Source organism: Elephas maximus, chromosome 26 (genome assembly GCF_024166365.1).
Source record: "Elephas maximus indicus isolate mEleMax1 chromosome 26, mEleMax1 primary haplotype, whole genome shotgun sequence".
Taxonomy (NCBI): Eukaryota; Metazoa; Chordata; class Mammalia; order Proboscidea; family Elephantidae; genus Elephas; species Elephas maximus.
The window spans coordinates 38,221,408-38,293,496 of record NC_064844.1 but is presented as its reverse complement, the minus strand read 5'-3'; the positions used below and the strand labels follow the sequence as shown (position 1 = coordinate 38,293,496).

Here is a 72,089-nt window from a genome sequence, read left to right as displayed (position 1 = left end):
TGTCACCACTCAGCTCCACTGGCCTCCAGCAAAGGGAAACAGCTGTCAGCAGGGACTGGAAAGTCTGCTCCCAGCCCAGGTCAATCCCAAATCTCTGGGTGGATTCTTTGTGCTGGAGAGTGGGGCTATGACTTTGCTTTTTAGGCAAAGGACTCAAGATTTATGCTTTTTAGGCAAAGGACTCAAGATTTATTGGTCAACTACTCACCATATATTTAGTGACCCAGAAAATATGGCCAAGGAGACTTTCCTGGGCTTGAAACAAAGAGAATTGGCACTGTTATATAAAAAAGAAAAGTATGACTCACCCATTTGATAGAATATTGTACAGTAATTGGAAATCATGTTTTCAAATAATAAAATATGAAGAAATCCTCATGATGAATGGTTAAAAAAAGCAAGATGCAAAACTGCAAATTCTATATAAAGTGTATTCTATTAATCACGGAAATTAGACTTATTTTTATTGAAATATATAAATGAAAGAAGGTGGGAAAGTCGCCAAAATATTAACCATGGTTATCTCTTGGAGGAGGGGTGGGTTACTGTGATTTTTGTTTTCTTTGCACATCTTCATGTTTTATTTTCTTCAATTTGTTATTTTTGTAACCCAGTGAAAATGTAAAAAGGCCTAATACATAGCATTGAAAGTGTACAGATATGATTATTGGTTTTACCCTACCTTGTCTTTTTTTTTTTTTTTGTCTAGCAAGGCTCTCAGTAGGCGGACGTGTCTCCTCGCCTCGCTGCCTACAGCCTATTTCAAGAGCGACGATGGAGAATCGGTTATATCACTACTGGTTAGACCCTGAGGTGAGGGTGGGGAGCGAGTGAGACAAGTGAACAGCAAGAAGTAGAGGCCGTTCCGAGAGCAGCCAAGTGCCAAGGCCGCCCTGAAAGGGAGTCAGAGGGAGAAGGCAGGTTTTCTGGACGCAGGCAATTCTCGGTGGGGCACAAATCAATGCTTGCGGGCACGGTGGGGGTCTGCGGATCGCGGACTCCCACGCCCTGTCCCGTCCCTCCAAGGAAGCCACAGAGCAGGGGCTTTTGCCCGCGCAGGGCTCCGGCTCTCTGCGTGGCTCCGAATCGGAGCGCTTAGAGCCCGTGGCGCCGGCGGGGAGCAGAGGGCGGGGATGGAGAAATACAGGAGGTCCTGGACAATGCTTAAAGTTGCTGCGGCTCCGAGGGAGGTGGCGGTGGTGCCGTTTGCTGCCAGCAGAGGGCAGTGTGCAGGCAGTGCGGCCGCAAGGCAACCTTGCCACGCCACCAGCTCTCTTCCAAGGCCCCGGCTCAGCCGGGCTGACAGGAGCGGCCTTGGAGCCCAGAGACCAACGACCTCAGTCTGCAGGAGGCAAAAACCGAGGCCCAAGGGCACTCCTCTAGATGTGGTCAAGCTACAGCCCTCGGGCAACCTCGAGTCTCCGAGATCGAGGCCGGGGGGTGGGGGGGGGTGAGGGGTGGGGGAGGTGGCAAATGCCCAAGGAGAGAGAGCAGGAAAGAAGAAAAACCCAACACACACAGGCAATATATATATATTTAAGCAACAGATTCCAAGCTTATAGAAAAGTTGTTTTTTAACCACGCCGGTGAGAGCTAGGAGGGCTGAGATTGGGAGCCGCATGGCACGGAACCGCGCGCGGGAGACTTGGCCCAAGCAGGGACCTGGCGATCAGTGCTGGGCTCAGAGGGACCGTGGGCTGTGGATGTAGACATACTTAACTGTGGATTTCAACCTGCCACTGGCCACTTTCCAGCTGTTAAACTTGGGGAAACTCACTGGGCCGCTCAGAGCCCCCGACTAATCACGTCTGTAGAAAGGGCTTCGTGGCGGGGGCGGGGGGTCCTTAAGGATTCGAGACAACAGGGGCTCAGTGACTTCAAGTTTCTTCACTGTTCGGCTCTGGCACAAGTAAACGTAGTGCTCGCAGGTTTGCGGCTGGGGTGACAGAATTCTGTCACCGCGCATTTGCCTCATAGGGCTGCTTCAGAGACACGGAACCCCAAGGCGTCAGGACCGATGATCGCGCGAGCGGCCACGGCCCTGGTACCCTCCAGCATGCCTTGGCAGCCCTGGGGCGAGACCTGAGCTCTCCTCCCTGGAATCCCAGGTCACCGAGCTCCGGAAGAGCGCGCTTATCAGCAAACTAATCGAGATTCTGCTCCAGGGGCTGTTGATCTCCCAGGAAGCCTGGCCAGGCCCGCTGGGCCTGGGGTCTCTTGGGGGCACTAAACGGATCCACCTTGGAGCACACCCGGAGCACGTTCAACAGCGTGCGGGGTCTTTGGCTGGCCTCTGTCTCTCATAGACTGTGTGCAAACAGCCACCCATTAACTTCTGAGAATTCGAAAGATCACTTCCCAGAATGGTTGTGAAAATCGTGTTTGCAAACTGTGAAGTTCTGTATAAATGTGAAGATTAATTGCTACCCACAAGTGGCTAGCCATACCCGTATCTGCGCCCTTGAGTACAGGACAGATGCAAGAACAGATTACAAACGTGTGCACCCGCGCATTACATGTGTGTAAATGTGCATGTTTCTCCCTAGGCACATAAATGCACACACGTATGCGTGTACATGCACACAGATACGGGACACCCTCGTGCAAATGTGTGCATTCGTACTCAACCCGGGGGAAGCAGGGTCTCAGGTGCCGCTCCGGGGTGCGGAAAAGCCCTGATCCAGGCCGGCGGATCAGCGCCTCGGTGCTGCCGGGCTCTATTATCTCTCATCTGCCCTCCGGGGGCAACTCCTGTTTCAGCCGGAACCGACACCCAGAGCCGGCTACTTGGGGGGTGGTGCTGGGCGGACAGAGGTGAGAGGGAGGTGGTGGAATGCATTCCAGGAGCATGAGGCTGCGGGGCCTCTAACCCCAGGTCGGTTGCGTTTTCTTTGCCTTCCCAGGTCGCGTCCCCAAGAAAGATGTCTTAGGCTGTCTTCCTATCCTCACAGGGCACCGCAGTGGGAGGCGAACCTAGGAGTCGCCCTCGGCCTGGGAGAGTATGCGGTTGCAAGGTCCCTTTGGGCTGCACGTGGGCCGGGGCCCCAGGATGAGACGTGATGTGCCGGGGAGGTGCGCGCTATGGCTGCCGGGCAGCCTTCCCTCTCGGCACCCGCTGGCCGCTGGGCTTGTCCTCTTCTCTCTTCCCCAGGAGGGCTTCTGAGCGGCACAGTTCTCGCATCAGTCGGGTGTGTCTGCGGAAGCCCAAGGCCACCCGCATCCAAAGGCAACGCCGTGGCGGCTTGCGTACCGCGACGACCTGGGTTTCTAAATCACAGAAAGCGATACGATAGGACTACACACTGTCTCCCGCCTTCTCCGCAGATGCGTTCAGCCGACAGGAGGCTGTTGCGCAGAAAATTTGAGGCCAGGCGCCAGAGGAGGCTTCGGGATTGTGAAAAGGCAAGATGCGCAGCTGAAATGGATATCACACGGATTGGCATCCTGACTACCACCCAAACCCATCGGCCGCGAATGGTAGAGTCACTGCAAAGGTTGCGCACGATTCCACCTCTGGGGACATTCACACGTGTCTTTCACCCAGCCCTTCGCCCCTCCCGGAGCTTTTAAATGTAGGAAAACAAAATGCTGGTGAGATCAGGGTCCAAAGAATTAGTGACAGGAAGAACTTCAAGCGAAAAGCGGATCCGTGCCTCAGCTGGGCCTGGGGGTGGGCCCTGTAGCCCCTGTTCCGGGAGTCAGGGAGGCCCGCGTGTTGGAAACTTCCCTACCCGGGTTTGAAAGCGGCTGGTGGGGCGGCCGCGCTGCCTCCTTTCTTGGATTCCTTAGGGCCCTGACCCGGCCTTTATCTCCGAGGGATCAGCAGTTGCGGGAGCTTCAGGAAAAGGGACAAAGGTCCGTTGTCGCTGAGGGCCGGGGGCTTGGTTTCCTGGCTCTCTGTCACAGTCACAGTCTTTAGCAGTGGTTGGGGGATTTAAAAAATAAGTTTTGAATTCCCCCCACCCCCCAAAAAAAGCAAAAAGCATATTCCCTTTCCCTCCTCGTCCGTAGATATTAAAGTTGCCTGGGATTCTGCCCTTTCCTTTTCTTTGTCTGCCTAGGGAAGGCGTTTTCCTTTGTACGTAGAGGAAAATCCAGGGAAAGGTTTTATTTTATTCTGTTCGATAGTATTTTTACTTAGGACAACCTGGGCAGGATGGGTTTCCAACTTGCAAAGTCCTAATCGGCCTCGCGGCGTGGCGGCCACAGCCGGCTGAGTTCTGCACTTCTTGCGCTTCCTCCGACGCCCGGTGGTGGAGAGCACCAGGTGTTCACACCGGTCAAATCATTTCACCCTGAATTTTATTTAGAGCAATGAGGAGGCGTCCAATACCTGCCCGAGGACCGGGGCTTGCAGCGCCGCGAACAGGTTCCTGGGCCGGCGGCGCTGGCCGCGCAGCCCCGGGTCTTCCGGGCCGCTGGTCTTACACCGCCTTCGCCCCTCCCGCGGACCGCGCAGCTGCCGGCGGCAGCTCGACCCAGCCCGCTTCCTGCGTTTGCTCCTCAGGTTTCCCGTTTTCCACAAAGGCCAAAGGGAGTCTCTCCCACCGGCTGATCCCGCCATCTCCCGTTCAGTGGCTACGACAGCTTTTTTGAAAAAGCGAAAAAAAAAAAAAAAAAGTTTTAAAACAGCTCCGTGTCCGTTAAGGAGACGCCTGAGGGGAGAGGGCGCCGGCCAGTGAGCCTGAGAGTGAGGTTGTACCTTGGCGCGAGCCTGGGTCGGTGCCACTTAACAGGTCAGATGGGCATTTCTCAGACAAAATCTCGCATACCGGTGAAGATCGCCTTAGGAACACGGAGAGGGCTGTTGGGGGAACCCTGGGGTGGGTCATGGCCTCCACTGTCTGTGTCCCCAGGGTTCGAGGGTTAAGCCTCGACAACAGAATGCGTCTCACCTTCCCGCCCGCGGAAGGTGGGAGCAATCGTGTACGCCCTACCAGGGAAGTGCCCGGTGGCCTGGGGCTCTTGGGGCACGCAGGGTAGCCGTGGCCGCGGGGTTAGGATGTCGAACCCTACAGATTACTACCAAAGGCTCGCTCTCTCTTTTCTCTTCCTTTCTTTCTTCTTTCGTCTCTTGCAATCTCTTTCTTTCACAAATCGTTATTGAACATCTACTATAAACTGAACACTTTAACATCTGGGCATTTAATTCTTATTTTTAATAACCCTAAGAGCTATGTGTAATTATTTCTAATTTATAAGAAAACTAAAATTTAGAATGAGTGATTTGCCCAATGTCAACAATTATTAAAGGGGGATGCCAGGCTCCATCCCCGCTCTGCCCAGCTGAGCAAGTCCTTGTCTTTGTCCTACAGTGCACTCTGGGACCCAGAGTGACATGGTCCCAGAACATGCTTGTCACAGCTCATCACCGATAGGGAACCTGCGTGGCAACAAACAGCCCACACAGCAGCATTTCCTGTAGCCCGGTCTGCATGCAGCTCAGATCCATGTCTGCTCCTTTCTCTTTCCTTTTGGTGTCCCTGTCCCCCTGTCTCCCATTGAGCTCCTGGGTGCTCTGTGCCACTCGGAGAGCCTTGGTGTGTAGCTGGGCTCAGCCGCTTTCTGGGTCTGGATTTAAAATGTCCAAGGCTGGTCCCTTCTCTTCTCAAGACCTGTTTCCTTAAATGTAAATGAGGAGATTTTGGGTTCCTGGGGCCCAGACATTCTTTGTGACAGCATAGAGCTCTCATTCCAGAAAGTGGAAAGCCATGAAGGCTGCTTGGTTTCAAGAATCCTTAATGCCTGGTTGTCCTTAGGGCAGAACTGGGGGCATGAAAGTTGCTGCCACTCACTCCAGGCTCCTGGTCACCACCATATGGGAGAGAGGTGTGGGTGTATGGCCCATTTCTTTGTATAGGGGCTGCCTGATGTTTCTGGCAGCTGCTCCCAGCAGTTACAGGGCCAACAGAACAGGGCCCCGGGACAGGTCACCACCACGTTAGCTCCAAAGAGAGTAGGCACCACAGGGCCTCTGAGCCTGATGGAGCAGCTTTCTGCTCACTCTGGACCCTCTCTGGAGGTCAGGAGTTTAAATTGATGGTTCTGGTGCTCCAGGCCTCCATTAAAGGAAGAACTCACTCGAGGGCAGACTGTCTTTGCCTAGACCCAGTTTCCTGGCCCATCTTCTGCTGGTTGGCCATATAAAACCAAACCAAACCAAACCCAGTGCCTTCGAGTCGATTCCGAATCATAGCGGCCCTATAGGACAGAGTAGAACTGCCCTGTAGAGTTTCCAAGGAGCACCTGGCGGATTCAAACTGCCAACCCTTGGGTTAACAGCTGTAGCACTTAACCACTAAGCCACCAGGGTTTCCAGTTGGCCGTATAAACCTCCTGATTTCCTCCCTGCCTCCAGGGGGCTCTGCACAGCCTAGGCAAGGCCTGAGGGCACCTAATCTCAGGTCCTGGGCCTCATGCCCACCCAAATCGGGTGGGGCAGTGAACTCTTTACTGCTTCCAGGGGTAAACAGGACCAAGTCATCCTATGAAGTGGGGTGCAGGGCCATCCTGGAGAAGTTCGTAGGCCCTCGAAGTACCTTGGTACGCATACTATGCTGGCAAAGACATCTCCAAAGTTCCCCGTGAGAACATGATGCTATCCTTCAGACACTGAGTGGTCTGACTGGACAGTTTTAAGGGAGCAGAGATAAGAATTCATGTGAAAATCTGAGGGAGCTCTTGGTGTCAGTGGTGTGAGGATGTTTATGTGAGCGAGTACAAGCACTCGTGCGCACATACACACACTCCACATTCAATACCGTGTGTAGCAACTCCATACCCAGGACATGTGTAAATTGGCAGGGTATTTCTTTCAAACTCTACTTACTTTGTATTTACAGTACATGCTGGCAAACATAATATACATACACCCACATGGGCATCTAGACCAGGCTGTATATGCTAAGGCATAATTGCTACATATCGGGAACTCCCAAATACTTTTGCCTTCACTTAGGGAATTCCTTAAATCAATTTCTCTAGGAGAAACTCAAAAGGGTAAATGCAGGAGAGGAGAGAAAGGAATAGAGAAATGAAGAAAGCCTGCCCTTACCGCAAACTTTTAGCGTTGTGGGAAAATGACCAAACCATACAGCCTTGGAGAAATCCCTAAGGCTGGAATTGGAGGCAAACACCTTCCTGCAGGCTTCCAAGGGGGAAGAATTTGGCTCCTTTTACTCACCTCTTCCACTCCCTGTGCAGACTGGAAAGCCTTATTTCATCCTCCCTTCTTGGTGATATTCTCTCTCCAGCCTTAGGTGCCTCTTTGCCTTCAGTTCTTGGGGACTAGCCAAAGCCAACTATCCCACGTCACTGCAGGTGGACTGCTGTCTGTCCACCACAGCTCTGTCCCACCAGAACTCCCCTGCTTTCTCTACTGGGGACCACAGTTAGAGGGGGGTCTCCACAGCCTTGAAAGAGGGAGCCTCTACCAGCTGAAGGGAAAGCCTTTGCACATATTCTCTGTTATTGTTCAGCCAGTCTGATAATACACCAGATGATAACTGCACACTTCACTGATGAGGTGTGAATGCAACACACACTGTGCATACCAGGAAGCACCGTAAGAGTTAGCCACGTGAGTATTACAACGCCTCGCATATATGGCCCCTCTTCAGGAGACAGATGCACACACCTCCCACTTTGTCACTAGTACACAACTGACACCGTGCACCCATTTGCACAGACGGCAGAACTGCCCACAGGATCATGTTCACACCACAGAAAGCACACACAGAGAAGTGAGCAGCAGCCCACTTTATTCTCTGCAACTCTCCTTAGCCAGACAGCGCAGCAGGCGGCCATGGGAATCACACACCCCTCCCCCCCCACACGCACACCAGGCCTGACCAGCCTCTCCTGCTTCTGGCTGCATGTGAGCCTCCCTCTCCAGCCTGCTCATCTCTGCTCTCCCTCCCTTTCCAGCTAGCTAATCTCTGCTCTCTGCAGACTCCTGTCCTAGTCTGGGGGAATGCCCCTCAGAACCACTACCATGGATTTGTTCTTGTGCTTCTACCCTCCCTCCAGAAGCCAGAGGGAAGAGGGGGCTCCTGAGTAGCCGTCGCTTCCCCTTGGGCCTAACTACACACAACACGGGTTTCCACCATGGCCAGATCACCAGTTGGCTGAAGTGAGAGGCCTGCAGTCTTGTTCCCTACAGTCACACAGTCGCTCTGGCCCACTGGCTGGCCTGGACCAGAAACCACTGTCCTCCAGGTTTTGCTTGGGGGGTGGGGGCATGTCCAGAGACATATGGCCAGGTCAGCGCTGGTTGATATTTGTCATCCCATCAGAGTATGGAAGGCCGACCACCCCCAATCATCCTCAGAACACCGAGCTCGAACCTGGTCAAACGCCTGTAGGCTTTCACGGAAGCACCGGTTTTAATCTGTTATTCGAAGATTCTCAGTAAAGGAAGAAAGAGACAAGGAGAGAGAGAGAGAATCAGGTTTCTGCAGCCAAACAATATGTTCCCTCTCTGAGACTCCCAAACCTCTTACCCATATCTCAAGGTAAATGAATTCTGATTATTAAAAATAGTAGGGTTACCAATCACTCCTTATATTTATTTGTATAGAGGTTTGCAGTTTACACAGCATTTCTGCAACCAGGATTTTTATCGATTTGGAAAAAACTTTTCTGAAACTCAAAAAAATTTAAAGTATGAGAACAATATAATGATAGCCCACACACCTAATCGGAGTAAGAGGTAAAATACAAACTTGCATGGGTACAAAAATAGAACAAATCCTACCTACAGTCGTGCCTTGTGAACCGAACCACGGCAAAACATGTCTCTGAGGACGTAAAACAGCCCAACAGACTAGCGATGACACAGAAAACAAACAATCCCCGGGAAACAAAGCAGCAGCGACAACCGCAAACGTCCCCCACTCCCTTGTTTGGATCATTCTGAAAAAGGATAAAATTTTGCTGAAAATCTTCTTTTAACTAGCTATTGAACAGACTTAGGCGCCGTGGAAAGAACGTAAGTCCGTAATAAAAGAAAGAACAAAAATTTATTCGGGAATCGACAAGGCTAAAAAATAAAACAAAAGTGCTCTAGTTCTCTCTAGAAAATTTGGTCCTCCAAACGACACACTACAAGACAACCAGGTCTAGGGTACTCCGGCCGGCTGGCCTAGGGGCCACAAGACCATCTAGAACGGCCGCTGCTGGGTTTCACATTTCTCCTTCTTCCCAAGGTGGGAGAAGCAGGACGTTTAGGAAAAGAAAAAAAAAAAAAAAAAAAAAAATCTGGAAGAGGAACGAGCCATCCCATCCCTGCTGCGTCTGCCAGGCAGGCCAAGAGCTCGCGGCAAACCCGGCTTGCACTGAAAGATCGGGGGAATCTGTTTTGTTTTATAAGGGGAGGCGAGAAAGTTTCAATTCGCAGAAGAAATCACCTTTTACTGGGGGTTTTCTCCCACCTCTCTGAACACAGGTTTTTTAAGGCCCTACAGGAATTCTACTTTAAATCTCCCAGAAGATGGGGGTCACTGACACTTTTGATTTCTCAAACTCCAAGGCCACAAATACTTCGCCGGATTTCCCGGGGAATTTTTTTTTCTCTTAAAATATATTTTTTAATATTATCCAAAAAAGCCCCCCGGCCCTTTTTAGCTTAGCAAAACATTAGCCAGTCGCTGTTCTTGGAGGTGCCTGAAGCGCCAGGATGGAGAGCGCAGGAAACGCAGCCTCCCTCTCAGCCGGGGTGTGGTGTAAACCCGACACCCGGGCGCAGGCCGCGGAGCGAGACTGCTCCGGCTCCCTGCTCTGGCCCACCCCTGCCTCGCCCAGGGGTCCCCGGAGCAAAAGGCTTCGGAACAGCGCCAAGAGGGTTCGAGGAGCAAACAGACACGTTCGTCCCTTTCTTCGGCGGCGCGGGTCACAATGCCGGCCCAGCGCGGCGCTTCTAGCCAAAGACTGCTCGGCCGGGCGAGGAAAGCCGAGCCCGAACGCACCGATGTGTGATCGAGGGCCAAGGGGTCTGTGCCGCTGGCGCCCGGCTGCATCTCGGCCCCGGGCACTTTCCCTCCGCTGTGAATTCTGGCTCGGGGCGTCCAGCCCAGACGCTGAGGCGCCGGGAGGTGAGAAACAACACGCGGCGAGGCGGCCTGCAGGCTCGGGGAGCCCGAGGGCATAGAGGGCAGAAAAGAGAGCACAGGAGGCGAAGCAAGAAGACAAAGAAGAGAGGCAGGGGAGCTAGGGGGCAAAAGGGCAGAGAGGCCGTGGGCTTTGGTTCCAGAGGCCGCGGCAGCCGGCGCACGGTCCAGCAGGCTGAGGTGGCTACGACCAAGGCCCGCGTCGTGCATCCCTGCATGCGTCCTCGCATCCATCCGCGCCTAGGTGCCTTAGAACCTTAGAGATCGAGGCGCGAGTGCAGAGCGCTGGCCTTGCTGTCGTGGTCCCAGTAAGAGCAATGCATCATGGCGAGCTCCGGCTGCCGGGCGCAGGCAAACTGCAGGCCCGGCGCGCTGGTGGGCGCAGGCGCCGGGGGCGCGGCGGTGGCCGGGCTGGCAGGGCTCAGCTGGCCCGGGGGCGGCACAGCGGCACCATGGTGCGGCGGAGCGGGCGGGGGTGCGGTGGCTGTGTGCAGATGGTGTGCGTGCGAGTGAGGGTGGGGATGCGGTGGCGGGGGCGCGGCCGGAGTGCCTCCCAGGCCGTTGTACGAGTTCACTACACCCGGGGGCAGAGCCATGCTCTGCACGCGTGAGTACGGCCCGTACGACGCGGCGGGGCCCGCCAGCCCCTTGACGACTGCGGCCGCGCTGGGGCTGCCCGGGCCAGCGGCAGCTGCCGCCGCCGCTGCGGCTGCTGCGGCCGCCGCCATCTGGCAGGAAGCGTAGGGCAGGGGCGAGGGCGGCTGCGGCAGCGGCCAGGAGTTGTTGAGGAAGCCGGACTGCAGGTACTTGGGGGGCGCCAGGTAGCTGTAGCCGTCGGTGCCCGCGCCCGCTACGCCGCAGCCGCCCGCGGCGCCTCCGGCTGCGAACAGCCCCTTACCGGGCTGGAAGTGCGCGGGCGGTGGCCGGAAGGGCCTCTTCATGCGGCGGCGGCGCCGGTAGTTGCCCTTCTCGAACATGTCCTCGCAGGCCGGGTCCAGAGTCCAGTAGTTGCCCTTGCGCTCGCCGCCGCCCTCGCGCGGCACCTTGATGAAGCACTCGTTGAGGCTGAGGTTGTGGCGGATGCTGTTCTGCCAGCCCTTCTTGTTCTTCTCGTAGAAGGGGAACTTGGCGATGATGTACTGATAGATGCCCGACAGCGTGAGCCGCTTCTCCGCGCTCTCGCGGATAGCCATGGCGATGAGCGCCACATACGAATACGGGGGCTTCTGCGCTGGGTCGGCCTTCTCCGGAGCAGTCCCGGCGCCGCTGCTGCTGCCGCCGCCCTTGCCCGGGCTCTGCGGCGGCGCCTCGGGCTCTTTGGCTGCGCGGACAGTCTCCGGGGCCAGTAGGGCCCCCGCGGAGCCCTCATGCTCGGAGTAGCTGGTCATCATGACAAAGCCAGCGCGCCGCGGCCGGGCCGCCACAGCTCTCCTCTCTTGGTGCTGGCGCGGCGATGTGTCCCGGCGCACGAGTCCCAAACTTTTGGAGACAGCGATGCTGCCCGCGCCCGTTCGCTCACAGCCTCTTGCTTTTCTCGCTTCTTCTTTCCCTTACCCTAGGGAGCGGCTGACTGGAGTGAAGCTCAGCTTCTGGCCCTGGGGGAACCCGCCCAGCACAGAGGGGCTCCGGCCCCGCCGCCCCTCCCAGCCAGGCCAGTCCCCGCCTCGGTGGGTTTTCTTTTCTGCGCTCTCCCTCTCTCCTCACCGCCCCCCCCCCCCCCCCCCCGGTTTCCCGAGGCACGACCCGAGTCTCTGGCAGAGCTGCCTCCTGGAGTCCCTAGTACGCCAGGAGCCTCTCTGTTCTGATTCGTATGGGCTCTGCCGAGTTCCGCTTGCGTCAGGCGCCTTCGCCCCTATAGCGGGGAGGCCAGCTGAGTACAGGCGAGTTTATCTCCAAGTCACTTTTTATAAACGCCCCGCATAGCCTAGACTGCCCTGTCCCGGCCCAGGAAGCCTCAGGGGCCCGGTGGAGAGTTAGGCTCACGTTCTCCTGAACCGTTGAAATCTTCTTGTGCTGGCTCTGCGGACTGAGTCGGGGACTGAGCCAGGGAGATGCCGAGGGAGGCCTCGGTGGGGTCCTTCAGCTCACGGTCCCAGGGAGCTCGGGCTCCAGCGAGGAGTGGCGCTCCAGGCCTCCAAGCAGCTTTCAGGTGAAAGAAAAAGATTCGAGTTTGGGAGGGGCGGGAAGGTGAGGGGGCCCGGACACGGGAAAGAGCTGCTCTGTGGCTTTGAGTAAACCAACGCAGAAGCAGCGTGTCACGGAACGAAGAAATCTAGGCCTGTTATGTCCCTTGAGCGAGATCTCTGAGATGGGGGTCTGGGAAGGATCTCTGCGAGGAGGCGCCCAGAGGCACTGTCTGCCGCATCTGTGTTCTTTCCTGCACTGCCATAGGTCTTAGGGACCAGTCCCCCCTGCATTGTAATCCGACGGGTTAGAATGAGGATTGCGTGTGTGCTTTAATACCCAGTAGACCCACCCTCTCCACTCCTACAGGCACAGAAGCCGAAATGTTCCCGTGGGGTTTTTCCGGACTGTGCTTGTATGTGCACAGGTAGCAAATGGAACTGATGGGGGGGGCTCTGCCCTTGAGACACATATCAGCTATCGAGGTGTACTTGTGCTGGTGCAAAAACACAGCTTTGCACATGTACAATGTGTCAGCTTTGTATTTTTGCGTTAAAACACATAGTTTTACATACATAATAATATATGTATATTACATGTGTCAGAGTAGATGTGGTTCATAGATACAGCATCTTCTCTTTCTCTGTCTCCTTTTCTTTATCATTTTTTCCCTGCCACTCTTCCTCTCAGTGTATATATACTATCACAGCCTGGGAAGAAAAACAACAGGCTGAGGAGGTACTTGTTCAAATTTCTCTCCTGACAGGACATTTGTTCTGATTTTCTTTCTCCAGGTCTGAGGGTTGAGTTCTTGCCTACCTTCAGCAGAAGTCTTATTAGGACCCAGTTACATTACATCAGCATGTACAGAGATTGTCACAGGAGAAATCAACACTGGTGAAAATATCAGGCATGCCTCTTAATTTAACCCACACAAAAACTCTGCAGTCATAAAGGGTGAGCAAGATGGCTAGTGTTTTGAGTCCCCAAGCTCCAAACTCCTTGGCTTTGAGGAGAGGGACTAAGATGCTTTGTGGAGGAAGATGGGCTAAATGTATGTCATGCAGGTGTGTGGTTGTTATTGGGATGTCTGCAGTGACTGGCCCAATGCCTGTCACTACTTCTTTTTCCCAGGCTGCCCAGTCTCCCAGCATGGCTAGAAAGCCCGAGGAGCACACAGTGGGCAATGGCCCCAGCATCCACAGGTCACGTATGTGCCTCCTGTCTGCTTCCCACTCAGCCTCTGGTCTGGATTCTGAGATGAAAGGAGGACAGGGTAGTGGGGCTCTTTAGAATTCAGCATCTTGAAGATGACTCGAGAGAGGTCAGCTGGGCAGCTGGGCCTGACCAACAGTTTAAGAGAGAGCAAGGCTGTCCTGAACTCACCTCAGTAAATACCTGTTTCCATCCCCAGATAGACAATATCTCAAAACAGCTTGAGTGTTTTCCTGGGCTGTCTCCCAGGGTTCCCACAGAGATGGGGCAAGCAGCACTTCTTTAAAACCTCTGTGGCCACTTCCTGAGTGGGAGTGAAGGTTTTTTTCTTTTTCCTCACCCCCATCTGTGCCCAGGCTACGAGTGGGAGTGGTGTGAGTCAGGTTTGGGGCTGCTGCAGATTGGCCCCAGTGCCCATGCTCTCCAAGCCTGGAGAGCGGGAAAACAGCTAGATCGGGCACCACCCTGGTGGGGCTACTCTGCCTCTCCTCTTTCTTTCTGACCACCCAGACTAGCTCTCTGTCTCTCTCTCCCCCTCGAAGGCATTTCCGCTGCTGAACCCTGCAGCAGCCAGGTGTAACAGCATTGTTGTGTGTGTCATCACTTCCCTGAATTCCACACTTGGCTCTCTTTTCAGCCTTTAAAGAAGTTTGTGTGTGTGTGTGTGTGTGTGTGTGTGTGTGTAGAGGAATGGGGGTAAGAGGAGTTATTCTAAAGGATTTTCTGAGAGGACATAAGAGGAATCCTACTCTCCTCACATATTGATTTCAGACTGCCCTTCTGAGAAATAGAAACCCCAGCCCAGACAGTGAAAGGGATGCCCAGTATGTGGCACCAGGAGGGGCTGGGATCAGTCTCCCCCCAGGATGCCGGGCCACACTGCTGTCTGGCCTGTGAAGGTTCAAACAGGCAAGGAAATGTAGCCCGGAAAGCATGGTACGGTGATCACTTCTAGGGCCTCTCCAGGCTCTTAGGGAGAAGCGAGGGGCTTCGGGCTGGAGATGGAAAAAGTCCTTTCCTTGCTGCGGCCCCGCCCGAGGTCTGGTCGGGGAGGCGGGGACTCCAAGAGGCGGTGGGGCGGCCCCTGGTTTGCTTCTTAACCCTCTTGGATAGGCCAGGTATGGCCCAACTTCCTGGCGGGTCGAGATCCTGTCCAGCATGGCAGGCGGTGTGGAGGCTGCGTGGAGCCTCAGAGTCCGTTAACGAAGACGCAGGCGAGGGGTTTAGTGACCTCGGGGCGACTCCTGCCTCCAAGGGCCGAGGCCTGAGCCTTGAGGAGCTCGCAGCCTCTCTCCAACCCGGCTCCTGAGCTGCAGACTCCCTCAGCTGCAGCTCAGGAGTCGCTGGTGCCTCCTGCGAGTCTTCCTGCCATAGCGCCGCCTGCGCACGCCGTGCGAGAGACGCGCCACAGCCTGCGGTCCCTGCTCCCGCGCCTCCCCACGGTCCAGGCCCGCTCAGGTCCCCGAGCCTTGAGATCCTGATAGTCGATGCGAGCAATTCACTCGTCTCTGACGGAGAGAGATACATCTGTATTCAGGACCAGAAATCCTGCAAAGGCGGTGGAAGCAGCTCGCCCCTGCCCGGCGAGCGAGTGGCGAGGACGCCCCGAGGCAGCGCTTTCCCGGAACCGCTCACCTCGTGCCGCCGCTGGCTTCCTGGTCCAGATCTCCCGTTTCTTCCTGAGCAGAGCCCTGAAACACTCGCCCAGCTTCCCCCTCCTGCTCCGGGAGAAAGGAAAGAAGCCCGCTGCCGGACTCTCTTTGTGGGTACAACCTCAGTGGCGCACACAGCCCGAAAAGGGAAGCTTGAATATAGATGCTTATTGGCACATGCCTGTAAACTCTACAACTCAATAACTCTCAGCACTTACCTAAACCCCTTCCCCAGGTTTCCTACATCTACATCATACAGGTCGGACTCCTCAATCCATTTCTCTCTCCCTCTCTGTCAGCCCCTTTATCTCCTCTAGTCCTCATTTCCCCCATGTTCTCTCACATTCACCTGTTACATAGCCTAGTCACAACCTGTACATTTTTGTGGAAAACATGTCAAACGGATGCCTCCAACTCACAGCCTTTTCATACACACACTATTTTTATCTCATCTTACCACACACTATGACCTCTTGGCTCCATGTCTACAAGCCTGACTCCCAGAAGCCTGTTGACTCTCTGATGTTCTTGGGCAGTGGTTAGGGTGACTGGGTTCCGACCTGGATATTGTCGGTGGTGGGGTTGCTGTCCAGAGCTCTTTCAAGAAAGTCGGAATACGCCTCTGAAGCACTTTAACACCCACAGGCCATTCATACAGGTTTCATCCCTTGTGTGCAGGGTATGTTACTCTGTTGAGCTCGGTGCCCAGATTGGCAGGCTGCAACCAGCTGGGCTTGCATGACTCTTTTGTACATACCCACACAGTGCTAGGTCTGAGGCCAGCCAGTATTAGTCTGCCTGGTTGGGAGTAGCAGAGTCACTTACCCAAATAAGTGCTTAGGAGAGAAAGTGAGAGAGGGGAGGAGGGGAAAGAAGGAAGAGAGAATAATTGGAGATGTTTCTTTCCTCACTCTGGGGAAGAACTCAGAGATGAGAGCCATTTCCAGTTTGTAAGTGTCTTACCGAGAGGATCCCCCACCTCACCCAGTCTGGCCCTCCCTGTGGGTGGCCAGGCTGTGAAGCAGCAGCCAGAGCTCTCTGGGCTCTTCCTTACCTCATTTATGTTGGGCCACAGGTCTTCCAGCACCTCTTTGCCCCAAGGGGTATGTGTCCCCTCCACCAGGTCAACTGCAGAGCAGTTGTTGGCCTTTCTCCTGGTTAAGCCTAACTCGGAGAACGGGTGGAGGGGGCTGGGTCCTGGGCCATGTGAGGATGCTCCCAGAGAGAGGATTCAGGGTTCCATGAACTGCTGGCCAGTTTCTATAATATACTCCATGGCTCCCATGGCCTGATGCCATTTTGTTCAGTTGAACAGTTAGTGCCCTGCCACTAGGCCCCAGTACTTGCTAGAGTGAGGTGTTGTTTAAAGTCACCCTGTTGCCTTTCTCCACACCCAGGCTGTAAACTTGGATGGGTAGAGACTCTGTCCTCCAATTATCATTCAGTGTTGCCCACTGGGATGGGCTCACTGTAGATGCTTAATGCATTCTGAAGGAACTGGAAAGTGCCTCCCTGCCACGCCCCACAGAGAATATTGGGAAATCCCACCTTCCTTGAAATTAAGTTGGTATCTCCAAGACAGGGACTGCTATTGGGAAAGAGTGGCTGGACCATTGAGGGCCAGCTCAGGACCAGAGAGCCCTCTGTCCTTTGAGACACAAGCCACCTGTCTGGTTCCCTGCTCATGGGGAGGACATGCCTGAAACATTCAAACTAGACTTTAGAGATAGAGAAATAGAGAGGCCTCTGCATCTGGGGCAGCTGATTTACAAGATAAGGACTGCTGTTTGGAGCCCATGAAGGGGTGCCAGAGAGAGCCCATACCCTTGTTCTTCCTGGCTCAAATTTCTCTTCACAAAGTGGGCACTGTCTAAAGAGCCTCCAATCATGAGGGCAGTTTCAGATGCCTAACTGCCATGAGGTCCAGAGGAAGTGGGAAAAGGGCTGAGTTTTGTGTTCTGTACTACTGGCCTTCATAAGATTTCCCTCATGTAAATACAGGTGTGTGTGTGTGCCTGTGTTTATTACTTATGTGGTATAACTTATATAAGGTAAACAATATACATCTCAAGTATACAGCTTGATGCATTAAAAATTTATTTTTGTAAAAATATACATAATACATTTGTCAATTCAATATTTTTGATGTTTAAAAAAACTTTTTATTTTTACTTATGTATATGCCATGTAATGACCACCCAGATCAAGGTATGGAACGTTTCCATCACCTCAGTAGATTCTTTCATATCTTTTTGCAGTCAATACCTGCCCTGTATTCTAATTTCTATCACCATAGATTAGCTTTGCCTACTTTGAACTTCATTTAAGTAGGACATATAACATGTATTCTTTTGTGTGTTGTTTCTTCTGAACAACATAATGCTTTTGATATTTGCTTGTCTTGTTACAGGCATCATTCTTTTTTTTTTTTAAATACTCTTATTTTTGCTGTTGTTGAGAATATACACAGCAAAAAATACACCAATTCAAGTTTCTACATGTACCTTCAGTGTCATCGATTACATTCTTCAAATTGTGCAACCATTCGACCCCTCCTTTTCTGAGTTGTTCCTCCCCTGTTAACAAACTCACTGCCCCCTAAGGTTCCTGTCTAATCTTTTGAGTGGCTGTTGTGGATTTGATGCCATATACATAGATCTTAAAAGAGCATAATGCTCAAGTCAGATATTCTTTACTGGTTAAGCTAAACTATTGTTTGATTTTAAGAAGACTTCAGAGGATATTTTTGGTTGAAGCTTTAAAGATTATCTCAGGGCAATAGTTTTGGGGGTTCAAACAACATTCATTTCTTTTTTATTGCTTTGTAATATCCCACAATTTGCTTATCCATTCACCTGTTGATGGACATTTGTGTCATTTCCAGTTTGGGGATATTGTAAATAAGGGTGCTATCAACATTTTGTTACATGTCTTTTTGTGAAAGACATTTCATTAGTCTTGGGTATATATCTCTGAGTAGGCATATGTTCAACATTAGATTTGGCTAAACAGTTTTCCAAGGTGGTAGAACAAACTACAGTGCGATAAAGACAGACAGATATGCTGTAAGAGTGTCTTTCCTTATAGATCCAAACCAAAACACCAAACCTGTTGCCACTGAGTTGATTCAGACTCATGGTGATACCATATGTTACAGAGTAGAACTGGTCCATAGAGTTTTCTCGGCTGTAATCTTTACAGGAGCATGCCTTTCTTCTGTGGTTCTGCTGGGTGGGGTTTGAACCACCAACCTTTAGGTTAGTGATGAAGCACAAACCGTTTGTACCACCTAGGGACATTTTTCTAATAGATAGCATTCTCTAAAGACCACTATGTACCTCCAGTTATTACTGCTACTGTTATTATTTTTTTGAAATAAAAAATCAATTTAATATATTTTATACTGTTTCTGGGAAACCCTGGTGGCGAAGTGGTTAAGTGCTACAGCTGCTAACCAAGAGATCGACAGTTCGAATCCGCCAGGCACTCCTTGGAAGCCCTATGGTGCAGTTCTACTCAGTCCTGTAGGGTTGCTATGAGTCAGAATTGACTCAACGGCAGTGGGTTTTATGCTGTTTCTGAGTTTCTTGTTTAAAAAATATCTTATTGTGCTTTAGGTGAAGGTCTACAGAACAAAATAGTTTCCCATTCAACAATTTGTACACAGAATGTTCCAAAACATTGATCACAGTCCCCTCAACGTGTCAGCCTCTCCCCATTTCTGCCCTGGGTTCCCTGTTACCTTTTCTCCAGTTTTACTACCCTTTCCTGCATTCTTGGCTTTGTTTTAGGGCAGATTTTTCTCTTTTGGTATCATATAATTAACTGTTGTAAGGAGCTCATTTCTCTAGGGTGTTATTGTTTATTTTGGAGGCCTGTCTATTGTTTAGCTGAAAGGTGGTCTCCTGGGAATGGCTTCTGTTCTCTGTTAGAAGGGTGTCTTAGGGCCATAGTCTTAGGTGTTCTGCCAGTGTCTATCAGACCAGTAAGCGTGGTCTTTTTTTATGGATTTAATTTTTGTTCTACATTTTTCTCCTGCTGTGCCTGGGACTGTTTATTGTGGTCCTGGTTAGAGAGAGCGATTATGGTAGCCAGCTACCATCTAATTTTTCTGATCTTGGAATCAGGTAGGCTGTGGTTCATGTGGTCCATTAGTCCTTTAGACTAACTGACCCTTGAGTCGTCAGATTTCTCCATTCTTCTTTGCACTGGCCAGGATGAGACCAGTAGTTGTATCTTAAATGGCCGCTTGCAAGCTTTTAAGACCCTGCATGCTATTCGCTAAAATAAAAGGTAGAACATTGTCTTTATGAACGATGTTATGCCCATTAACATAGATATCCCCCGAGTCTGTGGTCCTCAGCCTTCAAGTGTAGCAACTTTGCCCTGTGAGGTGTTTGGTTATGTCTAGGAAGTTTCCATGACTATATCCCTTGTGTGTTCTATTGTCTATTTGAATATACATGCAGCACCTACAAATATGTAGTAATATCTGCAACTCGACCTGTATCTGCAGGTGGGTGTGTTCCCTTGCACCCTCCTACTCTTCTTTAGCATACCTCTCTACTTACGCATCCACTCATAGATTATCATTTGTTAATATTATTGTTGTAGGGTTGTTATGTTATGGTAATTACTGTTACCATATTTATTTTTGCGTTCCTCACAGTGCCTTCCTTTACCTTTGTCCTATTGTGCTGACTTCTCCCCTATTGTGTAATGTCTTTGGATTCACCAGTATTAACATGTGTCTCCTTTCTAGTTGGTATTTTCTCTCCCTCCCCCTCTCATCCCTGGTAACCACCAAAGAATTTTTTTTTTGGTATATATGTAGCCCTTTTCTTGATTGTTTATAGTAGCAGTCTTATACAATATTTGTCCCTTTGTGATTGACTTATTCATTCAGCATAATGTCCTTCAAGTTCATCCATGTTGTGAGATGTTTTGCGGATTCATTGTTCTTTATCGTTGGGTAGTATTTCATTGTGTGTATGTACCACACTTTGTTTATCCATTCACCTATTGATGGGTACTTGGGCTATTTCCATCTTTTTGCTATTGTGAATAGTGCTGCAATGAACAGGGGAGTGCATATGTCTATCCGTATCACAGCTCTTATGTCCCTGGGGTATATATTTAGGAGTGGGATTGCTGGATCATATGGTATTTCTATTTCTAGCTTTTTAGGGAAGCACCACACCATTTTCCTTAGTGGTTGTACCATTTTACCAACAGTGTATAAGAGCTCCAGTCTCTCCAAAACCTCACTGGCATTTGTTGTTTTCTTTATTAGTGCCATAGTTGTCTGGGTGAGATGGTAGTTCATTGTAGTCTTGATTTGCACCTCTCTGATGGCTAATGATTGCAAGCATTTCTTCATGTGTTTGTTTGCTGCCTGAATGCCTTCTTTAGTGAAGTGCTTATTCATATCTTTTGTCCATTTTTAAATTGGATTGTTCACCTTTTTGTTATTTAGGTGTTGTTTTCTATACATTTTAGAGATTAGCCCCTTGTCAGATATATCATAGCCAAAATTTTTTCCCAGTCTGTAAGTTCTCTTTTTATTTTTTTTTGAGAAGTCTTTTGTTGAGCATAGGTGTTTAATTTTTAGGAGGTCCCATTTATCCAGTTTATCTTCTGGTGGTTGTGTTTTAAATTATTACTATTATTATTAAAGAAGGAACAGTTATCACTTATTAAGCACTTATTTTGTGCAAGGGACTTTACATGTATCATCTCATGTCATTTTAATGACAAACCTAAGGCTTATACTGTTCTCATTTTACAGATGTGGAAACTGAGGCTCAGAGTAGTTAAATAACTTGCTGAAGATTCCCAGTTAATAAGTGACATCTTGACTTTGGAGCCCCAAGTTTCACCTCTGTTTGTTCCTGCAAGGTCAGGAAGTCCTTCCTTCCATCTGACCAAATCTAACTGCTATTTAAGAGACCCATTTCCTGTCACCCTTGGGTCCTCTCCACATACCTCTTCACACACAGGCTTGAGATTTGTGTACACAAACATTTGCACACATACTTTCTCTTTCACAGCCATGCACACTCACTGTGAAGAAGAAGGACATGGTAACCAATTCACTGAAAACCTCAGAGCTCACCAAGCCCTGGGCTCATCAATCTGATGTTGCCCCCTCAGGGAATTTACAGGAGAAGATTTGACCAGGGACCAGTCTGTTTCTAGAGGCTACAGGAGAGAATTCAATAGAGACCATCCTTCTCTAGGAATGGAGAAGTGTTGGTCCTCCTCCCAGCATGCTGAACCAAGCCCACAGTTGGCTTCAGGACCATCAACCTGGCTCCCTCCATCTGCAGGGTTCATTCAAGGATGCTCATCTTCTTCTAGAAGGAGGTTATAGTCTGGAGGTATTACTCCTTGTAATGTGCAGGGAGAGAGCAGAAAGTCTGGAGAACGGTTCTTCCGGGGCAGAGTGCTCAACATGCCCTGACAGGAAATGTTGACTCTGGGAAGGACAGCCAACAGCCTTCTCCCCAGGACCTTGTCCTGAGGATGTTGTTGCCAAGTGTCCAAACCCCTGGGCTTGACTGAGAAGAGTGTGGCTGCCCCTGTGGGTGGAGGCCATATGTAGGCATTATACTCTATGCAAGCAGTCCCTCCTTAGGCCCCTCGTTAGACTAATTGAGGCCTTACTGGGCTCTGGGTTTGTAATTGGGGGTAATTGCTGACAGGCTGCTGAGGTGGTACAAACATGCTCTTTTTAGGGAAGCAGTAATTAGGATTTGGGGGCTTTGGGTAGGGGGAGTCCAGGATCTTGGTCTGCCCTGTTTCAGGCACAGTTTGTTCCTGGCCTCTTGCTTGGAGCCAGCACTTCTGAAGAATGGGGCCTTGTAGCATATCTGAACAGGAAGGGACCCCCTCATGTGCGTGATGGGGATTCAGGCTCAGAGATATTCAAGGTTTACTCTGGGCCACAGAGGTAGTTAGTGCAGATGAAAAGAAAGTCCTGATGTCTGGTACTGTCATTTACACACACCACCAACTGGCTGGGAGGCACCATGGCAGAGTGTGTACATGACAGACCTGCTTAACACAGACCTGTGGTGTTCCAACTCTTATTGATGCCAGCCTGGGAACTTACGGAACCTTGCTGGACTTCAGAGTTTTAAAATTTGATCCTTTTTTGAATAGACTATGTATCCACACACACACACACACACACACACACATATATCCATGTGGAGCCCTGGTGGCACAGTAGTTAAGTGTTCAGCTGCTAACCAAAAGGTTGGCAGTTCAAATTCGCCAGCTGCTCCTTGGAAACCCTATGGGGCAGTTCTACTCTATCTTGTAGGGTCACTGTAAGTCGGAATCGACTTGACGACATGTGCATATATCCACATGGACCAAAAATAAAAATATGGAAGGTTTACAGTGGAAAGATTTCCTTTTGCTATGTCCTTTCCACAGAGGCAGTCAGGGACCCTAGTCTCATGTATATCATTCTAGACAGAATTTATGCACATGAACCACATATACATTCCCCTTCACTTTTTTGTACAGGTGGCGGCATCTAGTACACAGTGTTCTGCACTTTGGGAATCTTTCCACATCAGTGCATTCCGTTTTTAGAGCTGCATGGTATTTCACTGTGGTAATAGACTGTCATTTATTTAATCTGGTTGGACATTCGGGTTGTTTCCAATCCTTTGTTTTTATAAACAATACTGCAGTGTATAATCTAGAATATAACTAATTTCATAGTTTGTACGTATATCTGTAAAAAAAATTTCTAGAAATATAAGAGCTGGGTCAAAAGGTATATGTGTTTATAGCTTTGACAGATGTTGCCACAGTACTGTTCTTAGAGGTTGAAGCAGTGCATGGGATTTCTGTTCCCCCACAGCCTCACTAACACGAATCTTTCTTTTTAAGAAATAAACCTTAGGGATATAGTGTAGAACCTCTTTGTACCCTTCCCTGATACCTTTCTGCCCCTGTCTCTCTTTATCGTCATGCTAAACCTGGTGCTTAACATTCTCATACCTATTTTTACACTTGTACTACATGTGTATCCACTCCTGGGCAATGCCTAGTATTGTTTTGTGCTTCACAACTTTATATAAATGATATCCTGCTGTTCCAGAAAGACACATGCTTGCTTTTTTCATTCAGCTTTATGTTTGTGAGAAGGTTCCTGGTTGATACACAGAGACGTGCCTCATTCATTTTCACTGCCATGCACCATTCCATTGTATGAACACACCATAGTTTATTTATCCATGCTCCCATTGAGGAATGTTGGGATACTTTCAGTTCTTTACTATCATCAGTAGTGCTGCTTTGGATGTTCATAAGTGCTGTTAGTGCTTATGAACATAGAATAGCTAAAGAGAATGGAAGAAATGATAAAGTAAAAGAGCTGAATAGAAGATTTCAGAGGGTAGCTTGGGAAGACAAAGTAAAGTATTATAATGAAATGTGCTAAGACCTGGAGTTAGAAAACTGAAAGGGAAGAATATGCTTGGCGTTTCTCAAGCTGAAAGAACTGAAGAAAAAATTCAAGCCTCGCATTACAATTTTGAAGGATTCTATGGGCAAAACATTGAATGACACAGGAAGCATCAAAAGAAGATGGAAGTAATACATACAGTCACTGTGCCAAAAATAATTGGTTGACATTCAACCATTTCAGGAAGTCATATGATCAAGACCCGATGGTATTGAAAGAAGCCTAGGCTGTACTAAAGGCATTGGTGAAAAACAAGGCTCCGGGAATTGATGGAATACCAAGTGAGATGTTTCAACAAACAGATGCAGCGCTGGATGTGCTCACTCATCTATGCCAAGAAATTTGGAAGACAGCTACATGGCCAACCGACTGGAAGAGATCCATATTTGTGCCCATTCCAAAGAAAGGTGATCCAACAGAATGTGGAAATTATCGAACAATATCATTAATATCACACACAGTTAAAATTTTGCTGAAGATAATTAAAAAATGGTTGCAGCAGTATATTGACAGGGAACTGCCAGAAATTCAAGCTGGATTCAGAAGAGAATGTGGAATGAGGGATATCATTGGGGCTGTCAGTTGGATCATGGCTGAAAGTGGAGAATACCAGAAAGATGTTTACCTGTGTTTTATTGACACTGCAAAGGCATTCCACTATGTGGATCATAATAAATTATGGATAACATTGTGAAGAATGGGAATTCTGTAACACTTAATTGTGCTCATGCGGAACCTGTACATAGACCAAGAGGTAGTTGTTAGAACAGAACAAGGGGATACTGCATGGTTTAAAATCAGGAAAGATGTGCGTCAGGACCATATCCTTTCACCATGCTTATTCAATTTGTATGCTGAGCAAATAATCTGAGAATCTGAACTATATGAATGTCTTAGTGCTGCTGTAATAGAAATACCACAAGTGAATAGCTTTAACAAACAGAAGTTTATTCTCTCACAGTCTAGTGGGCTAGAAATCCAAATTCAGGGCATCAGCTCCAGGGGAAGGCTTTCTCTGTCAGCTCTGTAGGAAGGTCCTTGCCGTCAAATCTTTCCCTGGATTAGGAGCTTCTCTGCACAGGTACCTTGGGTTCAAAGGATGCACTCTGTTCTTGGTACTTCTTTCTTGGTGGTATGAGGTCCCCCCTCTCTGCTTGCTTCCCTTTCTTCTCATCTCTTGTAAGATAAAAGGTGATGCAGGCCACACTCCAGGGAAACTCCCTTTATATTGGATCAGGGATGTGACCTTAGTAAGGGTGTTACAATCCCACCCTAATCCTCTTTAACATGAAATTATAATCACAAAATGGGGGACAACCACACAATACTAGGAATCAAATTGACACATATTTTTGGGGGACACAATTCAATCCATGACAATGAAGAAGAACGCAGCATCAGGATTGGAGGCAGACTTATTAATAACTTGTAATATGCAGATGACACAACCTTGCTTGCTGAAAGTGAAGAGGACTTGAAGCACTTATGGATGAAGATCAAAGATTACAGCCTTCAGTATGGATTACGCCTCAACATGAAGGAAACAAAAATCCTCACGACTGGGCCAGTAAGCAACATCATGATAAATGGTGAAAATATAGAAATTGTAAAGATTTCATTTTACTTGGATCCACAATCAATGCCCATGGAAGCAGCAGTCAAGAAATCAAATGCCGCATTGCAATTGGGCAAATCTGCCGCAAAAGACCTCTTTAAAGTGTTGAAAAGCAAAGAAGTTACTTTGAGGACTAAGGTGTGCCTGGCCTAAGCCATGATATTTTCAGTCACTTCATATGCATGTGAAAGCTGGACAATGAACAAGGAAGACTGAAGAGTTGAATTCTTTGAATGATGGTGTTAATGAAGAATATTGAACATACCATGGGCTCCCAGAAAAAAGAGCAAGTCTGTCTTGGAAGTACAGCCAGAATGCTCCTTAGAAGCAAAGATGGCGAGATTTCATCACACATACTTTGGACATGTTATCAGTAGGGACCAGTCCCTGGAGATTGACCTCATCCTTAATAAGGTACAGAGTCAGTGAAAAAGAGGAAGACCCTCAACAAGATGGATTGTCACAGTGTCTACAACAATAGGCTCAAACATAACAATGACTGTGAGGATGGCATAGGACCAGGCAGTTTTTCATTCTGTTGTACCTAGGGCCTGGGAGGCTAGATGAACACCTGAGTTGGGACTGATTCGATGGCACCCAACAACAACAACCGTGCTCACGTGCTAGAGTTTTACCAAGAAGTAGAGGCGCTGGATCAAAAGGGTACAGGCAACTTAAACTTTACTAGCCATTGCAAACAGGGCCTTATCTGCTTCTTCTGTAAAACAGAGAGAGCACCTATACCTGGGAAGTCAGTGCTGATAAGTGGGAGGTTATCCAGTGGAGTGGGAGAGAATGTGGGCTCAGGTTTCAGTAGACCTAGGCATAAATCCTGGATTTTGACCTACTTGCTGTGTAACTTTGAGCCTGTTATCTAGCCTGTCTGTACCTCAGTATTCTCATCTGCAAAATGGTTATGATAATATCTATCTCTGAGGGCTCTTGAGAAGATTAAATGAGATACAGTGTCTGGCATAGAAAAAGTATTAAAACCCCCCAGTAATTACTATTATTAACCTTATTATTATTTTTGTGTCTTTAATCTCTTTGTTTTTCGACCTGGTACTATGGTGAGTTTCAAACCTATAGAATAGAATGAACCTCCATCTTGTTTCCTCTATACCTCCACTCATTTCTTTGCCCTTGTGCCACTGGTTTATTTTGAAACCAATCCCAGACATAATATCATTTTGTTCATGAACATTTCAGTTTATGTCTTTTAAATATAAGAACTTAAAAAAAGCAGGGCCATGCAAGTGGCCATTCAAGGTACAACAATTGATCTCTAGGAAGAAGGGGAGTCCGGAATAGCAGGAGGATATGGAACGTGAGGCTAATTGCCTCCATGAACAACTGCCTCCTTTTGCCATGAGGCTGGAAGAACTGAATGGTGTCCAGCTAGCATTACTGAACTTTTTGATCGAAGATTGTATAAAAGAATCCTGATCAAAAGGGGGAAAATGCAGATCACCATTTCAAATTCTCATGGAATCCAGTCTTTCTGGAGCCATGGAGGCTAGATGAACACCTGAAAATATTGCCCTGAGATAATCTTTAAACCTTAATCCAAAAATATCCCCTGAAGCCTTCTTAAAACCAAACAACAGTTTAGACTAAGTTGTAAAGAATGACTGCCTTGAGCATTATGCTCTTTTAAGATCCATCTATATGGGATCAAATTGACAACAGATGGGAAATTTAGGGGGCAGTCAGTGTATGTTAATGTGGGAGAAATATTTCAGAAAAGGAGGGTAAGAATGGTTGACAACTTGAAGAATGTAATCAATGTCACTTAATTGTACATGTATAAACAGTTGAATTGGTGTATGTTCTGCTGTGCATATTCTCAGCAATGACATCAAAAATGAAATAAAACATAAAGAAAGCATAGCCACCATCACATCTTAAAAATTGTGAGCAATGTCTTAATACCATAAAGTATTCAGTTAATGTTCAGATTTTCTCAGTTGCCTCAAAACTTTTTTATAATTGGTTCTTTGAATGAGGATCCAAACAAAATCCACGCATTATGTTTGGTTAATGTATCTCGTAAGTTTCTTTTAATCTATAGATGTTTTTTCTTCTCCTTCTCTCTTTTTTTTATCTCCTTGCAGTGTGTGTTTTTTTTAGTGTGTGTGTCTGTTAAAATGTGTCCTATAGAGGTTCTCCTGGTCTGGATTTTGCTGATCGCATCCTTGTGTCGTCCTTTAACTTGCTCCTCTATCCTCTGTATTTTCTATATTTTGATAGATCTGGAGGCTTGGTTAGATTCAGACTTGAAACTTGGGCAAGAACACTTCGTCAATAGTGTTGTGCAGTCCTAGGAGGCGCTAATATCTGATTGTTTCTTTTTTTGGAATTTTAACAGCCATTGATGATCACTGCCTAGAGTCATTATTTATTACGGTTTGCAAAATGGTGATATTCTAATTTTATTATTCTTTCTTCATTAATTAGCTGGAATATTCCATAAAGAGGAACTTTTCTTCATCAACCACTTGGTTGCTCTGAGGTAGAGTACATGATGGACAAGCTGGAAGAATGCTGGATTCTCCTTAAATTTAATGACAGTGAGAATGAGACTCATTGATCATTTAGGAAATGGCTGATTTTATGAGTTCTGAAAGATATTAGGTAATGTCTTCTACTCAGAGAAAGACAGGAAAGAAAGAAAAGAATGAATGGATATACCAATTCGCCATCACATCATTCACTTCTTCGGATATATTTATTGAACCTCTTCCCTCTGCAGTAGCTGTTCTTGGTATGGGGGATGCAGAGAGGATTTCTTCCTACAGGTGATGGTGATACAAAAACTCCAGGTGATAGGTACTCAGCCTGTACAAGCTTCCCAAGCCCAAGACACAGGGGCCATAGAGGGATGAAGAAGAAAGGAGGGATTTCTTGATGAGTAAACTGGGGAAGCTTCACTGGAGAGGCCACAATGGGGCTCAACTACCCACCAATGCCATTGCAGGTGCTGGGAGCCAGAGGCCAGCATTTCGTTGCTTTAGTAAAGGGCATTTTCAGCTGAGTTTTTGAGAGGTGCCCAGGTATGTGCCAAGAGCTCTGGCAGACATAAGGATACGTCTAGTTTCTGCTCTTAAAGAGTTTTCTGGATGGGAAGAAAAACAGCATACACTTGACACACAATAGATCATCAAGTACTGGGTATAATCCAACAAACTTTTATTGAGTGTCTACTGTATGCCAGGACCATGGCTCTGAATGTGAGTTAGACATGGACCTAATTCTTCAACCAGCCATTTGGCCATCTAGCATATCTATGTTCTGTGTGCTTTATCCTTGCATTCCCCTGTTCTCATCCAAAAGGTCAGCAGTTCGAATCCACCAGCCACTCTTTGAAAACCCTGTGGGGCAGTTCTACTCTGTCCTATACAGTTGCTATAAATCGGAATTGACTCAAGGGCAATGGGTGTGGTATGGTATTCTTTTATGTGAAGGTGTAGTTGGGAAGGGATTAGACAGTTATCAGTCACTGACACTTTGGTATGAATTAGCCAAGGATTTTAATTCTAGTTCCGTGGGAAGTAGAAACTGGGAGTGGGAGGGAATTTAGGACAGGTGTTAGGGGTGCACATGAGTGTACTTATGGGTAGTGAGAAGTCAGCTTGTACAGGAGAGAAATTCAGGATGAGAGAGGATCTTGGGCAGCTCTAAGGCACCTGGGAAGCTCTAAGGCAAAGGATGCAGGTTGTCCCACCAGGGTCTTAGGTGGTAGAAGGACGGCTCTCCCCAGTGTGCTAGGCATGACTCACGCCCTGGGTGTAGGATGTGGACCCAGGGCAGTGCATTCCTTTGGGAGGGAAGTGGGGCTCTCCCAAGCATGGGCGGGCTTCCTTGCTTTGTACCGCGCTTCTTTCCTGTGGATGGGTGCAGGAAGCAGGGCCGGGACCAGGCCGGGAGGGTGTAATCTTTATTCTCGGCTCAGGATGCTAACGGGGAACCAGAACCCGCATGCTGGGGCCTCCAGCTCTGGCATCAAAGTGCAGGTGTGTGAGTATGAGTACTAAAGTGTGCACCCAGGGGCCCCAGCCAGGGCCGATAGGCGGGTGGGCTCGCCATTTTCCTGCCCCCTTTTTTTTTTCTATTGTGAAAATATAGGTAGCACCACATTTGGCAATTCAACACTTTTCATATATATAATTGAATTAGATCAACTAAATCAGTCATGCTCTACAACCATTGCCAATGTCCTTTGACAAGTTTCTCATCCCCATAAGCAAAAACTCAGTACTTCCTGAACAATAATTCCCCCAGTCCATCTCCCTCCCCTCTCACCCCTGATAACCACTGTTAAACTCTAATCTCTATATATTTACCTAATCTAGGTATTTCATATTAGTGAGATCATACATTATTTGTCCTTTTGTGATTTATTTCACTTAGCATAAAGTTTTCAAGATTCATCCATGTCATAACGTGTATCAGAACTTCATTTCTCTTCATGGCTGAGTAATAGTCCACTGTATGAATGTACTACGTTTTATTTATCCATTAATCTGTTGATGGACACTTGGGTTGTTTCCATCTTTTGGCTATTGTGAATAATACCACAATGAACATTGATGTACATGTGTCTATTCACATGGCTGATTTCAAGTCTCTTGGGTATACTTAAGAGTGGAATTGCTGGGTCATATGGTGGCTCTATGTTTAGCTTTTTGAGGAACTGCCTGTTTTCCACGGCAGCTGTACCATTATGCATTCTCACCAGCAATAAATGAGGGTTCTGATTTCTGCACATCCTCGCTAACGTTTGTTATTTTCTTTCTTAATTAAAAAAAAAAATATCTTAGCCATCATAATGGGAGTGAAGTGGTATCTCATTGTGGTTTCGATTTGCATCTCCCTACTGGCTGATGATGTTGAGCATATTTCTAAGTGCTTGTTGGCCATTTGAATATCCTCTTTGGTGAATTTTGGTCGGATACTTTGCTCATTTTTCGATTGGGTTGTCTTTGTCTTGTTAAATACTATGAGTCTTTAAAAAATATATTATGAATATTAAACTCTTATTGAATATATGATTACAAAAAAATTTCTCTCAGTCTGTAGGTTGTCTCTCCACTTTGTTGACAAAGTCTTTTGATATACAGAAGCTTTTAATTTTCATGAAGTTTCATTTCCCTATTTTGTTTTTTATTGCTTGTGCTTTCAGTGTCATATCTAATCTGTTGTTGATGACTAAGTCCCAAAACATTAACTTATATTTTCTTCTAAGAGTTTTATGGTTTTAGGTTGTACACGTAGGTCTCTGATTCATTTTGAGTTTTTTTTTTTTTTAATATTTGTGAAGCATGAGTTTAACTTCATTCTTTTGCATGTGGAGATCCAGTTGTCCCAGCACTATTTATTAAAGAGACTATTCTTTCCCCATTTGATGGATTTAGTGCCTTTGTTGAATCCTCAAATTTATATGGAACTGCAAGGGCCACAATTAGCCAAAGCAATCTCGAAAAAGAAGAACAGAGTAGGAGGACTCTCACTTTCCGATCTCAAAACATATTATAAACCTATTGTAATCAAAACAGCCTGGTACTGGTATAATCATAGGCATATAGACCAATGGAATAGAATTGAGAGTCCAGAGTTAAGTGTGCACATCTTCTTGCCTTCTTGATGCCTGTCTTAGTCATCTAGTGATGCTATAACAGAAATACCACAAGTGGATGGCTTTAACAAAGAGAATTTTATTTCCTCACAGTAAAGTAGGCTAAAAGTCCATATTCAAGGTGTCACCTCCAGGAGAAGATTTTCTTTCTCTCTCTCTCTCTGTCGGCTCTGGAGGAAGGTCCTTGCCCTCAATCTTCCCATGGTCGGGGAGCTTCTCAGGCACAGGGACCCCTGGTCAAAAGGACGCGGTCTGCTCCTGGTGCTGCTTTCTTGGTAGTATGAAGTCCTCATGTCTCTCTGCTCACTTCTTTCTTTTATATCTCAAGAGATTGCCTTAAGACACAATCCAATCTTGTAGATTGAGTCCTGCCTCACTAATGCAGCTGCCGCCCCATCCTCCCTCATTAATATCATAGAGGCAGGATTTACAACATATAGGAAAATCACACAATACTGGGCATTATGGCCCAGCCAAATTGATACACATGTTTTTGGGGGGACATAATTCAATCCATGACAATGCCCATAAGCAAGCCCATGGTCCCTGGCTGTCCCACAAAGCTAGACCCACAAGCTCTCACTGCCACCCCTCTGCCAACATTTGCTTAGGATGCCTGTCCCAGGAAAGGAATAAACCATCTGCCTTGAAATGGTGGGACAAAATGTTTTACCAGTGGCTGCTTTCAAGTAGTGTAACAGGGTCTTTTAAGGCCAAAAGAAGGCATAGCTAATGGTGGGATGGGGAGGAATTTTTTAGTTAGGGGTGACTTTGGGGGAAAGTCCAGATGACTATGCACGCTCACATGAACAAACACACACACAGACACATGCACATCCCTCCAAAAAAAACCAAACCCGCTGCCATTGAGTGGATTCCGACTAATGGTAGCCCTATAGGACAGGGTAGAACTGCACCATAGGGTTTCCAAGGAGCACCTGGTGGATTTGAACTGCCAATCTTTTGGTTAGCAGCCATAGTTCCTAACCACTGCACCACCAGGTTTTCACACACACACACACACACACACACACACACCCCTCTTTTTTTCTTCAATCTGAGTTTTAAGAAAACTGCCTAATAGTCTGTGCTTACCAAGCACTTACTGATATTTCTCCATTTTTTAGGTCTGGAAAGGGGATTTCTGTTAAGATCCCACTGGGTTATCTTTGGCTCCTGGGGCTTTGGGGTAAGGAGTTTGCAAACTTTAAACTACAGCAGGCTTCTGGAAGGATGAAACTTCTACCACATACATGAATTTGTTTGGAACTGGCTGCCCCCCTAGAGTTTGCCTTTAGACACCACACCATGGTTGGCAGAATTTATCTCCAGATGGTGCATTCATTCATTAATTGATTCATGCATTCAAAACAAACATATCCAGGGCCTCTCCTTTGTACCAGCCCTGTGCTAGGCCCAGGGATTTGGAGAAGAAGGTCTTGTTTTTGTTTCTGGGAAAGTGTAGTAAACAAATGTAATATAGTGTAAATACTGTGATTGGGGAAGGCTGAGGGCTGTGGAAGCATGAGAGACGCCTTTTGGAAGGAGATGATGCTGGGGTTAAGTTTTGAGGGATGAGTATGGGCCAAGGAAGGGGTGGGGAAGGCATTCCAGTAAGAGAAAGCCTATGAGTAAAAACCCAGAGCTGAGAGAGGTGATGGTGTGCCCAGGGAACCACCTGGAGGGAGATAAGCCTGGAGAGGTTGACAAGGTCTATATCACAGACAGCTTAGGGCACAGTTCTGAGGGGGTTGGACTTTATCCTGAGGTCATTAGATGTCACTGAGTGGGAGTGAAAGGAAAGGTTTGTGTGTTAGGAAGATGATTCTCGGTACAGCTGATGACGCCAGGCCTGAAAGATGAAAGATGATGGGCCTGCACTGAGGAAGGAGCAGTAAATAGAGATGAGGACACATGTTAGGAGACATTTAGGAGGTGGAATCTATGAGACTTGGTGACCGATTAGATGTGGGAGTGAGGAGGAGTCAAGAACAACTCCCAGGTTTCTGACTTATCAGCTGGGTGTATGGTGTGACCATTCGCTGAGAGAGGGAAGGCTGGAAGCACAGGTTTTTTTGTGGGAGGGGATTACCTCTGTGTAGAGCATGTTGGTGCCTGAGGGATATCTGAATGGAGATGTCTGGGAGAGAGAGGGACATGTGGGTCTCGACTCAGGAGAGAGGTTTGGGAGTCCTTGGTCGATAGATGGGGCAGGATGAAGTCACCCAGAGAAGACGTGGAGAGAGAGAGGAGAACATTAATGAGAAGAGATGGGTAAAGTTGGAGAAGGCTGCGTAATTGACTGAGAAGGAATAGCAAAGAAATGAGAGGTGACAGAGCGTGTGATGTGGCAGAAGCTTTGGGAAGACAGTGGCTCAGCACCTACTCAAGATCCTCCCTCAGAGCCACCTTTCCTGGCTTCCCAGCCCCGGAGCATTCTCCCCTTCATGGGCACTCTCCCAGGGGTGCTGGCAAAGTCTTTCTGGTGGTGTTGCGGTAGACTAGTTATGGGGTAGAGGTGGGAGCTTCTTATGTGTTTTAAATACTTATAGTTACAATTTATGCAACTCTCATTAGGAGTCAATTACTTTACATACATTGTCATTTAATCTTCAAACAACTCTTTTCAGATATAAATTTTTCCCACTTTATAAATGAGGAAACTGTGGCTCAGAGAGGTTAAGCATCTTGTCCGAGGTCATACAGCTAGGTAGACCTGGAGCTGCGATGTGGAGTCAGGTTTTGTGGTTACGTATATCTCAAGATTTTTCACTGCCCTGTGTTTTTTCTCTTAATGCATGTTTAACAGTGGCTGCGTCCTGGGTTGGCATCCTGGTCTGGCCTGGCTCTCCCACACCCTCCAAGCCTCCAGGCCACGGGGGCTTCAGAAGAGATCTGTATACCAAATTAGCCCCAAAGACAACATGCTTTTGACAAAGAAAGAGGAGGCCCAGGCACAGCCCAGGCCTGCGATGGGAAGGGCTTCCCGAGAATCAGTAGGGAACTTCCTTCTGGGAAAGCCAGGAGAGGGGCAGTTCCTCTTCTGGGCCCATCAGGGAGTCAGGGCCCCAGCTGTTTCTGCCTGGCCACCCGTAGCCCTGAGCGCCTGCCGGAGACAGGAGGCCTTGCCTGCTCACTGCCCATTGTCCCAGCACTGCAGTGCCGCTTCCCATGCGCCTCCTGTTTACACAGGAAGCCCCTGCTCTGGGATGCCACCTCCCTCTCCCAGTGCTGTAAGGACTGGCTCAAAGCTAGAATCCCTTACAGGCAGCTCCAGTGAGTGAGGATTTGAGGAAGTTATCACTGCTCGGTGACTTTAAAAAATAGTATAGCTGAATGGGTAAAAGCACAGTCTTGGAGTGTTATTGCCTAGGTTTGAATCTGGCCACTCATTAGCTGTATGACCTTGAACATTCACAATAACTCGATAAGTGTAGATTCCTCCTCTCTAAGATGAATGGTATTATTGCAACCCATTTCACAGGTTTGATGTAAGGATAAACAAAATATGGTTGTAAAGTGCCTGGAGTGTAGTATGAGCTCAATAAATCATACCCATACCCACTGCCATCGAGTTGATTCTGACTCATAGCAACCCTATAGGACAGAGTAGAACTGCCTCATAGATTTTCCAAGGAGTGCCTGGTGGATTTGAACTGCCGTAGCAGCCGTAGCACTTAATCAGTATGCCACCAGGGTTTCCCAATAAATTATAGATCTCACTATTATTGTTGTTACTTGTTCTTTACCTCCCACTTTTAGCTTGTTCCAAATTTTACCTGCACTCCAATTGCAGGTGATATTTTAAAAATAATGGACCAAAGCACTTAGAAAAAGAAATAAAAGGTATTCAAACTGAGAAATTAGAAGTAAAACTATCTCTCCTTGCAGATTACATGACCCTATATATAAAATCCCAAAGAATCCATAAGAAAGCTATTTGTGCTAATCAATAAATTCAGCAAAGTTACAAGGTGAACACACAAAAATCACTTGGGTTTCTATACACCAACAACGAGCAATCTGAAAACGGAATTAACAATTGCATTTACAATAGCATCTAAAACAATAAAATATCTAGGAATAAATTTAACCAGGGAGGTGAAAGACTTGTACACTGAAAACTATAAAACATTGTTGAAAGAAATTAAAGAAGACCTAAATAAATGGAAAGATATATTCTGTGTGCATGGATTGGAGACTTAATATTGTTAAGATGTCAGTACTACTCAAAGCAGTCTATACAATTGGCACAATTCCTATTAAAATTCCAATAGTCCTCTTTGCAGAAGTGGAAAAGCCAATCCTCAAATTTATGTGAAATTTCAAGGGAGCCCTGAATAACCAAAGCAATCTTGAAAAAGAAGAACAAAGTAGGAGGATTCATACTTACTGATTTAAAATATACTATAAAGCTACAGTAATCAAAACAATCTGGTATTGGTATAAGGATAGACATAGAGGTCAATGGAATAGAATGGAAAGTCCAGAGATAAACTCACACGTTTATGGCGAATTGATTTTTGACAAGGGTGCTTGGTGCATTCAATAGGGTAAGAACACTCTCTTCAATAATGGCGGTAGGACAACTGGATCTTCACATCCAAAAAAATAAAGCTGGGTCCATACCTCACACCACATGCAAAAATCAACTCAAAATGGATATACAAAAATTAACTCAAAATAAATCAAAGACCTAAACTCAAGAACTAAAACCATAAAACTCTTTTTTTTTAAATATATTTTTTTGTGCTTTTGGTGAAGGTTTACACAACAGTTTAGGTTCCCTTTCAGCAATTTCTACACAAATCGTTCAGTGACATTGGTTACATTCTTCACAATGTGTGAACCTTCTCATTATTTCTGTTCTGGTTTTTCCATTTCCATTCATCTAGTTTCCATGCCCCCTTACTTGCTCATCAAAGTAATTGTTGACCATTTGATCTCATATAGATGATTTTTCAAAGGAGCACAGTACTCTTGGGGGATATTCTTTATTTTGTGAGCCAATCTGTTATTTAGCTAAACGGTGACCTTTGGGGCTAGTTTTTGTTTAAGGTTTAAAGAATATCTCAGGGCAATAGTCTCAGGGAACCCTCCAATCTCAACTGGTCCAGTAAATCTTTTTTTTTTTTTTTAAGGAATATGAGGTTCTGTTACACATTTTTCTCCCATTCTGTCAGGATCTATCTATCGTGGCCCTGATCAGAATGGTCAGTAGTGGTAGCTGGGCGCCATGTAATTCTTCTGGGCTCAGGGTAGATGAGGCTGAAGTTTGTGTAGAATGTTAGTCCTGCAGACTAGTGTCTTCTTTGAGACTTTGGTTTCCTTCTTTCTCTTTTGCTCTGGATGAGTAGAGACCAATAGCTTTATATTAGATGGCTGCTCGTAAGCTTTTAAGGCCCCAGACACTACTCACCAAACTAGGATGTAGAACATAAAGTTTATGAACTGTGTTATGCCAGTTGACTAAGATGTCTCACGAGACTATGGTCCTGATACTTCAAATGTAGGAAACCAATCTAGTGAGGTGTTTGTTTATGTTTAAGATGTATCTGTAACTGTGCCCACTATGTGCTTATATATATATAAGTAAATATGCATGCAGTCACATACATGCTACGATGGCTAAGATTGTGTGTCAACTTGGCCGGGCCATGATTCTCAGTGTTTATATGTGATCATTCCCATGATGGGATCTGCTGTGAGTAGACAATCAGTTGAAAGGGAGTTTCCTTGGGGATGTGGCCTGCATCCAATTATAAGCATACATTCTGGCTTTTTACTTGCTCTGGATCCTATGGCTGCCTCGTGTTCATCTGACATCAAGTTCTTGGGACTTGAGCTATCAGTTTATCTGCCGATCTTGGGATTCGGTGATCTTCACAGCCTGTGAGAGGAGCCTTGCTCTCTGACCTGCCAATCTTGGGTTTGCCAGCCCCTGCAGCTACGTGAATCAGGAGACACTTCTGTTCTAATCCGTGGACCTGGGACTTTCCAGCATCTACAACCTCATGAGCCGTTTCTTTGATATAAATCTCTCTCTCTATATATTTATATGCTTCATTGGTTTTGCTTCTCCAGAGAACCCAGCCGAAGACACATGCATACACATATACATACACCTATTATATGCTCATATATACACCCATACACACATACATATATTTTTTGGTTGTTGCTGCTGTTGTTTCAAAATTATGTATGCCATAGCAATTACTAGAATTGCTTTTTTTTTTCTCTTGTGTATAGTTTAGTGACATTGTTTACCTTCGTCAAGCTTTGCCAACACCCTCATTTGGTGTTAGCTTTCCCATCGCCAAAAATAACAAATGTCTACTATCTAGAGAGTGAATCCTCCTCCTCCCCATCTCTGGTAACCACTAACAAACATTAGTTTCTGTATATTTGCCTGTTCATGACATTTCATAAAAGTGAGAGCATACTATATAAATATATATATATTTTGTGATTGACTTATTTCGCTCAGCATAGTGTGCTCCAAGTTCACCCATGTTCCAAGAAGTTTTGGGAACTTGTTTTTCTTTGTCACTGAGTAGTATCCATTGTATGCCTGTGCCACATTTTACTTATCCATTCATTTGTTGAGGGGGACTTAGGTTGTTTCCATTTTTTGCTATTGTGAATAGTACTGGGGTGAATATAAGCGTCCATATGTATGTTTGTGTCACCTCTATTAAGTCCCTAGGGTATAAACCTAGGAGTGGAATTCCTGGGTCATATGGCAGCTATAAAATGGAGCCCTTGTGGCCCAATGGTTAAGAGCTCGGCTGCTAACCAAAAAGTTGGCAATTTGAACCCACCCAGCAGCTTCATAGGATAAAGACTTTCCGACCTGCTTCTGTAAAGATTACAGCCGAGAAATCCATATATAGAAGTTCTACCCTCTGCTATATGGTTGCTATGAGTTGGAATCGACTCAAAGGCACGCAGCAACAACAGCGGGGCTACTCTACCTCTAAGTTTTTGAAGAACCGCCAGACTTTTTCACAAGAGCTGTGCCATTTTGTATTCCCACCAGCAACGGATAAGGGTTCCAATTTCTCCGTATCCACTCCAACACTAGTTATTTTTTGTTTTTCTTGTTTTCTCTGTTTGTTGTTTTTAGGTGCCATTGAGTCAGCCCTGACTCATTGCCACCCTATGTACAACAGAATGAAATGCTGCTGGGTCCTGCTCCATCCTCACAATCCTTGCTATTTTTGAGCCCATTGTTGCAGCCACTGTGTCAATCCATCTCCTCTTTTTTGCTGACCCTCTACTTTACCAATCATGATGTCCTTCTCCAGGGACTGATCCTTCCTGATAACATGTCCAAAGTACATGAGATGAAGCCTCACCATCCTCACTTTTAAGGAGCATTCTGGCTGTACTTCTTCCAAGACAGATTTGTTCATTCTTCTGGCAGTCCATGGTATATTTAGTAATCTTGACCAACACCACAATTCAAATAAATCAATTCTTCTTTGATCTTCCTTATTCATTGCCCAGCTTTTGCATGCATATGAGGCAATTGAAAATACCATGGCTCGGCTTAGGTAACCTTAGTCCTCCAAGTGACATCTTTCCTCTTTAACACCTTAAAGAGGTCTTTTGCAGTGGATTTGCCCAATGCAATACGTTGTTTAATTTCTTTTCTTTTTTATTGTGCTTTAGATGAAGGTTTACTGAGCAAATTAGTTTCTCATTAAACAATTAATACCCATATTGCTTTCTGACCATTGATTACCAACCCCATGGTGTGTCAACACTCTCCCCTTCTCCACCTTGGGTTCCTCATTACCAGCTTTCCTGCCCTCTCCTGCCTTCTGGTCCTTGCCCCTGGGCTGGTGTGCCCATTTAGTCTCATTTAATTTATAAGCCTGTCTAATCTTTGGGTGAAGGGTGTGTCCTAGGCTGGGTTCTCTAGAGAAGCAAAACCAGTAAAGTGTATGAATATCTCTCTCTCTATATATCAAGGAAACAGCTCATGACATTGTAGAGGCTGGATCAGGATAGAGACTTCTCCTGATTCAGGTAGCTGCAGGGGCTGGTGAACCCAAGACTGGCAGGTCGGAGAGCAAGACTCTTGTTCACAGCCTGTGAAGATCTACAAATCCCAAGATCAGCAGGTTAAGTGGCTAGCTCAAATTCTGAGAATCAGAAGTCAGATGAAAAAGAGGCAGCTGCAGGATCCAGAATAAGCCAAAATCCTTAGCAAGGAAGTAACCAGTGGAGGGTGGAGAGATGAAGTTGAGGCGGTGGTGAGCCACCACAGGCCCCACCCCTGCTAGTACCACCCAGCAGATTCCATCATGGGGTGATCACATATCAGATTTCAACAGGGAAGTGATCACAACATTATACAACTGCCAAAACACTGAGAATCATGGCACAGCCAAGTTGACACACAATCTTAACCATCGCAGAGTGAGCCTTGGAGTGACTTCAGTACTGAGTTAAAAGGGTGTCCAGGGGCCATACTCTCAGGGTTTCTCCAGTCCCTGTCAGACCAGTAAGTCTGATAATTTTTTGTGAGTTGGAATTTTGTTCTACATTTTTCTCCAGCTCCCTCTGGGACCCTCTGTTGTGATCCCTGTCAGAGAAGTTGATGGTGGTAGCTGGGCACCATCTAGTTGTGCTGGACTCAGTCTTTTGGAGGCTGTAGTACTTGTGGTCCATTAATCTTTTGGATTAATCTTTCCCTTGTGTCTTTGGTTTCCTTCATTCTCCCTTGCTCCAGATGGGGTGAGAGGGACCAGTGGAGTATCTCGGATAGCTGCTCACAAGATTTTAAGACCCCAAAGTCTTAAAGACACCAAAGTAGGATGTAGAACATTTTCTTTATAAACTATGTTATGCCAATTGAGCTAGATGCACTCTGAGATCACGGTCTCCGGCACTTAGTCCAGTAATTCAGTCCATCAGGGAGTTTGGATGTGTCTATGAAGTTTCCATCACCTTGCCTTAGTAAAGTTGTGCTGATTCCCCAATATTGTGTACTGTCTTACCCGTTACCAAAGTTTTTCTGTTCGTGTTTTTCCCTCCCCCACCCTCCCCTCCCTATTAACCATCAAAGATTGCTTCTTTCTGTGTGGAAGCCTTTTCATGAGCTTTTATAATAGTGGTCTCATACAGTATAATGTCCTCCAAATTCATCCATTTTGTGAGATGTTTCCCAGATTCATCATTGTTCTTTAATATTGTGTAGTATTTCATTGTGTGTATGTACCGTAGTTTGTTTATCCATTCATCTGTTGATGGGCCCTTAGGTTGTTTCCATCTTTTTGCTATTGTGAATAATGCTGCAGTGAACATGGGTGTGCATAAGTCTATCTGTGTGACAGCTGTTATTTCTCTAGGATATATTCCTAGGAGTGGAATACTGGATCATATGGTATTTCTACTTCTAGCTTTTTAAGGAAGCATATCATTTTCCAAAATGGTTGCACCATTTTGCATTCCCACCAACAGTGCGTAAGAATTCCAATCTCCCCCAAAGCCTCTCCAACATTTGTCTTTTTCTGTTTTTTTGGGTTAGTGCTAGTAATTTTGGGAAGAGATGGTGTCTCATTGTAGTTTGGATTTGCATTTGACTAATGGCTAGTGATTGTGAGCATTTCCTTATGTGTCTGTTAGCCACCTGATTGTCTTCTTTGATGAAGTGTCTGTTCATATCCTTTACCCATTTTTAAATTGGATTATTTGTCTTTTTGTTGTAGAGGTGTTGGATTTTCCTATAGATTTTAGAGATTAGACCTTTGTTGGATTTGTCATAGCCCCAAATTTTTTCCCAGTCTGTAGGTTCTCTTTTTACTCTTGTGGTGAAGTCTTTTGATGAGTGTGTTTAATTTTTAGAAGATCCCAGTTATTTAGTTTATCTTCTGGTGTTTGTATATTGTTAGTTATGGTTTGTATCCTATTTATGCCATGTTGGAAACCCTGGTGGTGTGTGGTTAAGTGCTATGGCTGCTAACCAAAGGCCAGCAGTTCAAATCTGCCAGGTGCTCCTTGGAAACTATGGGGCAGTTCTACTCTGTCGTATAGGCTCGCCATGAGTCAGAATTGACTCGATGGTGCTGTGTTTGGTTTTTATTTTGGTTAGCATTGACCCTATTTTTTCTTCTATGATCTTTATAGTTTTATATTTAGGTCTTTGATCATTTTGAATTAGTTTTTGTGTATGGTATGAGGTATAGGTCCTGTTTCATTTTTTTACAGATGGACATCCAGTTTTGCCAGCACCATTTGTTAAAAAGGCTGTCTTTTCCCCATTTAATGGACTTTGGGCCTTTGTCAAAGACCAGGTGACCATAAGTGGATGGATTTACGTCTGGGTTATTGATTCTATTCCCTTGGTCAATGTGTATGTTGTCATACCAGTATCAGGCTGTTTCAACTACTATAGCTGTATAGCGGGTTCTGAGGTCAGGTAGTGTGAGTCCTCCTGCTTTATTCTCCTTCAGTAGTGCTTTATTTACTGGGAGTCTCTTTCCTTTCCATATAAAGTTAATGATTAGTTTTTTCATCTTGTTGAAGAATGCTGTTGGTATTTGGATCTGGATTGCATTGTATTTATAGATTGCTTTGGGCAGAATTGACATTTTCACAAAGTTAATTCTACCTATCCATGAGCATGGTATGTTTTTCCATTTATGTAGATCTCTTTTGGTTTCTTGCAGTAATGTTTTGTAGTTTTCTTTGTATAGGTCTTTTACATCCCTGGTTAGATTTATTCCTAAGTATTTTTTTTTTTTTTTAGGGTATTGCTTTCCTGATTTCTTTTCTGTAGTTCTCTTTATTGGTGTATAGGAATCCAACTGGTTTTTAAATGTTTATCTTTTATCCTGCTGCTCTGCTGAACCCTTGGATTACTTTCAGTAGTTTTCTTGCGGTGTCTTTTGGGCTCTTGCCTTAGGCTGGGTTCTCTAGAGAAGCAAAAACGGTAAGGCATATAAATATGTATACAGAGAGATTTATATCAAGGAAATGGCTCACAGGATTATAGAAGCTGGAACGTCCCAAGTCCGCGGGTCAGGCTTCTCCTGATGCATGTAACCACATGGGCTGGTGAACCCAAGATCGGCAGGTTGGAGAGCAGAGCTCTTATTTACAGTCTGTGAAGATCGATAAATCCCAAAGATCAGCAGGCAAGATCACAGTTAAGCTGCTAGCTCAAGTTCCAAGAACTGAAGATCAGATGAACAGGAGCCAGCTGCAGGATTCAGAACAAGCAAAAGCCCACAAGCCTTGCCAGAATATCCACTTGTATTCAATGCAGGCGATGCACCCAAGGAAGCTCTCTTTCAACTGACTGGGTACTCACAGAAGATCGCATCATGGAGGTGATCACATAATATCAAATCTTATCATGGAAGTGATCACACCATCATACGACTACCAAATCACTGAGGATCATGTCCCGACCAAGTTGACACTCAACTTTAACCATTACAGTCCACCCCATGTCAACTTGGCACCAGTACACATCTCCTCAAACCATGTGTAATCTCTGAGTAAAGGCAACTCTAAAGTCATACCCCTAACATGATACAATGAACACACATACAAAGCAGAAATACTCATAACAATTACAGTCCTCATTTCTGCAACTGGTCACGTGGCTATAACTGGTATTTAGAACTACCTTCTTCCACCACCTATTCCATATTTCCTTTGCCCTCAGCCAGCACCTCAGCTGGTCGTGGTTCTTTCCTGGTGGTGTGACCCAAACTTTCATTCCTGAAGGGTCTGGGCCATTAGTAGTCATGTTGGAATTGGGTTTTTGTAGTTTTCCATTGACTTTGAGGACAGGGCAAGGTAGTACTAAGAGATGCCCTAAGGGGTCTCCTGCATTCCAGACATACTCTTCTTTACCTCCATTATGCAATATCAATCCAATTTCATCTTGGTAATCAAGATCAACCACACCAGCCAGTATGGTAACTCCCATCTTTGCCCGTTGATCCAGAGGCAGAAGGAGCCCAAAGTAGTGAGGTGGCATTCTTAGCTTCCAGTTCAATGGAATTGCTGATGTGTCTACAGATGGGAACATTCCTCCCTTTGGAACTAAGACCTCTAAAACTGGAGAGTATAAGTTCACAGGGACAGGAAGCAAAAATCTTGTGAGCAGGTCAATAGAGGTAATAGTGAGTGGTGCCATTCCCATTTCCACCCCTCGATTCCTGGACCCATGAATCCTGGCTATGGGAAAAACAGCACCATATATTAGATGCTGGTTGGAGCATATACAGCCTCCTGGAGAACACTGTCCCAACCCTGCAAGGAATTGACACCTAGCTGGTGCTGTAATTGAGTCTTAAGAAGTCCATTCCATTGTTCTGTCAAGCCAGGCTGCTTCAGAATAATGGGGAACATGGTAAGACCAGTGAATTCCATGAGCATGGGCCCATTGCCACACTTCATTTGCTGTGAAGTGAGTTCCTTGATCCAAGGCAATGCTGTGTAGGATACCACGACGGTGGATAAGGCATTCTGTAAGTCCATGAATGGTAGTTTTGGCAGAAGCATTGCATGCAGGGAAGGCAAATCCATATCTAGAGTAAGTGTCTATTCCAGTAAGAACAAAACATTGCCCTTTCCATGATGGAAGTTGTCTAATGTAATCAACTTACTACCAGGTTGCTGGCTGATCACCTCAAGGGATGGTGCCATATTGGGGACTCAGTGTTGGTCTCTGCTGCTGGCAGATTGGGTACTCAGATGTGGCTTAAGCTAAGTCAGCTTTGGTGAGTGGAAGTTCATGTTGCTGGGCACATGTATAACCTCAATCCCTGACACCATTGCCACTTTGTTCATGAGCACATTGAGCAATGACGGGAGTAGCTTGGGAAAGAGAATGGAGTGGCTTCCACAGAATGTGTCATCCTATCCACTTGATTGTTAAAATCATCCTCTGCTGAGGCCACCCTTTGGTAAGCATTCACATGATATACAAATATCTTCACTTCTTTGGCCTATTGGCCTATCCACATATCTCTTCCCTATAAATCCTTGTCATCAATTTTCTGGCCATGTTCCTTCCAAGCCCCTGACCATCCAGCCAAACCATTGGCCACAGCCCATGAATCAGTATACAATCACATATCTGGCCATTTCTCCTCCCAAGCAAAGTGAACAACCAGATGCACTGCTAGAAGGTCTATACATTGGGAGGATTTCCCTTCACTACTGTCCTTCAGGCAGGTCCCAGAAAGGGGCTCTAGTGCCACTGCTGTCCACTTTCGAGTGCTGCCTGCATATCACGCAGAACCATCTGTAAACCAGGCACAAGTTTCCTCTTCTTCAGTCAACTGATCATAAGTAACTCCCCATGAGGCCACAGGTGCACTGGGAGACAGAATGTAATGTGACGGGAGTGGAGACGGTGGGCTTTTGGGCCACTTCCTCGTGTAACTTACTTGTGTCTTCAGGTCCTCCTTGGGCCCAATATCGTATATACCATTTCCACTTAATGATAGAGTGCTGCTGTGCACTTCCAACTTTATGACTTTGTGGGTCAGACAAACATCCAGTTCATGATAGGCAGTTCAGGCCTCATGGCGACTTGGTATCCCATGGTTAAGTGTTTAGTCTCTACTAAGGCTCAGTAACAAGCCAAAAGCTATTTCTCAAAAGGAGAGTAGTTATTTGCAGAGGATGGCAGTCCTTTGCTCCAAAATCCTAAGGGTCTGCACTGATTCACCAGTAGAGGCCTGCCAAAGACTCCAAACAGCATCTCTATCTGCCACTTCTAACACCATTGGATCAGCTGAATCATATGGCCCAAGTGGCAGAGCAGCTTGCAAGGCAGACTGAACATGTTGCAGAGCCTTCTCTTGTTCTGGGCCCCATTCAAAACTAGCAGCTTTTCGAGTCACTTGATAAGTAGTCCAGAGTAGCACACCCAAATGAGCAATATGTTTCCTCCAAAATTCAAATAGGTCCACTAGGCATTGTGCCTCCTTTTTAGTTGTGGGAGGACACAGATGCAATAACTTATCCTTCACTTTAGGAAGAGTATTTCAATACGCCCCACACCACTAAACCTGGACCCCTAGAAATTTCACTGAGGCAGAAGGTGCCCGAATTTTTGTGGGATTAATTTCCCACCCTCTAGCACAGAAATGTTTTATCAATAAGTCCAGGGTCATTGGCACTTCTTCCTTACTAGATCCAATCTGCATAATGTCATCAATGTAATGAACCAGTGTGACGTCTTGTGGAAGGGAAAGGTGATCACGGTGCCTGTGGACTAAATTATGACACAAGGCTGGAGAGTTGATTAGCTCTGAGGTAAGCAATTGAAGGTGTATTATTGGCCTTGACATCTGAAGACCAAATGCCTCTGATGGTCCTTTGAAACAGGTACGGAGAAAAAGACATCAGCCAAATCAATAGCTGCACACCAGGTATGAGGAGATCAATTAATTCGCTCAAGCAATGAAACTACATCTGGTAGAGCAGCTGCAATTGGAGTCACCACCTGGTTAAAGTTTTGATACTCTACTGTCATTCTCCAAGATCCATCTGTTTTTTGCACAAATAGGCAAGCTGAATGGGATATGGTGGGAATCACTGCCCCTGCATCCTTCGAGTCCTTGATGGTGGCAGTAATCTCTGCAATCCCTCTAGGAATGCGATATTGCTTTTGGCTAATTATTTTCCTAGGTAGGCGCAGTTCTAATAGCTTCCATTTGGCTTTTCGTACCGTATATAACCCTTACTCCATTTGTCAGAGATTCAGTGTGGGGTTCTGCCAGTTGTTGAGTATATCGATTCCAATTATGCGTTCTGGAACTGGGGAATTCCCTACAGGATGGATTCGTGGACCCACTGGACCTGCTGTGAGATGGACGTGAGCTAATACTCTGCTAATAACCTGACCTCCATATGTCCCCACTCTGACTGATGACCCACAGTGACATTTTGGATCTCTTGGAATTTGTGTCAGTTCAGAGCCAGTATCAAGTAATCCCCCAAAAGTCCGATTATTTCCTTTTCCCCAATGAACAGTCACTTATGTAAAAGGCCATAGATCCCTTTGGGTAAGGCTGGGAGAAAGATTAACAGTATAAATTTTTGGCAGTGTATTGGAGTCCTTCTTCAATGGGAGCCAGACTCCCCTTCATTCAAGGGGTTGTGGGTCTGTTAACTTGCTCAGGTCTGAGAATTGATTGACAGACCGTGACTCTTTATTCTGGAGATTTGGGTTAGACTGCTGTTCACCTGACCTAGTGTCTTAGGTATCTAGTGCCACCATAACAGAATACCACAAGTGGATGGCTTTACCAAAGAGAAATTTATTTTCTCACAGTCTAATAGGTTACAAGTCCAAATTGAGGATGTCAGCTCCAGGGAAAGGCTTTCTTTCTCTGTCGGCTCTAGAAGAAGGTCCTTGTCCTCAATCTTCCCATGGTCAAGGAGCTTCTCAGGCACAGGGACCCTGGGTCCAAAGGACACATTCTGCTCCTGGTGCTGCTTTCTTGGTGGTATGAGGTCCCCAACTCTCTGGTTGCTTCCCTTTCCTTTTATCTCTTGAGAGATAATAGGTGGTGCAGGCCACACCCCAGGCAAACTCCCTTTACCTTGGATCAGGCAGGTTATCTGAGTAAGAGTGGTGTTATAATTCCACCTTAATCCTTTCAACATAAAATTACAATCACAAAATGGAGGACAACCACACAATACTGGGAATCATGGCCTAACCAAGTTGATAAACATATTTTTTGGGACATAATTCAATCCATGTCATGTAGTATTCATCAGTTTGTATAGATCAAGTAAATATTTAGTAGATTTCGTATCTGTTTCACTCCTAGGGACACCATGACTAAGTAGTCAACGCCATCAGTCCATAAGAGTGAGACTATCCTGATTACTGCTTTGACTCTGCTGTCCATTACTGTAACCATGCCCATCTTGTCTTTGTCGACTGAGTGCAGCCACTTGGCCCCTACTACTATGGGGCCCAGTCAGCCCAAATGTGTCTTAATTCAGTTAGGGCAGTTCCCATTGTCAAATCTGATTTACATAAAATAGCAATCACAGCAGTCTTCAAGGATGCTGGGGCTCCCTTCACAGATTTGTTCCTCACCATTGTGGTAAAAGGCATGTCTTCTGGGCACTCCATGTGTGAGTCTGAGGGTCTAACCTGATAAATGCATTCCAACATGCCAGTTTCCCTAATAAGCCTTTGAACACCTTCTTCTACAGTATACCAAAGGCAGGCTTGGAACTTCAACTTGATTTAGTATAGGCCACCTCAAAAGCCATGCTTCAGCAACCCAACCAAATAAACTATTAGATTCTTTTCTAACTTCTCGAGCTGAAACATTGAATGAAGAATCTGTGCTTAGAGGTCCCATTTCAATAAACTCAGACTGAACTGTCTTTATGTTCCTTGCACTGTTAGCCCAAATCCTTAATAGCCATTCCTACACATATTCCCCAGGTTTCTGTTTGTACATATTAGAAAAGTCCAGCAGTTCTTTTGGAATGTAGCATACCTCCTCCTAGGTCACACTTTGTACTTTAGCTTTTGGGGCTGGCTGGAACTTAAGTCTGGTTATAAGGCCTAGAAGCCAAAATTGGTAGTGTAATATTGTTTTGAGAACATTCAGCATTGTCTAGTAAAACATCTGCCTCAGGTGATGCCCCACACAATGACTCAGACAAGGGCTCCTTAGAGGCAGCTGGGCTTATCTCATTAGATGGAAATGGAGGGGCTAATGGTTTTACTCAGCAGGGTGGTTTAGCAGACAAACGCGGAGTAATTTCTTCAGATGGGAGTGATGGGGCTGGTTCTGTTGGTGGGAGTGATTCAATGGAATTTAGGGGCTCAGTGTCTCCAGCCTCCTGATTATCTGCCCCTATGCCCACATCCCAAGTTTCAGGATTCCATTTCTTCCCAATCAATGCGCTCACTTTAACTTCAGACAACCTCCTAATGTTGGCAGTTGAGTTGGTGTTGTAATTCCGCTGCTTTTACAATATTGGCAATATCAGTTGTGTTACTACAAGCAATGAAGTTTTGTTTCAAAGCGCAAGTGGAAGCTTTGAGGTCATTTATGTGGCACTTGAGCTTTGACTCTGAAGCCCTGAGCTCACCTCTTTCTTTCACCAGTTTGGTTAGTGAAAATAGGACCAATCAATCAGCTTCCTTTTACTTCTCATTCTGACAAAATGCAGAAAGTCTTCACACATGAAATCACCCAGAGCCTCTACTTTCACTAATACTTGATCTACTGGCAGCGATATTTTGCGTATTTGAATTGCTAACTCACACCATGGATTAGCAGTGCCTTCTTTACTACTGGAAGCAGAGTCATCCACACCTTTAAGACTAACTAGACTTGAGAACCAATTTAGAAAACTCGTTGTTACAGTTTCGTATCCCTAAAACCTCTCTCAGTATCAAAGGTCTTAGGCTAGGTTTTCTAAGGAAGCAAAACCAGTAAGTGTATAAATATATAGATACAGAGATTTATATGAAAGAAATGGCTCACACAGTTGTAGAGGCTGGGACATCCCATGTCTGTGGGTCAGGCTTCTCCTGATGCATGTAGCCACACGGGCTGTCAAACCCAAGACTGGCAGGTTGGAAAGCAGAGCTCTTATTCACAGGAAAGATCGACGATGAAGATTGACAAATCCCAAAAGATCACAGGCAAGATCACAAGTAAGCTGCTAGCTCAAGTTCCAAGAACCAAAGATCAGATGAATAGTAGCCAGCTGCAGGATCCAGAGTGAGCAAAAGGCCACAAGCTTTGACAGAATATCTACTTATCCACACAACCAAGGAAATTCCCTTTCAACTGATTGGCTAATCACAGCAGATCCCATTATGGAGGTGATCACATAATATCAAATCATGGAAATGATCACACCATCATACGACTATCAAATCACTGAGGATCATGGCCCAGCCAAGTTAATACACAACCTGAAACATTACAACTCTGTATGTATAGTATCATAGTATCATATCGTCTGCAAATAGGGACAGTTTGCTTCTTCCTTTACCAATTTGGATGCCCTTTTTTTTCTTTTTCTTGCCTTATTGCTCTAGCTAAGACTTCCAGAACAATGTTAAATAGGAGATAAAGGGCATCCTTGTTTTGCTCCTGTCCTCAGGGAGAATGTTTTGTGCCTCTCTCCATTAAGAATGATGTTGGCTGTTGGTTTTGTATAGATGCCCTTTAGTATGTTGAGGAACTTCCCTTCTATACCTATTTTATTGCTTTTTTATCAGAAACTGGTATTGGATTTTATTGAATGCATTTTCTGCATCAATTGAGATGGTCATGTGATTCTTTTGTTTTATTTATGTGGTGGATTACATTGATTGATTTTCTAATGTTGAACCACGCTTGCATACTTGGTATGAATCCTGCTTGGTCGAGGTGTATTTTTTTTTTTTTTTTTGTATGTGATGCTGAATTTTATTGGCTAGAATTTTGCTGAGAATTTTTGCGTTTATATTCATGAGAGCTCTTGGTCTGTAATTTTCTTTTTTGTGGTGTCTTTGCATGGTATTGGTATCAGGGTTATTCTGGCTTCATAGAATGAATTCAGAAGTATCCCTTCCTTTTCCACGTTCTGAAATAGTTTGAGTAGTACTGGTGCAAGCTGTTCTCTGAATGTTTTGTAGAATTCTCCAGTGAAGCCACCTGAGCCAGGGCTCTTTTTGGGGGGGGAGTTTTTCCTATTAATTTTTCAATCTCTTCTCCTGTTATGGCTCTGTTCATATTTTCTACCTCAGTTTGTGTTAGTTTAGGTAGGTAGTGTGTTTCTAGAAATTTGTTCATTTCCTCTAGATTTTCAAATTTGTTGGAGTATAGTTTTTCATAGTATTCTGTTATGATCCTTTTTATTTCAGTTGGTTCTGTTGTAATGTCCCCCATTTCATTTCTTATTTGGGTTATTTGCATTCTCTCCTTTTGTAAATCTGGCCAGTGGTTTGTCGATTTTGTTGATGCTTTCAAAGAACCAACTTTTGGTTTTGTTGATTTTTTTCTATTTCATTTATTTCTCCTCTGATCTTTATTATTTTCTTTCTGCTGGTGGTTGGGGGCTCCTTTTGCTGTTTTCTTTCTATTTGTTCTAGTTGTATAGCTAATGTTTTGATTTTGTCCCTTTCTTCTTTCTTGATGTTTGCATCTAATGCTGTAAATTGACCTCTGAGCACTGCCTTTGCTGTGTTCCAAAGGTTTTGATATGGTGTGTTTTCATTCTCATTTGATTCTAGGAGTTTTTTTTATTACTTCTTTGATTTCATGTATTACCCACTTGTTTTTAAGCAAGGTGTTATTCAGTTTCCACATATTTGATTTTTTTCCCTTGCTCTTCCTGTTACTAATTTCTACTTTTATGGTGTTGCAATCAGAGAAGATGCTTTGTATTATCTCAGTGTTTCGGATTTTGTTGAGGGTTGTTTTGTGGCCTAAGATGTGGTCTATTCTGAGGAACATTCCACGTGCCTTGGAAAATTACGTGTACTTTATTGCCGTTGGGTGGAGTGTTCCATATATGTTTATGAAGTCAAGTTGGTTGATTGGGGCCTTTAGATCTTTCGTATTTTTGTTGAGTTTCTTTCTAGATGTTCTGTCTTACCAAAAGTGGTGTGTTGAAGGCTCTCACTATTATTGTGGAACTGTTTATTTCTCTTTTCAGTCTGTTAGAGTTCGTTTTATGTATTTTAGGGCCCTATCATTGGGTGCATAGATATTTATTATGGTTATGTCCTCATGGTGGATCATCCCTTTAATCATTATATAATATCCTTCATTGTCTTCCACTGTGGAATTTGTTTTAAAGTCTATTTTATCTGAGATTAGTATTGCCACTCCTGCTCTTTTTTGGTTGCATATCATTTAATTTCTTGACTGCTGCTTTCATGGGCATTGATTTTGGACCTAAATAAAATGAAATCCTTGACAACTTCAATATTTTCTTCATTTATCATGATGTTATTTTTTGTTCCAGTTGTGAGGATTTTTGTTTTCTTTACTTAGCCATCCTAGTGGGAGTGAAAGGTTATCTCATTGTGGTTTTGATTTGTGTTTCTCTGATGGCTTATGATGTTGAGCATCTTTTCATGTGTCTGTTAGTCATTTGAATATCCTCTTTGGTGAAGTGCCTGTTCATGTCCTTTGTTTAGTTTTTGATTGGGTTATGTGTCTTTTTGTTGTTAAGTTATAGAAGTTTTATCTATAATTTACATTTTAGGCCCTTTTCAGTTATATCATTCCCAAAGGTATTTTCCCAGTCTGTAGGTTGTTTCTTTACTCTTTTGATAAAGCCTTTTGATGAACATAAGCATTTAACTTTTATGAGCTCCCAGTTATCTATTTTGTCTTCTGTTGATTGGGCATTCATTGTGGTGTTTGATTTTCTTCTATCTTTGAAAAAAATTAGGTTCCAAAGCTTTGCTCCTATGTTTTCTTCCAATAACTTTATGGTTTTAGATTTAACATTTAGGTTCTTGATCCATTTTGAATTAGTTTTTGTGTATGGATTCTATTAACCAACAGAGTACAGTGGAAGGGACTTCTCAGACTGGGCCATATAAGACCATGTAGCTTTATATTGGAACCCTGAGCCAGCAAGTATGAGCCTGACTACCCTGAGTTTATAGCTGACTACCCAAGACAGGTATAAACACTCTGATCCATCATCCTAGTCTTTGAACCAGACACATGAGTAAACAAGCCTTTCTTTAGATGGTCTTTACCCTAAGCTACAAAGCTACCCACAGCCTTCAAACCTTCCCAGTTGAGTCCCCAGACATTTTGGTACAGAGACAAGTCATCTCTGCCATGCCTTTTCTGAATTTCTGTCCCAGAGAATTCATTTTTAAACTGTTGGTTTTAGGGTAACTTGTTACGTCACAATAGAAACTGAAATATTTGGTGTGAAAGCCATTGAATACTTTTGAAGTCTGCCAGGTAATGAAGATCATTCCTTGAGGGTACATTACTAGAGGGGTTGGAATAATTTTTTTCCAGCTCAATAAAAATTTTTTCGGTAGAGTTTAGAAATAGTAGACTGAATGCAAACTGGAATCATCTCCCTCACTAGCAAAAAATGGCATACATTAAAAAAAAATGTAGTAAATACAGAGTTGCACTGAAATTATAAAGGGATACCCCTTGTTAGATCAGAAATGGTGAGACATTCCTGAAATAAAGATGTAAATGGAACATGACAAGCATCAATTGAAGTGCTTCTAAGTTCCATGCCCAAGACACAAGCAAGATTGTCTCAGAAGAGAACACAATAAAAAATCAACTAATAAACATTTGTTAAGCACTTAATATCTGTTAACACTTTGTCAGTATATCTGTATTTTTTACAATCAATGTTTTTTTAGAATTACCCATATATTTGCATTTTCTTTGATCAACCATTCCTTCTTTCTGAGTTTGATTTTCTTTTTGCAGTACACATTTTCATAGTGCTTCACCAAATGTCTATGAGTTGTAAGTCTTTGACATTTTAAAATTCTACTCTGTCTCTCAAGTTATAGTTTACCTGAATGTAGGACCCTGAAGTTGACAACTATTTTCCCTCAGCAAATGAAAGATCCTTGGAATATTCCGTTATTTTCTGGCATCTGTGGTTGCTGTTGTGTAGTCTGTGGTTAGTCTTCTGTCTAGTTCCTTTTAAGATTTTATTTTGGTGTTCTTCAGTTTTACTATGATGAGTCTAGGCATGGAATTATTTGTATTTAAACTGCTTGGGGGTTGGTGTGATTCTTCTTTATGAGGATTCATGTTTTTCATTTTTATGGAAAATTATTGATTGTTAAATCTTTTAATATTACCTCTTTCCCATTATTTGTTATTACAAATTTGCTGGATCTTCTTATTTCCTTCTTTTCTTTTAGTTTCCTTTTTTATTCTTCATTGCTTTATCTCTCTGTGAAACCTTAGAGGTGATTTCCTCATAGCTGTTTTCAAATTCACTAATTCTCTTTTCAGCTCCATCTAATCTGCAATTCTATTCACCCATTAAATTTTTAATCTTGATGGCTTATTTTTTCATTGCTAGAAGTTCTGTTTTGTTCTTTTTAATACATGTTTGATATTTTGTTGTGGTTTCTATTCCTTCTATCTTTATCTTTTATCATTTTAAGTGTACTTATTTTGTAGCCTTTCAGAATGTTCAATTATCAGAAGCCCTTGGAATGTCATTTCTCCTATTTGTTATGTCTGCAAACTTCTGCTCATAGTAAGCTTCTCTTTGTATGTGTTTCTATTGTCATTGGTGATATTTTTTCCCTGTTGGAATTCTGTGCTGCTTTGATGGTAAGAATGACCCTGCAGAGTGGTTTTATTTGGGTTTTGACAGATGCTCTGAAGGAATCACTAGCCTGAGACCTATTCTTTGTTTATTTGTTAATTTCTTGACTTGAGATCCATGAAAAATGTGGGTGGTACAAATCCAACTCTAAATCATCACCTGGTGCAAACTTAGTGTTTTGATTTCTCATGGGAGAGTAGGAAGAGACAAGCTTTCTTGCTCTGTCTCTAGGCTGGTAGGGGAATTTTTCTAGCCTTATTTTCACTAATGGTGCAGTTCTTGAAGAATCCTGGCTTCATACAGGATTCTCATTCTTAACTTGAGTGGTTCCAAAGCCTTGTCTCTTGTCCCCATGAGAAGGTTGAAACCCAAGTGTTCGACTTTTAAGAGTTTGTTTTCCAGTCTGACAAAACCCTGGTTCCCCTATCTAGAGTGTCTGCAATCTCAGCCTGTGTGCAACTCTTCTGGATTTCACTTTCCTCTCTTTCTGATACTTCTGAATCTCTTTTTCTTGAGAGTTAAGTATTTTTTACTGGAACTTTTTATTAGTTTTTTCGTATTTAAAAATTTTTATTGTGTTTTAGGTGAAAGTTTACAGTGCAAATTAGTTTCTCATTAAAAAATTTATACACAAATTGTTTTGTGACATTGGCTGGAATCCCTACAATGTGTCAGCACTCTGCTTGTTTCCCTTTCTACCCTGGGTTATCCATGTCCATTTGTCCAGTTTTCTTGTCCCTTCATGACTTCTCATCCTTGCTTTTGGGCAGGTGTTGCCCATTCAGTCTTATATACTTGATTGAACTAACAAGCACGTTCCTCATGTTTTGCCTTATTGTTTGTTTTATAGGCCTGTATAACCTTTGGCTTAAAGGTGGATTTCAGGAGTGGCTTCTGTTCTGAGTCAGCCGGTTGTCGGGGGGCCATAGTCTCAGAGATTCCTCTAGTCTCTATCAGACTAGTAAGTCTCTTCATTTTCTTATGAATTTGAATTTCTGTCTACATTTTTCCCCTGTTCTGTCCAGGACCCTCTATTGTGATCCTTGTCAGAGCTGTTGGTGGTGGTAGCCAGGCACTATCTAGTTCTTCTGGGCTCAAGCTGGTGGAGGCAGAGGTTCATGTGATCCGTTAGTCCTTTGGACTAATATTTTCCTTGTGTCTTTGCTTTTCTTCATTCTGCTTTGCTCCAAACATGATGGGACCAATAGAGGTACCTTAGATGGCTGCTCGCGGGCTTTTAAGACCATGTGCTACTTACCAAAGTATGATGTAGAACACTTTCTTTATGAACTATATTATGCCAATTGACCTAGATGTCCCCTGTGGCAATGGTCCCCAGCTCTCAGCCCCAGCAACTCCATCCCTCAAGGTGTTTGGGTGTGTCTAGGAAATGTCTATGACTTTGCCTTGGTCAAGTTGTGCTGACTTCCCTTATGTTGTATGTTGTCTTTCCCTTCACCAAAGTTGACATTTGTTATTGTCTAATTAGTGACATTCTTTTTGAGTTAAAGTGCTATTTAGTTAAAAGGTGACTTCAGGGGATAGTTTCAGTTCAAGATTTAAAGAATATCTCAGGGCAACAGCCTTGGGGATTCTTTCAAGCTCATAGGGCCCAGTAAGTCTGGATTCTTTGAGAATTTGAAATTTTGTTTCTTATTTTTCTCCCTTTGTATCAGGATTCATCTGCCGTGACTCTGGTTGGATGTTTGGTTGGTATCTGGGCACCACTAGTTCTTCTGATCTCAAGGTAGAGGAGGCTGTGGTTCATGGAGACAATTAGTCTCCTTCTCTGGTTCTTGGGTTTCCTTCTCTCTCTTTTGTTCCAGACTCATAGAGACCAATAGTTGTATATTAGATGGCCACTCGCAAGCTTTTAAGACGCTAGATGCTACTCGCCAAACTAGAATGTAAAGCTTAAATTTTATGAATTATATTATGCCAATTGAGCAAATTGTCCCACAAGACTATGACCCTCTGTCTTCAAACCAGGAAAATTAATCCCATGAGGTGATTGGTTATATTTAAGAAGTATCAACATCTGTAGCCCCTATTTGTTTATTATACATATATAGGTTGTTGTTGCAAAATTATGTATAACATAGCATTTATCAATACATACTTTTTCTTGTGTACAACTTAGTGGCACTAGTTATGTAAATCAAGCTGAATGCACCCATTTTTAAGTGTACATATTGGCAAGTTTAGACAAATTTAGATACTCATGTAACAAACACCTCAACCAAGATATAGAACGTTTCCAACACCCCAAATAGCTCTTTTGTGCCCCTTCTGAGTCATCTCTCCACTCTACCTCCAGCCCCAGAAAACCACTAATTTTTTATGTCACTATATTTGACTTTTGAGAGTTTCATATAATGGAAATTATACTATGGGTTCGTTAATGAGTTTGGCTGCTAAACTGAAAGGCTGGTGGTTCCAGTCCACCCAAACGTGCCTCAGAAAAAAGGCCTCATGATCTGTTTCTGAAAAATCAGCCATTGAAAATCCTATAGAGCATAGTTCTACTCTGATGCATGTGGGGCCGCTATGAGTCAGAATCAACTTGACGGGAACCAAAAATAACACACTGTGTGTTGTATTTTGTATTCTTCTGCTCAGCATAATGTTTTGTAGATTCATCCATGTTGTTGAGTGCATCCATAGTTATTTCTGTTTATTTCTGAGTAGTATTCCATTGCACATCCATATCCTAATTTATTGAATAAGCAATACAGACACATGGGTCAAAATTCAAGAACTACATGTCATTCCCATCTCATTCCCTAGCCAGTCAGTTCCTCCTCACAGGTATCCAATACTACCAGTTTCTTGTGGGTCCTTTTGAGCTATTTTATGTACTTACAAGCAGATGTGTACGTGGGGTATTTGTCCAGTCCTTTAAAAAAGTATATCTAATTTTGCATGTGTAATCTTAGAAGTGGAATTGCTGGATTAGGGGGTTCATGAACTTGTGATTTGGACATGCTACCAAATTGCCTCCCCTAGAGATAAGACAGGTTCCCCTCTAACATTTTCCTCCCTTTGGAAAAATTTCAAATAGAGAAAAGTTGAGAGAATAGCATAATGAACACTCAAGTACAGAATCTTTGATGATGGTGAAAGCTGATTGGTTTAAAGAGGATAGAGACTTTCTTAAATTGGCAAAAAAAAAAAAAGTAAACCAGCAAGATTATTACTTTGCACACATGGCAGGTTTTTAGCTTCACACTTTGGGAGTCTAGAGTGAAACTGCTTTAAGTCACAGCCCTTGGGACCTGCTGTTCTTTCTCACTGCGAGCTGACAAGCCTCTCACCACACAGGCAGGGTTTGGGTTTCGTATGTTCAGAGTGGCTGGTTGGGTTCCTGACCCAAGCTAGACAGGAAAATAGCCCTAGCCCTGGATGTGAGTTTGAAGGGGAGCTTGGCCTATGGAAGTCCCGAATCAATTGAGAAGGGGGAATGACTTGATTGGAATGGGTAGGAGGCATGTGTGTATGTGTATGTGTACAAACCACTTCCATACTGCAGCTAGTGAATGCCTTTAAATATGCAAACCTGATCCTTTTACTCCAGTGGCTTCTTGAGTGAGCTTGTGGGGAGGACAACAAACTCTTTCCCTCAGCCTATAAAGCCCAGAGTGATCTGGTCCTGTTGACTCTTCAGCCTCCTTGTAGGAACTCTCCCCTTGCTTTCTGCACTCCACTCAAGCTGGCTTTTCAGTTCCTGTCATTCTTCTGCCTACCTCATGCTGCTCTGTGCATCTAGAATCACTTCCTCATGCCCACCTGCCCCCTCAACACCCTGGCTTCTCCTGTTGTTGTTGTTAGGTGTTGTTGAGTCGATTCCAACGCGTAGAGACCCTATGTACTACAGAACGAAACTCTGCCCAGTCCTGTGCCATGCCAGCAATCGTTGTTACGCTTGAGCCCATTGTTGAAGCCTCTGTGTCAATCCATTTTCTCATTGAGGGTCTTCCTATTCTTCCCTGACCTTTTACTTTACCAATCATGATGTCCTTGTCTAGAGACTTTTCCCTCCTGATAACATGTCCAAAATATGTGAGACAAAGTCATCCTCACTTATAGTGAGCATTCTGGCTGTACTTCCTTCAAGACAGATCTGTTCATTCTTCTCACAGTCCATGGTATATTCAATATTCTTCAACACCATAATTCAAAGGCACCAATTCTTCTTTGGTCTTTCTGATTCATTGTTCAGCTTTCATGTGCAAATGAGGCTATTGAAACACCATGACTTGGGTCAGGCACACCTTAGTCCTTAAAGTGACATCTTTGCTTTTTAACACTTTACAGAGATCTTTTGCAGCAGATTTGCCTACTGCAATGTGTTGTTTGATTTCTTGACTGCTGCTTCCATGGGCGTTAATTGTGAATCCAAGTAAAATGAAATCCTTTACAACTTCAATATTTTCTCCATTTATCATGATGTTGTTTATTGGTCCAGTTGTGAGGATTTTTGTTTTCTTTGTATTGATGTGTGGTCCATACTGAAGGCTGTGGTCTTTGATCTTCATCAGTATGTGCTTCAAGTCCTCTTCACTTTTAGCAAGCAAGGATGTGTCATCGGTATATCACAGGCTGTTAATGAGTCTTCATCCAATCCTGATGCTTCGTTCTTCTTCACATAGTCCAGCTTCTTGGATTATTTCCTCAGCATACAGACTGAATAAATATGATGAAACGATACAACCCTGATGTACACCTTTCTTGACTTTAAACCATGCGGTATCCCCTTGTTCTGTTTGAATGACTGCCTCTTGGTCTAAGAACAGATTCCTCAAGAGCACAACTGAGTGTTCTGGCATCCCCATTCTTCACAATGTTATCCATAATTTGTGATGATCCACACAGTTGAATACCTTTGCATAGTCAATAAAACACAGGTAAACATCTTTCTGATATTCTCTACTTTCAGCCATGATTCATCTGACATCTGCAACGATATCCTTGGTTCCACATCTTCTTCTGAATCTGGCTTGCATTTCTGACAGTTCCCTGTTGATGTACTGCTGCAACTACTTTTGAATGATATTCAACAAAATTTTACTTGCATGTGATATTAATGATACTGTTCGATAATTTCTGGATCCTGTTAGATCTCCTTTCTTTGGAATGGGTACAAATATGGATCTTTTCCAGTTGGTTGGCCAGGAAGCTGTCTTCCAAATTTCTTAGCATAGACGAGTGAGTGCCTCCAGCACTGTATCTGTTTGTTGAAACATCTCAATTGGTATTACATCAATTCCCAGAGTCTTGTTTTTCACCAGTGTGTTTAGTGCAGCTTACAGTTCTTCTTTTAGTACCATTGGTTCTTGATCACATGCTACCTCCTAAAATGGTTGAGCGTTGACCAATTCTTTTTCATACAGTGATTCTGTGTATTCCTTCCATCTTCTTTTGATGCTCCCTGTGTCATTTAGTATTTCCCATGTAGAATCCTTCAATATTGCAGCTCAAGGGTTGCATTTTTTCTTCAGTTCTTTCAGTTTGAGAAATGCTGAGTGTGCTCTTCCCTTTTGTTTTTCTATCTCCAGTCCTTTGCACATTTCATTATAATATTTTATTTTGTCTTATTGAGCCACCCTTTGAACTCTTCTATTCAGCTCTTTTGCTTCATCATTTCTTCCCTATGCCTTAGCTACTCTATGCTCAAGAGCAACTTTCAGAGTCTCTTCTGTTGTCCATTTTGGTCTTCTAGTCAACATCAATTCATATTTAGGACTCAGCTCAAACACCACTTCCTTGAGCAAAGTGCTGTGGCACACCCTGTGGAGCAGTTCTCCTGCAGCATGCATTTGTGGCTGCATATCTCTCCAGTTTGACCCTTAGTGTCTATCTGTCCTCTCACTCGACAAGTGTCACGCAGGTGGGGATATCCCCTGTGTTCTAACAAGATCAGCACATAGTAGGTGGTCGGTAAATGTTTATGAAGTGAACATATGAGGCATTTTTATAGCACAGGCACATAGTTTGTAGTCAGAACTGGGGATTAATTCTAGTTCTGCCTCTTGGCAAGGCAAGTCACTTAACCTCTCTGAACTGCTGTTTCCCCGTCTGAGAAGTGGGTATAATAACATTGCATCCCAGGGCTACTGGAAGCATTTGGAAAATACAGGGCAAATAGCAGATGCTCCAGCTCTGGTAATTATCAGAGCATTGTCTTTGATACCAAGCTGGTGAGCACACTTTTTCACAGGCAGTTTGTGCTCCTGGTGACCAGTGACAGTTGACCTCACTGTCTGGGGTCAGGCTGGGCCACAGGTGGGTGCTCGGTGCCCCACTGCCCTGGAAGGTGAGAGTAAAGCTGGATCTGGGGGTTGAGGATGTCACTATGCCAGTTGGTGTCTACCACCAACACAAGGGAAGACAGCCTGGGGAACCTCCAGCTACTGGATCCTGCCAGGGCAGCAGCGGGGAACAGTGGGGAGCCATGGGAACAAGGGAGGGTGGGGAAGCCAGGTGGTCCAGGTGGTCCCAGGACACCACAGGTCTGGCTGGCAGGAGAGAAGGAAGCTGATCAGAATGTCAGGGCTCTGGAGGGGATAGGGTTTCTGCCACCTCCAGCTGCCCTAAGCCGCTTCTCCTGTTTTCCAGAGAGACCCAATTACCACCCCCTCATGGAGCCAGGGCCACCTCTCAGCAGGGCAGCAGAAGCCTTTTAAGCTTCCCTAACCATACACCTGTTCTTGATCATCTGAAATTTGGGGCCCAGTTTGGGAAAATGTTAGGGCATGGTCCCCCATGTCTCCATAGAACCTCAGGCTTTCAAAGCATTCTCTTAAGTGCCGGCTCATTTGATCTTCTTCACAGCTTGAGAGCTGCCTGGGCAGGGTTTGTTGGCCCCTTTGGACAGACAGTGATCCTGTGGTCTGTAGAGAAGGGAAGCCAGTTGGCTACAGTCACCCAGTGAGTAAGCGACCCAGAACTTCTGTCTCTAACATGCCTCTTCCCTGTGCCACTTGATCAACCAATCAACATACAGCAGAGTCTCTGTAGTTTGCTGCAGGCCCCATTGATTCCCACCAGGCTTGCATCCCTCACTTAGGTTACCTGCCTGTCCCTTAAAAGTATTTGGGTAGCAGCCTCTGACCAGCATGCAGTACCTGTCCAACTTTGTGCTGGATGCAGTGGAGGGTACAAGGGAAGGTGGAGTGGGATGGCCAGATACACCCTCAAAGAAAGCAGGCTGCAATGTTGTGTACAACATTAGGAGGCTGTGTGAAGCCACGCCTGGCCAGCTCTAAAGGATGCTGGAATGGCTGGGGGAGAACCTTGAGCTGAGCCTCCATGGAGGATTTGGTGAGGCTAGGAGAAGGCAGGTCATTCCAATGCGGAGTGTCCAACAGCAAGCATGAGAGGGAAGAAGATTAGAGTTTCACGGGATGGAGAGGAGGCTTTTCTGTCCAGAGTGGAAGGAATTTTGAGGGCTACATGGCTTTGAATTCATTCATCCCACGACTGTTTACTGAGCACCTACTATAAGTTAGGTTCCTATGCATCTTACCATATTTCATTATTAATACAGCCATGGAAGTACTTTCCCCCATTTAACAGATGAGGAAGTGACTTGCTCAAACCAAGTCTGATTTCAAAACCCAATATTTTCTGGCTTCTGGGGGAAGGTCGGAGCCCTGTTGGCACAGTAGTTAAGCATTCAGCTGCTAACCAAAAGATGGGCAGTTCAAATCCACCAACTACTCCTTGGAAACCCTATGGGGCAGTTTTACTCTCTCCTATAAAAAAAAAAAAATATTAGGTAACTATAAATTGGAATTTGGGGGAAAGTGAGTTTTGGGTCTGGATAGGGGAGGATGAAAGAATAAGCCTTGGGAGGCATTGAAGGTGGTAGGGACCACATAAGCAAAGGCAAGGAGTGGGGCCAAGTTGGTTGCAGGTGGCTGTCAGAGAGGTGAGAGGTTTGATTGCAGCATAATTTCCTGTTTGGGCCCACAGTAATGCCAACCAGGACCTTGTTTGGTTGGCTCAGGCACCAAGTTCCTGCATAACCTGCCTGTGTCCCCTCACACTCTTGCCTCCCTCCAGCTGACCTTACCTCTAGACTTTATGTGGTTGCTTGGCTCCTCTGGCTTCCTACCTTTGCTCTTGCTGTTCTCCTGCCTAATACCATTCCTTATTCTCTCTACCTACCCAAATCCTGTCCATCTCTTCATTGTCCACTGGAAATTTCAACCCTCCAGGAAGCATTTTTGATGTGTATTGGCAGTATCTTTCTCTCCTCTGAACTCCTGTTGCCCTGGTGCTAAGTTGAGGGTGCGTGAGCCCTTTTCTAAAGTCTGTCTCATTTCTTCAGTTTATAAGCTGCCATATTAACGCAGGGGCCACCACTCCTACCCACTTTCTGCATGCCCCACAGGCCTCAGGGGCAGTGGTAGACCATTGATGAATCATTTACTGTGGACCAGGCAAAGAGCCAAGGCCTCTACACGTATTTCCTGATTTAGACCTTACAGCAGTCCTATGATGCAGGAATACTATTCCCTTTTAAAGATGAGGCCAGGAGAGGCTCAGAAAGAGGATGAACAGCTTTCCCTGAAGAATCCACCCTTGCCTTGGTCTGATTCCAAAGCCCATGCTCTCAACCCCTCTGCTGGCCTCAAGCATCCATGAAGCAAGCATTGGATTCTGGGTTATCTCTGGTTTTAGAGGTGACTCGGACAAGGTCCTTGCTCTCATGAACCCACAGTAAGAGTTGTGAATGCAGGATAGTGTGGGTCTGGTGTGGTGGCTAGCCCCTTTGCAGATGCCTTAAGGCATTCTCCCTCCTGTTTTTGTTTTTGTTTTGCACGCTGGTGGGGTATGTGTGTATGTGTGTGTATGGGGGTGGGAATGGGCCCTCCATCAATCAAGCTCTGCTTTCAATCCATTTCTACTTGGAAGATGAGCTGGGGTGGCCATAGTTTGAAGGGATGCCCACCTCTTGGGGTCAAAATAAGCCTGGCTGGTGTGCTGAATCGAGTGTGGGGCTCCTTTATCAACCCAGTTATCTGTCCACAGTTCAGGTGTGCAGGCCCCAGGGAAGCCCTCAGGCCTGGGCCCTGGCTCCATTGAGGCCCTGAGGCCCCCACCCTCCTCCTGCTTAGGTTGGGAGGAAGTGGCCTGGGGGCTGGTGACAGGACAGGAATGCAGTCCTCTGGCAGGGTCCTGACAGGGCATCTCTGGGAGGCCCCCCAGCTCTTCCAGGCTGGGAAAACCAGGGATTAGGGGCCTAATTCCATTGAGAATCCTGTTTTTCTTAGCCTCACACAGATTGCTCTTTAGGAAAGGCCCCTCATCTAATTAGCCTGAGTCAACAGCTTCATTTATTTGAACACGTGATGTTATGAAACGTGCTGCTGCTGGTGTGTTTTTGTACTGCATATCTGGGCTGCCCCTTCAGGTTGGCATAGGAAGGGAAGCGCGGCAGGCTGCAGAGCCAGAGGGGAGCCGGCCTGAAAGGGGCTCCACGAAGAGACCGGAAGGGAGGCCACAGGTCTCCTAGCTGGGTGGGAACGTCGCACTCTAGGATTTCATAACAAGAAAGTGACCCACAGAGTGTCCGCATATCCAGCTTCCTCTCCCATTGGTATTTTGGAACCAAAATGAAGATGGAATTAGGGGCCCTTTGGCCAAAACCCCTTCCTCTGTCCCCCATAGGAATCAAAAGAGACTTCTACAAGGGGATTTTGATGGTGACAAACCCTTTACCACATTCATAGGTGCCCAGGACTTTTGAGAAAAAATGGGTTACAATAGTTATGAGGCATTTACTACGGACAGTGTGATAAGCACATCATATAATAAATTTCTCTCCCTCTCTCTCTCACACACGTATGTACTTTTTTCCCCCTTTCCCCCTACTTTGCTACCCTTATTTGCCTAGTGAAAGGGGAAGCCCCCTTCTCCCTGCCTACACTGTTCCTCCACATTCAATTCCATCCCCACTCTCCTCTCCCTCCCCACACTTTGGTGTTAATCCTTTCAGATTCTTTCCTATGCATTTATATTATTTATATATCATTTATCAACCTTAAAAACAACTCTTCAAGGAAGATATTATTGTCCACATTTTACAGGGGAGAAAACTGAAGTGAGAGAGGCTAAGTAATTTGCCCAAGGCCTCACAGCCAGGAAGAAGCAGGACTGGGCTTTAAATTCAGGCCCGTGTGACTCCATAGACTGATAGAAAAACCCTGTACCTCTGGCACCACCCCAACCCCCTGTAGGTCCCAGACTTTAATACTAGTCGATTGTAGTATTCTTCTACTTGCATCTCCTTCTTGCCACCACTGCCCTTCTCCATGTTGTTATTATTCCTGTCAAATGGGTCAGCCAAGGTGGGCTACTCCACACATTTGAGCCACATGGAAGTTACCCTGATAAATGGGGCTGGAGCTCTTCCCCCGACCTGGAATCACTGCCGACCTTTTTAGTCTAAGCCACTCTCTATTTAGTGCATGCCAGAGTCAAATGGAAATAAAAGTGCCAGCAGGACGGCATTACCACCATTTCCTCAGAGTATGGTTGATCTGTGTACACATACCCCAGGCCACTGAGCATTTGGGCTGAGTGTTCATCCTGAGTGAACAGCAACAATTCAGCACGAGTTTCAGGGGTCACCTACCACATGTGGAGAGTGTAGGGAAAGCAGCTGGTCATTGCCCACTCCTGCCTTGCAGAAAAATCCAATGGGAAAAACAGATCGTAAATATTTTCCCCTTCCTAATGAGGAGTTCTTGGCGAGCGTCTGTTGTGTGTGTAAGATACTAAAATTAATCTTACACAGTTGGCTGGAAAAGTGGAGGATTGGTAGAGGTAGGAACCAAAGGATAAAAATAAAAAAAAAAAAACAAAAACAAATTTCAGATCTGGGCCTGGAAGCTTCTTAAAAAGGTAATGGACCTTTTTTTCCTGTTGAACTTTCAAACCTTTCTGACCCTGTACTTTATGCTTTGGAGTTTATCAGGGACACCAGGGGCCAGGAGTGCAGCACGACTAAAGTTACCCAGACAAAGCTGGAGGCAGGTCAGCACTCCACAGGGGAGTCACAGGGGCCTGCAGGCAGCCACTGCCACCAAGAACTTCTAAGGCCAAGAAAGGGAAGCCTTGAAACCAAACATCCCTGCACAGTCCCAGCAAATGTGTTCCTCATCAAGGCAGATACAAACAAAGTTTATTAAAAAGCCTTCTAAAGGGACATTCCAAATCACCAGTAGGCCTCAGAGAGGTGACTGTCCATTCTCTTGTGGACTCTCATTCCAGTCTTAGTTGGAGCTTTTCAAACACTGAGTCACCGATGTTTCCAGGAAGGAAAATAAACAGGGGCTCCAGTGGGCGGCCCTGTGGCCCAGAGTGACCCGGCTCTCAGTGCAGGCCTTCACTTTCTGACACCACAGTTGGTGGGGTTGATAGGAATGACCTGGGGAATCTAGTCCAAACAGGGCAGTGAGGCCTCTTGGCCTGTGTGGGTGGGTACCCCTCCCCTCTCTATGTTCTAATGGCAGCCCACAAGGCAGAGGAAGGGCCCCCGTGGTTGACAAAATGGTGGCTTGGCATAGTGGAGTGCTCTGCTTCTATCCAGCTGGAAGTTTCCTCATCTGCAAAATTGGTGGCTTTCCACTAGATGAGGGTTGGATTGCTCTGGTTAGAATGGGGCCTGGTGGTCTCAGAGCCCAGCTCACATGCTTCTCAAAGCTTGTTGGGATACTCTCATGGAACCCCAGAGCCCTGCAGAGCACAGTTTAACATCCACACTCCGACCCCCAACTTTAAACTAAGATTCTATGATTTTAAGATAATCTAATTATACAAGTGAGTCAGTAAGCCAGTGGTGAACCATAAGCATATTGCAGTGTTAGTACGGGAGACAGGAAGAGTTCTGTTTCTGGAGTCGGACATGCCTGGGTTTCAACACCGCCTTGGCTGCCTCCTGCCTGTGTCACTGTGGGCAGCTTCACTATCTAAACTTCCAGAGCCTGATAAAGGGAATCACAATAGCTGCCTCATGCCAGTGGTGTGAGGATCTGTGCCAAGCTCTAAATCATTAGCAAAGAGTAGATACTTACAGACAGATGTGCGTAAGTGTAATTATTGTTATTTTTATTTGTTGGGCATGTCCTATGGCCCTGGCCCTGTTGAACATTTGGGGGAGACAAGGAGTGTCCAGAGAATAAAGGAGTGGAGGAGGAAGAGAAAGGGAGCTCATGGGAGGTGGGAGAAACTTTGCTGCTAATAAAATGACACCTTTAACAATTTATGGAGAATTTTCAATGAGCAGGCATTGTACAGATTATAACATGTCATTCCTGTGACATCCCACACTGCAGGTGTCTATGCTTTCTTTCTTACACGGGAGGCTTCAGCATTGCCCAGATCCCAAGGCCTCTAAGGATCTGGGACTCAGGTTGTCTGATGCCAAAGTCTGGGCTTTCAGCCCCTAAGGGTCACAGATCCGTGTCTCTGAGGTGAGAATTGTTCTCCTCCTTGGACAGAGGTGGTTATTGCCTTGAAACACACATCATGTCCTGGGGTGAGTCTAACTAGAGTTGCCAATTGCAGTGTTTGAGAAACCTTCCTGTCATGGTGCTGCATACAAGGACAAGGAGTGATTTCACCAGTTTTGGCACTCCCAGCTTTCCTGGTCCTAAATCTGTGATTTGCAACCCTGGCTGCACATTAGCATGACCTGGGGAGCTTTGAAAATGCACATAATGCAGACCATACCCAGGCCAATTATATTGGCTTCTCTCAGTTATACGGGCATCTCACTGGGCATCAGTAACTTGCTAAGCCCCCCTGATGATTCCAAGGAGCATCCAGGTCTGAGAACCCCTTGGAAGAGGAACAGCTGGTTTTCTTCAACTGAGGGGGTTGGGGTGGCAGCTGAGAGTGGAGGAGGAATTCTGAGGTAGGGATCGATGTATGGGTAGGGAGGCAGTTAAAGGGAAGAGATCAAAGATTGGCAAAGAAAGTGTAGGGTGTGGAACACTGAGGCTCAGGCAGGATTCAGGGCATATGCAGGGTAAGTGGTAGAGCTGGGAATGACACCACTGACGTGGGAGCAAAGTGACTGGAGTCTCTTGTTACTAGGGAAACACAAGGGTGAGCTCGGTGATAGTGTTCGCCAAGACCCACTTCTGTACCTGATTCTCTTCTCAATTCATCTTCTCTGTCTAATTGGCCTCATCCATGTCCAGGGCTTTCAGCACTCCCTCACTCCCAAATTTCTATTTCCAGTCCAGATGGCCTCTGGGAACCTCAAACCCATATATACAGTGATTCAGTTGACACCTTCATTTGAATGACTCCAAGGCACTTAAGATTACACATGTCCAAGAATAAACTCATGACCCTGTCCACCCCCAACCTGGTCCTTCTGCTGGGTCCCAAGCTCAGTGAATGGCACTAGGAGTCATGCTTGACTCCTGATTCCACTGCCCATGTTCACCAACAGAAACTCTCAGCCTAATCTTCTAAGTGCTTTCCCATCCAAGTCTCTTCTTTCCATCTCTATTTCCACCTCTCTAGCCAAGCTGCCATCATCTATGGCAATTTATTCTTGCTTGCATGATTACTTGATTCAGCATATATGCTCTGTAAGGGCAGCGACTAGCTTTTTTGATGCCTTTGCATCCCTATAGGGGCTCTGGTGGTGTGCAGTTGTTAAAACACTCAGGTGCTAACTGAAAGGTCGGTGGGTCGAAACCTCCAGTGCTCTGCAGCAGAAAGATGTGGCAATCTGTTTCCGTAAAGATGCACAGCCTTGGAAACCTATGGGATGGTTCTACTCTGTCCTGTAGGGTAGCTATGAGTTGGAATCGCCTAGATGGCAGGGGGTTTTGGTTTGTTTCCCTAGCATCTAGCATAACCCCATCCCTCAGTAAACATTTATTGAATACATAAGTGGATGCGTAACTTTATTTTCAATTTTTTAATTCATTTTGAGAGCTTTCTTACAGGCTTTGTTATAGCTAGCTGCTTTCTTAGCTAAAATCAGGGATGATGTGCTCAGGGAGATTCTGTACTCCATGAGGTCCCAGGGCATAGAGGTGTTGTCTGTGGTGGCAGTGATCTGACGGGAGGGACCACATGCTCTGAGATGAGACACAGCCACACAACAGGGCAGGCATATATGCATACATACTCACGTACATCTATCCTTGGTCTGCTCTTGCTTGCTCACCCAATACATATTAACTTTATTTGGAGAATCAATTACGAAATCAATCCCTCACTGTTTTTCCAATAATGTAACTAATAAAAAGAAAAGCTATTTTGATGGTGTCTGGTTTATAGCTAAAACGAGGGTCAAAACAGCAATTTTATCAGCTGCTCTTTGAAAGTGCTTCTCTTGGTCACAGCAGTTCACAGGGGAAAACATGATTCCAGCCCCATTCTTGGTATTGGCTCTTGCCTGAGGTGACAGATTGTATTACCTTTGGAAAATGACATCCATGGGTAGGAGCAAGGTCAAGTGAAGGTTATGTCATGCCGGCTATGTCATCAGAACATGGCCCAGCCCTCTCCTATCACCTGTTCCACAGGAATACCAGCCAAAATGGTGGGTCTCTGGAATTTTGGCAGAACTGGACTGTGGGAAGGAGCCCCATGCCCTGGGCTCTATGTGCAAGCCCTTTTCAGGACCTCTACTCCTAAGATCTTTCTCTAAGAAAACTATCCATTGCTGGTGACCCTGACAATGTCCCTGTCCCCAAGTAGATGGAAAGACTTTTGAAGGCAGAGACCAAGGCCCCTCTACCCCCATCACCTGATTGGGCCTTTGCGGGTGCTTTCTTGGGTGGGGAATATGACCATGAGATTGTTAGAAATTAACTACTGGGGTCAGAGAGAAAGAATCTGCCTCCTGGACCTGCCACTTCCTGGTTGAACAACTCTGGGCAAGTTAGTTAACATCATTGAGCCCCAGTTTTTCCACCTATAAAGATGAGGATTACAATAGTGGGTATGCTATTTGCGTAGGTTTTGTGAGGAGGATTCAATGAAATAATGTATATAAAGCTCTTAGGTCAATGCCTGGCAACAGGAAATGCATAATAACTAACAGTTCGTGGAATGAATAGAGGGTGGGGGTGCCTCTCCTTCCTGGGCAGGGGTTTGGGGGAGGTGCTGGTACACCCTGAAATCCATTGAAAGTAGGTTCTCAGGCCTTTCTAAGTTCACTACCCCTTTTGGATCTGATTTCCAAAAATAGACAATAGAGACCACTGCCCTTTATTGCCATCTTACTAAACAAAGCCTAGATTTAAAACCTACATATTTTTCAGGTTAAATATCATCACAATACATAAAACAGATTGCATCGTCGCCAGCCAGCAGCTCCCTATTTGCACATGTGTCACAGATCCAAGTAGTAAATTTATTTGTTATCCCTTTTGCTAACTCTTTTTATTTAAGTATATTCTTTAGGGCTCTAAATTCATTGAAGAGGTCTTTAAAAGAAACTCATCAATTGTTCTTGGGCAGCAAAGAGTAAACAAAAGTACCATGCTTCACTTCTTAGGATAAGACTCCAACCATTGAGCTTTGATGTGTTAACAATCCCTAATGAGCCCAGGAAAGCAGCAACCTCAGGGTGAGCTCTAATCAAACCAAAGACCAAACGCATTGCAGTCAACTTGATTCTAACTCATAGTGACCCTACCGGACAGAGCAGAACTGCCCCACAGGGTTTGCAAGGCTGTAAGTCTTTATGGAAGCAGACTGCCACATCTTTCTCCCATGGAGTGGCTGGCGAGTTTGAACTGCTGACCTTTTGGTTAGCTGCCAAGCACTTTAACCACTGTGCCACCAGGGCTCCTAACCGCTAAAGAGGAGCAACTCTTGTGCATCTTCCTTGGCCAGGCCCTATCACCACTGATGGGAGCAAGGCCCAGGTTGTGGCCTGGCTTAGAAGAGCTCGTCGGGTTTATGGCTACTTCTTGTGGCAGTTGCTTCACGGTGAGTCTGCCTGTGGGTGATGGGAAGGGCTCAGATGGCCTCTAATTTCTCCAAAGACATGCTCCCAAGTGATTTACAGGTACTTGCATACATTTGCATACTGGACCATAGTAGGAAAAGTGAAATGTACAAAATGGCACCTTCTCCAAGTGGGATACTCAGGCCAGCACCGCGTGGCTGGTGCTGGGTGATGTATTCAGGCCAGTGTCATGCCACATTAATAGTGATGGCCATTTCTGAGCACATTTTATGCGCCGGATGTGGCTGAGCACTTCCCATGTGTTATTTTATTTAATCCTAACAACAACCCTCCCAGCTAAGTCCTGTTATTTCTCCATGTTACAGAAAGAAACCAAAGCATGGAGGGGTTAAGGAACTTGCCAAAAGTATGGAGCTAATGTGTGGCAGAGCTGGGCCTTGAAAAAATGTCTCTCTGACTCCAAAGTTGTGCTCTAAACCCTGGGTGCAGTTGTGGGTGGGCTGTGGAGACATAGAGACCTGGGACCTGTCTTGACTTAGAGACTTGGGTTATGTGAGCTTGGCTCAGTCACTTAACCTCTCCTGTCTTATGTTCTCAACTGCAAAATGGAATTTACAGACTTACAGGGTAATTGCAAGGATTAAATGAGATCATCAATGCACTTACCACAGTGCCTGGCACAGGTGAAAGCTCAATAATGTGTTTCTTCCTTACCGTGTCGTTATGAGTCAGAATCGACTTGACCGTAATGGGTTTGGTTCTCCTTGGTTTGGGAGGGGAAAAAGGGGAGAAGTCCCTTCTCTAGTCACCCCTCCTATTGTTTCAGCCTCTTCTCCCTTCCCTGGGCTCTGCAGAACCCTTTGCACCAGCACCAGGAATTCCTTGATCCCTGACAGTATGGTCTATTTTTTAGTTTAATCATCTTGGCTACATGGGAAAGGCAGCACTAAATAGTGTAAAGGGCCCTTAACTAGAGTTTGGGAAGCCTTGCTTCTAGTCCAGTCCCAGCTCTGAGACTCAAACAATATCATCTCTCTGGGCCTCAGTTTTCCCATCAATAATATGGGTGCTTGGTCCCTATATAGGACCCATGTGCATATTTCGAAGTTGTGCAGCCACTCCTTGGTTCTGCACCCTCTGCAGACATGACTAATCAATTGCAGCATCTTCGTCAGTGATCCTGGCTGTGGCTGCATAATCTTGCCCCACACATGGAGGAGACTACTGGTTAGAGGTGACTTGACAATTAAAACCTCTTGGATATTCTGGAACAGTAGTCTGCTAAGGTTTAGTGCAAAGTCTCTGAGGTTTAGTGCAAAAAGCATGCTTCTGAAATGAGAGAAGTTGATTCTAAACCTAGTCACATCTCCTAGCAGCTGTGTGACCTTGGGCTAGTTGCTTACACTCTTTGAGCTCTGCTTTCTAATTTGTAAAAAGGGAATCCTAATATACGCCCTGGTAGTTTCATGGAATTGTGAGACTGAAATCACTGTAGCTTCCCTGAAGGCAGGGCCTGGGTCCCTGTCATATCTGCACCCCTTGTGCCTAGAACAGGGACTGATCTGGAGCAGATACTTCATGAATTTTGTTGAATTGAAGCACAGTTAAATACAACATCTGTAGAAATGGAAGAAACTACAATCCATGGAATATATTGCTCCAGCAGTGGTTCTCAGTCCTTGTAGAGAATAAGGCTGGCCAAAGGAGCTCTTTCAACATGCAGACTCGTGGGCCCCACCCCCAAGGAGCTGATCTAGGATGCCTGGGGTGGTGCCCAGGAATCCCTAGGCTCAACAGAATCCTGGGAATTCTGCTACAGGTAGTCTCTGGCCCATTCTGTGGGAAATATGGCTCTAGAATGCGGAGGCTCAGGGTAAAAGTAAAAATAAAGGGTGAGGCCTTGGCTTGCTGCCAGTTGTTCTTGAGAAGTTCAGTAAAGCAGCATTTTGGAATTCCCAGAGTCTCTGTACCTGTGAGGGAGTCACTTGGAAGGATTGCTATGCCTGTCCCCTCTCCCTTGATGGCTGATGCAGAGCAGCCACAAGAGGCCAGATCCTCCTCTGACTGATGCTTTAGTTTTCTATGTTCTGACCGGTGAGGCTTATGTAGAAAGCAGCCTGGTCAGGGGCACTTCCGCTTTTATCCCAAGTAAAATGTGAGCATTAGAGGTCTAGGTTGCAGATGATGCTCATCCCCAGTTATCAGGTGTAGATAGGGTGTGGCTTTCTCCAGTTCCATTCACTAGCCTTTGACACGGATGTTTGAGGAAGGGCAACCAGGAAGCTGACCAGCTGGTCCCAACCAGGGTTTTCTGGCTGAGGTGGGGTGTGTATGTGTGTGTGTGTGTGTGTGTCTGTGAGAGAGAGAGAGAGATTGTTTCTTGATCTGATTCTGGCTGTCTACCTGGTCCCAAAACAACTGAGTGGAAAGTGAAAAAACAGTCAAATGTTTGGGATTTTTTTTTTCTGCGTATTGCTAAATAAAAAAATCTTTGAAAACACTTGTGTATTATACAGAACTTAAAATGTTCCATCCTGATTTTCAAGATGTGGTAATGCAGCTTACATGTAGACGACTGATAATTTTGCCATAAATGAAAAATATTTTTGAATATTAGTTTACTTCACAGTCACATTCATCATCTTTGTCAATGTCATTGTCATCGTCATCGTCATTCAGACTGAATGCATGAGAGATACAGTTGGATTTTGAGTTTTTGTTAAAAATTCAAAACAAATAAATTAAAAAAAATAATGATTCTTTTCTTTTTCTCCCAGGGTTTTTTTTCAGCCCATAGCCAAAAAGTTCTGTTAACCTCATGGGCTTCTCATGACAATTAAATGAGTTAATATGTGAAATGTGCTTAGACCCCAAATAAACATAACAACCCTGTAGGACAGAGTAGAACTGCTCTGTAGGGTTTCGAAAGAGCGACTGGTGGATTTGAACTGACGACCTTTTGACTAGCAGCTGAGCTCTTAACCACTGCGTCACCAG

The 72,089-nt window shown here is 45.2% G+C and overlaps 1 protein-coding gene and 1 pseudogene across 1 annotated transcript; both read right to left on the bottom strand.

Moving 5' to 3' along the window:
- Positions 1–10,363: 10,363 nt before the first annotated feature.
- Positions 10,364–11,803, bottom strand: FOXL2 (forkhead box L2). The gene has a single exon (XM_049870209.1). It carries the CDS (start codon positions 11,495–11,497, stop codon positions 10,364–10,366), a length of 1,134 nt encoding a protein of 377 aa, XP_049726166.1. The 5' UTR covers positions 11,498–11,803.
- Positions 11,804–14,396: 2,593 nt separating this feature from the next.
- Positions 14,397–45,800, bottom strand: LOC126067938 (uncharacterized; annotated as a pseudogene).
- Positions 45,801–72,089: the final 26,289 nt, after the last annotated feature.

What these genes read in the sequence shown, in the direction of transcription:
- FOXL2 (XM_049870209.1), bottom strand. Translation starts at nt 11,497, where the DNA reads ATGATGACCAGCTACTCCGAGCATGAGGGCTCCGCGGGGGCCCTACTG.